The sequence below is a fragment of the Mauremys mutica genome, chromosome 16 (genome assembly GCF_020497125.1).
Source record: "Mauremys mutica isolate MM-2020 ecotype Southern chromosome 16, ASM2049712v1, whole genome shotgun sequence".
NCBI classification, from domain to species: Eukaryota; Metazoa; Chordata; order Testudines; family Geoemydidae; genus Mauremys; species Mauremys mutica.
In genome coordinates, this window is record NC_059087.1 from 33,151,483 (window position 1) to 33,223,104 (window position 71,622).

Below are 71,622 nucleotides of genomic sequence, written 5' to 3' on the forward strand. Positions count from 1 at the left end.
AGAGACCTAAATCACCGCCTTTGCACAAAACTGAGGACTCAGTTGTGAAAATGTTTAAAACAGTGCAACAGACGCTTGAGGCTCAACGACGGGCTATCCGAGAACTTCATGCCCGTGTGAATGAGCTGATGATGATGGAAGGCCAAGGCTCAGCAACCTTGAACCGTCCAGTGGCCTCCGTCGATCCATCCCCTTTTCCCCAGTGGACAGCCACTCCTCCAGAATTGGCTGCCTCTGAGGAGATAGAGGAGGAACCCCTTGATTATCTGACAGCATATGCTGCATGACTACAAACAACCCCAAGTGTAGTCATAACCCCTTTAGGCAGAGATACAAGTGGAAGACCCACAATATCTGCAGTGATAGAGGGACTAGACAGGAATCTCATTATAGATACTGGAGCAGCAATCAGTATTCTCCATGTCGAGGATCCTAGATCCTCTCCTCTATCATCAGGATGTACCAAGACACTTGCAACCTTTGCAAGTAATCAGGTTACTACCACACTTTCTACACCCCTTGAAGTACAAATAGGTCACCTAAGAAAGAATCATACTTTTGCATTAATGAAGTTAGCAGATCCAAAGAATTCCTTATTGGGAACTGATTTCTTATACAAACAGGGATGTGTTCTTGATTTGTGTAACCAATTATTGTGTCTTTCAGTAGAACAGGAAAAGGATGACTCTCCAGTAGTCATACCTGAGTGTGGCATGGTATCTCCAGTGGAGGACTTTGAACCTGAAGGGTATGATTTGGACGAAATAGTGGCTAAACATGCAGACCAACCTGAGTTACAGGCATTACTGTACAAACATGCAGATGCCTTTGCTAAACACAAACATGACTGTGGATGCATGGCCGTCACTATTGTTGTGGAAGAAGGAGAAATTTCAGCCCAAAAACAGTATCCTTACCCAGAACAAGCAAATCCATACATAAAAAAGACTATTAAGTCTTTGTTGACACAGGGAGTACTACAAAAATGTACTTCCACTGCAAATTCACCTATTTGGCCTGTTAAGAAACCGAATGGTTCGTGGCGTCTCACAATAGATTACAGACGCCTAAACCAGGTCACAGCAACTAAATTGGTACAACCCAAAATACCAGATCTAAAAGACATGCAAAAATTGGACATAATAAAAGTAATTCTAGAGCATTCCAAATTAGACAAAGAGGGATCACTAACAATAGACCCTTTGTACAAACGACATGAACAGCAGTTACAAGTCGTAGATGGAGTTCTCATGTATACAGGAGGTCTTTTCCCTGTGTGGGTAGTTCCAGCTCACCTACAGAGGGAAATGATGTACATGGTCCATGACACTCCTACAGGAGGACATCAGGGAGTGGACAAAACTGTCCAACGTCTTGCATCTGTAGGGTGGTGGCCACTTCTTAGGATGGATGTGCAACAATATTGTGAAAATTGTCTGGCATGTGCCCAAGCTAATCCTACTCCATCCAAAAGAAATGCGCCACTAAGATCCCAGGTGTATGAAGGTCCGTGGATGGCTTTGCAGATTGACTTTGTAGGTCCTTTGCCAAGGACCCAAAGAGGTAACCAATATTTATTGGTGATTATCGATCCTTTCTCAAAGTGGATAGAGGCATTTCCTCTTAAGGCCAATACTGCAAAAGCCACTGCCAAGGTCTTGGTAGAACAAGTCTTCTCTTGCTGGGGGATCCCTGTAAAGGTAGAATCAGACCAGGGATCACATTTTACAGGACAGTTCTTTAGGGATTGTCTTAAATTGATGGGAGCCCAGCAGTTTGCAACCATGAAATTGACATTGACATTTTTGACTTATTACACCCTTATTGTTGCTCTAAGGGTAGGACTATGCCAAAATCTTAAGTCTGAAACCGAACTATTGCAACCCCAGGAAACCAGACGACCGGATCGTACTCAGTTGTCTGAGCCCAAGCAACAGAACATACCAACAAAGAAGGAACGGACTATTATACTTAATCCAGAACTGGTCAACAACCCGATTCAACAGGTTAAGGGAATTCGGGGGGAGGATGTTACTTTTGAATATCAATTAGTAGAAGTAACTGCACTACCCTCTAGTGGTTGGAAAAAGATGTGTTAATTGCTTTTAAAGTTAATTGCTTTAAACAATGATCAGAAAAGAAATCAGCATTTGGGGAAAGAAATTATATGTTCTGCATATGGGGAATATGTTGTAAGCACAATTACTGATGCATTGCGATCCTTAAAATTAGGAGAAGTCCCTGACTTAATTAAGGATGAACAACTAATGAGTTGGTATTGTCCTAAATGTTTTCAGAAGCTGGAAAAGGAAAGATCCACTTGTTTGGATGCATGCCAGCATTTGTCAGTGGGTGCTATGAGAGAGATAGGATCTGTGACACCTCACCCCAACCGAGACAGTTGTTCTCTTACAAAAGATTGTATGATGGCATGGTCTTTGTATGTCTCATTCACGGTCTCGTTACCAGTGTTTGACCCAGACAGAGATGTGTACAGGCAATTGGCTGCTATCCATTCTATAGGTCACCTCGAAGATGACATCTACAGGGAACGCGTTAATGCACCTCCCCTGGTAGTCTATCACACTCCAATTCAGACTTGAAAGGTACCACAGATGGCCTGTTGTTCTGAAAAGGGACCCCAGTATATCTGTAGGTGTAATGTGTTTGAAACAGACACTGTTTTGTGTGGACTACAGGGAGAGAAAGCACAGAATTCATCATCGTCATGCCTGGTGAGGCTGACCACATGGAAGACTCCGATGGAGAGGGTGACCTATGCTGGAAGAACCAATTTTGCGTGGTTACCAACCAAAAGAGGTACCAGTATGGTCCCTTGGAGTGTCCTGTCACAGAGCCAAATTTCTGTTTTACCCCAAAGCAACCCACGGTAATAGGAAATCAAGTTATTTCCCCTATTCCTATTTTTGAGAACATTACCATTATTCAGTCTAACCCTGATTACCAGAATTTAACTATTCAAAGTATACCTACTTTTCTGGCTTATATTCCACCATTAGGGTTGCAACTGAAATCCTTAATGACTCGTAAAGAGACTCACCTCATTCAAATTACTAACAATATGGATGAAGCCCAACAAGTTATTACCCAATTAATGAATGAAGGGAATGAGTCTGCAATAACTTCCAGAGAAAAATTCGGATTAGAAGTATGGATGATTATCCAAGGAATTGGGATTGTGATTAATTTCCTTATGTTAGGTTATATGCTGTATAAACGCAACAAACCCAAGCCAAAAACTAGGCAGAGACCTAGACAGATACCCAGACAATCACCTAAACAAATGCACAGACGAGCACCATCTGGGGATAAAGATGAATATATATATATGGTGCCCATTCCTGATACATACCAAAATTTGCCAAGGTATGAAACTAAAAAGGGCCCCACAGATATTAAGTCCTAGGTGACGGGGTTTCTTTATGTAAACCACCCCGTCAAAGGGGGGCGTGTAGCCCTGAGGATTAATCTGTTGGTCTGTATAAAATGTCTTTTTGATAAAAGTGTGTAGGCTGCATAGATTAATAGAATTTGCAATAGCTGTAAACGCAAGATACCTAGAAGCTTCTAAACCAGACATCCTGGCCTATTTCCTCTGTGATGCTAAAAGCAACCTTTAAGACCCTTACTCAGAAAAGTGATAATAGGAAACAAACCTACGCAAATTGTCTAGGGACTTTCTGAATATCTGCTAACCTTTCACCTAGTTAGGTGCAAAAGTAGGGTATTTCTGCCCACAAAATACAACAAGTCTACCACAAGATACGTAGATAGTTGTCATTAATACGTATACAAAGGTCAGCCTATGAAAACAGGTACCCTCACTTTCCATGGGGAAAGACAAATTTGGGCATAAAAGGAAGGATTTCTCCCTATAAAAGGTGTGATAATCCACCATTAGGGCAGGCGATACACCCATCCTTCTATTCTCCATCGCCTCACCCTGCCTACACCTACGAAAGCTGTCAACTAATGATAAGTCGTAGTGTTCTGTCCTTTCACAGCTGTAAGTATGAAATAATTCTTAATTTCTACTTCACCTCTAAAGCATCTATGCTAAGAAGGGTTTAATTCATAACCAGTTTCTTTATAACTATACTTCCTCTAGCAGAGGTGTGAAATTCACTCTAGTACTATTTGCTGCAAAGTGCATTAGATATCATATCATATCATATCATATCTCTTAAAGAACTGTGATATTTTGTAACTTTGTAATCAAACTGCTTTTAACATTTTATATTTACTTCTTGTTTTATTGGTTTTAAATAAAAGGTCTTGTTTGACTAAACTTTGTCTCAGTGTAAATTCCTGTTATACCCCAATCTCCTTGTATTAAATTCTGTGAAGCCTGATTCAAGACGAACTTTTATCTTCTGATCACACATATTGGCGAGCCATACCCATATAATTAATACCTATCACTTATTATTAACATTATTAATTAATTAGAAAATTAATTATTAAATACAACTAAATTAAGTGGATAAATTCCACTGTCCCTACTAACCCTCCCCAAATCAGGCAACAGGCCTCAAGTGATTGCTTCCTACACCGGCTGCCCCAAGGATATAACAGCGGACCCGCCGGTAGGCCGCGGGGGCCTGCTTCCCGGTCCTCTTACCCTCCCCCATGAGGGCCCTCGCGGCCCGGAGGATCAGATGGAAATCCCCCCACCGCTGGAGTGCAAGTTGGACCTTGTTGCGGGAGCCACGGACGTCCTCAAGGAACTCCTGTAGCTCCTCCCTCAGAGCATGGGGGGGCGGGGTAACGGATCGACGACCATCCCCCAGCGGGGCCCCGTCACAGCCCCGTGGCCCACCGAGGTGGGCAGGCAGGGGGCAGACCCTCGAAGTGGTGTCCAGTGGGCCGACGCCACACAGCCAGCCCCGCTCCCTGGTTCAACAAGGGGCGGCGGAAGGAGAACAGCAGCCCCTGGTGGGTCAGGACAGGGAAAAACTACTGAGGCTACTCCCTGGGGAGTATCCCCAGGGGCGGCAATGGCATCATGGGAGGTGGAGGAGACAAGGACGGGGCCGGCATCAGGGATAGGGCAGAGGTCAGGAGTAGGGGTGGGATCAGGAAGAGAATCAGGGAGGGGGGCAGAAGCAGGATCCAGAGCCTCAGTAATCAGGCCGTAGGAAGGTGGCCCCTCCCGGTCAGGGTCAGGGATCGTGGGAGCGGGAAGGGGACCCTCAACGATGCCAGGCTCAGCCACGATGGCTGGAGTGGCAGCCAAGGCATCCGGAGTTGGAAAGTCAGCAATGGGGTGCCTGTCCGGGAAGGAGGTCGGTTGCCCCACACCCAAGAGGGACACCCCCTGGGATTCGGGTCCAGGCAGCGGGGCACTAGCCGTCGCCTCAATGGGCTTGGAGGCCGTCAGTGAGGTGCCACCTGCAGCCGGGCCGATGGAAGACCCCAGGGGACCCTCAGAGGCTGGAGCAGAAGCATCAGTATCAGTCAGGGGAAGGGAACCCGGGGACAGGGGGACCGAGGTGAGGTCACTCAGATCGAGGCCCGCTGGCAAAGGGTCGTCCTCCCACTGCGTGACCGGGGTCAGACCTAGGGCCTCGATCTCCTCGTAAATGGAGGGGAGATCGCCGTCCGCTACCCCGGGGCCCTCCCCGCCAGCACCCGAAGCAACGCCCACCTCGGCGTTCACAGGGGCATTGGATGGTAAGGGGGCGAGAGGGGCTTCCTCGGGAAGGGACCCCAGAGGAAGGGCGGTGTTACCCTCCGGTGCTGCCATGGTGTCCCCAGCCGGCACCACAAAACGGGTGTCGTCAGGGGGCAAGGCGGAAGGCTCGTCATCGGTGCCCCCCTTTCTGCTCTTCCAGGGGGGTCTCTGAATCCGATGAATGTAACGGGGCTCAAGCCTTCCGCTTGCCTGCTTCCCCTGCACTAAGGACCAGCCCTCCATGGCATCATCCGGGGGCTGGCTAACAGGGGTCGGGTCGGGGGACAAGGGCGATGGCTCAGAGACTCGGGGAGGCAATGGAGGGGCAACAGCAACGAGGGAGAAGTCTCCCTGGGGCAGGCCCTCTCCCACGCCCGGCGATATCTCCGCTGCACCCTCCTCCACAGCGGTGGACCGAGAAGGAGGAGGGGCAGCTTCAGGTGCTGGGCAGCCAGGGGCACTGGCAGTGACAGGGCCGGCGCCTTGCCTGGGCTTGGGGGTCCCGGACGCTCCTCCATGCCGGGCCAAGGGGCAGTCCCTCCGGACGTGCCCCATCGCCCGGCAGAGGTAGCACCGGGCCTCCGCCATCGAGTAATGCACCCGGTAGCGGGCTCCCTGGTAGGGGACCACAAAGGACCCCTCGAGCGCCTCTCCGCCACGCGCCGCCGGCGGCAGTTGAAGCTGCACTTGCTGGCGGAACGAGAGGACGTGACGCAGGGTGGGGTCCTTGCAGCCCAATGGGAGAGGGCTGATGACGGAGATAGAGCGCCCCAGGGCGGAAAGGGCGGGCAGTAGGGCGGCATTGGGCAGGAAGGGAGGGACGGAGGTCAGGATCAAGCGGACCCCCAGGTCTTCCAACGGCTCCAGGGGGACGAACATGTCCCCCACCGCCAGACCCATCTCTACCGCCTCCTGGGCGGCAGCCTCCGATGCCAGGAAGAAGACTACCCTCCCGTACATTTTGGAGGCCACCACGATGGCCGTGGGCCCCACCACCCTCGCCAACGCCCGCACGTAGGTCTCCACGTGGGGCGAGGCGGGCACCAGGAGGCAACGGATGCCGTGCTTCCGGGTCAAGGTGGGGAAGGGGCCCCGGCCGCTATAGGTGGTAGCGGAAGCGGCGGTCGGAGGAGTAGCGGCAGGCGGGGGAGCCGCCGCCACCTGGGCGTACGCCCTGGGGGCTGGGGGAGGGACACCTGTGGAGCTGGTTGAGGGAACAGCGGGGAGGGATGCCGCGGCCGGAAGCGGGGCTGCGGCAGCGGGGGCAGTCCCCGCCATGGAGGGCTTGGTCTTTTTAGCAGGGCCCTTACCCTTCTTCCCACCCCGACCTTTCCCACCGGCTGGGGGGGCTCCCCCCGAATCGGAAGGGGCGAGGGACGTGGCAGCAGCGGACGTCTTCCCGGTACTCGCCGCAGCCGGTGCCCCAGCGGGGGCGGTGGCAGGTAGACCGGCAGCGGCAGTCGAGGTAGAGGCTTGGGGAACGGACATGGGGGCTTGTGGAGGAGGGGCGGTGGGAGCATCGCGAGGGGTCTCCCCCGCCGTGTCCCCCGCCATAACGAGAGCGGGGAGGGGGACAAACAGCGAGGGGAGGGGAGGGAGAGGAGGCGACCACCGCCCCCCCCGCTAGGCTGCAGGCAGGGGAGGAGGGTGCCAGAAAGGGAAGGCTAAAGGGGCGTGGGGAGCAATCGAGGACCCAGGGGCGGGAGGGTGGCAGGTCACCGACCCAGAGGGGAATTCCGGCTCCTCTAGCTGCACTAGGGGATCAGGGGGGCTAACAGCATAGGGGGGTGCAGTGAACAAGGGCAAACTCAAATGGGGGAAGGGCACAAGCGCATGGGAGGGGGCATGGGCGCACGAGGGGAGGGGCCAATCAGGGCCGGGGGATCACGGTGGGGGGGAGAAAGTTGAGCTAGGAGCGGGGCAGAGGGACCACGGGGCTAGCAGCAGGGCTGGGGCAGGACAATCAGGGCTGCAGAGGGAAACGAGTGGGGCAGACAAATGTGGCAAAGGAGAGGGGGCCAGGCCAAGAGGGGGATGGGGTGGGGTGCCCACGGGCACTTGTGCAAAAAGTCAATGGTGGCTGCTGCTGTTGCAGGCCCAAATGGTGGAAGAGGGCACGGCGAGCCAGGTGAGCAGCTCAGTCCCGGAGGCAGGAGATTGAGGTAGAGAGAAAACAGCCAGTGAGGGTGGTGGAGGGGGCAACAATGGTGGTGGGGGCGAAGGGGGACACGGATGGACCGGGGGCAGGCTCCGCGCCACACCCCCGGCGTCCCAACAGACACAGTCCAAACCCCCACCACAGAGCACAGTCCGAAAAATACTCAGTCCTTTAGTGCCCCCTCCACGGTGGTCTTCAGAGTCCCTATGAGGTCCTCCAGCAGCAGACGGTCCTCTCCTTCCCCTCCTCCTCCTCCTTGGGGCTCCAGCAGCTCCCCAGGAGCAAACACAGCAGCTCCAGCAGCTCCCGGTGGTGGTCTGGTGGCCAGGCAGAAGGGACCCTGCGCAGAAGATGGTGATGGTGGTGGAGCCCTCAGCAACAAGGGCTGGAGCTGGGGTCCCTCATTCCCCTCCTCCGGGGAGCAGGCCAGCAGCCCCCCCCCCTCAAGGGGCTGTAGGTGGAGTAACAGCAGCAACTGAGGTGGGAGGTGGAAATCTACTAGCCAGCCAGCCAGCAGATAGTAGAGAAAGGGGGTGGGTGGTGGCGTCCAGCCCAGCCAGGGGAGCAGCTGGAGCAGTAACAGCAACAGCGAGGGCCCAGCAGGAACAGTCCTATTAGTATCCAGGAAGTGGGCGGGCAAAGCCCGCCCACTGCTAAAGGACCTCCCCCCAGCCTAAGGAGAGGATCCACAGGTCCGGGACACTAACTAAGTACGTGGGACAACTAATGAAAAAAACAGGAGCGGGAGTGAGGTCATAGAGCTAAACGAAGGGAACCAGATGGGGACACCGAGCAGAGAACCCCGGACAACGCCCACTGCTCCTCGAAGGCGTCAAGGGAGCCAGTGGACGCCGCCCAGAGGAACTCCGCCCGGATGCGTGAATGGACGGAGGAGCGGAAATAGGCTCCACAGTCGCAGGAAATCCCATCGGCCAACCTCCTCTCTCTGGTTTTATAGATGGCCAGTTTGGCCAGGACTAAGAGGAGGTTGACAAGGAGATCCCGCGACTTCGTGGGGCCACGGATGGGGAGTGCATAGATAAACAGGTGAGGGGAAAAGTGCAACCAAAAACGCAATAGGAGATCCAAGAGGAGCCGGAACAGGGGCTGCAACCTGGCACACTCTAAATAAACATGCGTCAGGGTCTCCTTCACGCCGCAAAAGGGGCAGGTGTTGGGGACAGGGGTAAACCGCGCCAAGTACACGCCCGTGCTCACGGCCCCGTGAAGGAGCCGCCAACTGACATCCCCGGCGGGCCTCGGGACTAGGGCAGAATACAGGCTGGCCCACCGGGGCTCCTCACCCTCGAGAGGTGGCAGGAGGTCCCGCCATTTCGTATCGGGGCGGGACGCGAGGGTGAGGTAGTGAAGCGTGTGGAGCACGAGCATGTACAGATGTTTCCTTGGCGCGGTCTGGAACAAAACCGGCTGCAGATCGGGCAGCCGGCTTGCAGTGAAAGGGCGAGGGGGGTGATTGGGGCCACGGGGCAGGGGCCCGATAAAAAGATCCACAGGGCCCGGGCTGGAAGGTGGGCGGGGCGTGCCCTCTCGCAGGACCCGGTCGAGGTAAACCCGAGCAGCGGGCAGTAAAGCGGCCTTCACCTCCTGAAGTACGCGCCGGGGGGTACGAGGGCTGGAGAGCCCCATGCGCTGAGCGAGCGTCAGGGGATCCAGCCAGTCTCCCCGGTCGTAGTCCAGGAGGTCTCCGACCCTGGTGACTCCTGCCAAGACCAGCCTCTGGCGCACCGCGGGGGACTCCGCCACCTGCACACGGAGCTGGGGGTTGTGTAGCAGGGGCTCCGCGAGGAGATCGACCCCCACGGTGGCCGCCACGGACCTGGTCGTTGAAAAGAGCTTCCAGGTCCGGAGGAGGTCTCGGTAGAAGACCGGCAGCCCGGAGAGGTCTCGCGGAAGACCTCTCGGATGGAGATAAAAGAGCTGCCGGTCATATCGGAGCCCTCGGAAGCGGCGGAGGAAGGTGTGTGCCAATACGCTCCACGCCGGACTACCCACACCGTACAGGAGCCTCTGCAGGGCCTGGAGGCGGAAGACATGGACCTGAGTGCGCAGGCACTTCAGGCCCTGCCCCCCCTCCCCCAGGGGCAGGTGGAGGACCCCTGCAGAGACCCAGTGCGTTCCTGGCCAGAAGAACTCCAGAACCGCCGTCCGGAGGTTGGCCAGGAAATCCGGGGCCGGGACCAGGGTGTTGAGCCGGTACCAGAGCATGGACAGGACTAATTGATTCAGCACCAGCGCCCTCCCTTGAAGAGAGAGGCACCGGAGTAGTCCGGTCCATTTCCGGAGCCGCGCCCTCACCCCGCCCTCTAAACCATGCCAGTTCTCCGGCGGAGACGGATGCGTGGCAGAAAGGTAAACGCCGAGATAGAGCAGCGGACCCGCGCTCCACCGGATGGCCTGAAGCGCGGGTGGGAGGGAGCTCACCTGCCACCCGTCCCCTACCACCAGGCCAGAGCTCTTGACCCAGTTGACCCGGGCGGAGGAGGCCGCCGAATAAATGGCCTGGCAAACCTCCACCCGCGCCAAGTCGCCCGGGTCCTGGACCACGAGGAGCACATCGTCGGCGTACGCCGACAGGACCAGCCGCAGCTCCGGCTCCCGGAGCACCAACCCCGTCAACCTCCGACGGAGGAGACAGAGGAAGGGCTCGATCGCCAGAGCGTACAGCTGACCCGAGAGGGGGCACCCCTGCCGTACTCCTCGCCCGAAGCTGACCGGCTCGGTCAGGGTCCAGTTGAGCCCGACCAGACACTCCGCGGAAGCGTACAGCACCTGGAGAAAACCCACAAACTGGGGTCCGAAGCCTAACTCTTGCAGAGTGCCCAGGAGATACCCGTGATCCACCCTGTCGAACGCCTTCTCCTGATCCAGGGACAGGAGGGCGAACGACAGACCATCCCTACACCCCAATTCCAGAAGGTCCCGGACCAGATACAAGTTATCAAAGATCGTGCGGCCCGGGACGGTGTAGGTCTGGTCCGGGTGGACCACGTCCGCCAGCACGGACCCTAGCCGAATCGAAATGGCCTTCGCAACGATTTTATAGTCCGTGCTGAGGAGCGAGATGGGACACCAATTCCGTAAATCGCGGAGGTCCCCCCTCTTCGGCAATAAGGCGAGCACGGCTCGCCTGCACGAAAGAGGGAGGACCCCGCTCCGCAAAGACTCGGCCCAGACGGTGACTAGGTCTGGGCCGAGGACGTCCCAGAACACGCGGTAGAACTCCACGGTCAGCCCGTCCATGCCCGGAGATTTATTGGTGGGCATGCGACGGAGGGCTTCCGAGAACTCGGCCAGAGTGAGAGGCAGCTCTAGCCGGTCCCGGTCGCCCACGCTGACCATCGGGAGTCCGTCCCAGAGCACTTTGCAAGCGTTAGGATCGGTCGGATCCGGGGAGAAAAGAGCCGCGTAGAAGGCCCTGGCCCTCCCGCAGATCTCCACCGGATCCGTGAGGGGGGTGCCGTCCTCCGCCAGGAGGCAGGTGACGTGCTTTTTGGCCCCCCTCCTTTTCTCCAGGGCGTAGAAGAAGCGGGAGCCGCGATCCATCTCCCGAAGGAGGCGGATGCGGGATCGAACAAAGGCACCCCGGGCTCGATGATCCTCGAGGGCCCAGAGCTCCTCCCGCTTCTCCCGGCATGCTCCGCAGAGGGATGGATCCTTGGGGCTGGCGGCCAGACGCCTCTCCAGCTTCAAAACCTCCCGTTCCAACTGCTCTATCGCCGCATCCCTCCGTCGGCTGGCGCCCCGGGTGTAGTCGCGGCAGACGAGCCGGGCGCGCACCTTCCCCAGGTCCCACCATCGCCGCGCCAAGGGAAAGGCGCGTCTCTGCCCTTGCCAGGCCAGCCAGAACTCCCGGAAGGACGCCACGAAGCCCACGTCCTCCAGCAAACTATTATTAAAATGCCAGTAGGCCGGCCCCGGCCTCTCCGCGCAGAGAGAGGCCGTCACGGTGGCAAGGTGGTGATCCGAAAAGGGGGCCGGCCGAACGCTGGAGGAGTGGGCTCGTGAAAGGTGGAAACGTGACAGATAAATGCGGTCCAGCCGGGAGTGGCGCGACCGATGGGCCTCCACCCGGACGAAGGTGAAAGTCGAGACGTCGTCCGGGTGGTGGTCGCGCCAGACGTCCACCAGGGAGTGGTGTTCGACGATCTCCCGGAGGACGTCCGCTGCGGCCGGGCACTGCTCGGTCCCCGAGCGGTCCCGTTCCTCGAGGGTGGTGTTAAAGTCCCCGCCCAGGACCAGGCACTCACGAGGATCCAGGGAGACGAGGAAGGCGGACGCCTGCCGATAAAAACGCAACCTCTCCGGGCCCGATGTCGGGGCATAGACGTTGACGAGATTAACCACAAGCCCCTCCATGCGGACCCGGAGGTGCAGCAGGCGGCCCGGCACAGCCTCGGCGACCCCCAGCACCTCGGGCCGTAGGTCGGGGGAGAACAGGGTCGCCACTCCCGCCGAGCGAACCGAGAGGTGGCTAAAGTAGACCCTGTCCCCCCACTCCAGCCGCCAGCTAGCTTCAGCGGCCGGATCCGTATGGGTCTCCTGCAGGAAAACCACAGAGTACCCCCCGACCCGAAGGAAGGAGAGCACCTGGCTCCTGCGGAGACCCATCCTACAGCCCTGGGCGTTCAAAGTGGCAAAGATGATCGTCGCCATGAGGAGTGCTGGGGGGGATCCTCGCCGGCAGACACGCCCACGGCCTCCGTCGGGCCGCGCAGCAATCCGTGACCAAACCCGTGGGTGAGTAGAGAGTCACGGAAGAAGCAGACCCGCCGGTAGGCCGCGGCGGCCTGCTTCCCGGTCCCCTTACCCTCCCCCATGAGGGCCTTTGCGGCCTGGAGGATTAGATGGAAATCCCCCCACCGCTGGAGCGCAAGATGGACTTTGTTACGGGAGCCACGGACGTCCTCAAGGAACTCCCGCAGCTCCTCCCTCAGCGCATGTGGGGGCGGGGTAACGGATCGAGAACCGTCCCCCAGCGGGGCCCCCGTCACAGCCCCGTGGCCCACCGAGGCGGGCAGGCAGGGGGCAGACCCTCGACGTGGCGTCCGATGGGCCGACGCCACGCGGCCCGCCACGCTCCCCAGTTCAACAGGGGGCGGCGGAAGGAGAGCAGCAGCCCCCGATGGGTCAGAGCAGGGAAAAACAACTAAGGCCGCACCCTGGGGAGTATCCCCAGGGGCAGCAGTGGCATCACGGGAGGTGGAGGGGACAAGAGTAGGGCCAGGGGTCGGTTGGCCCACACCCAAGAGGGACACCCCCTGGGAATCGGGTCCGGGTAGCGGGGCACCGACCGTCGCCTCAATGGGCTCGGCGGCCGTCAGTGAGGTGCCACCTGCAGCCGGGCTGATGGAAGACCCCAGGGGACCCTCGGAGGCGGGAGCAGAAGCATCAGTCAGGAGTAGGGAACCCGGGGACAGGGGGACCGTAGTGAGGTTGCTCAGATCGAGGCCCGTTTGCAAAGGGTCGTCCTCCCCCTGTGTAACTGGGGTCAGACCCAGGGCCTCGATCTCCTCATAGATGGAGGGGAGATCGCCGTCCGCCACCCCGGGGCCCTCCCTGCCAACACCCGAAGCGACGCCCACCTCAGCGCTTGCGGGGGCTGCGGATGGCAAGCGGGCAAGAGGGGCTCCCTCGGTGGCTTCCTCGGGAAGGGACCCCGGAGGAGGGGCAGCATCACCATCCGGTGCTGCCACATCGTGCCCAGCCAGCACCACAAAACGGGCATCGTCAGGGGGCAAGACGGAAGGCTCGTCAGCAGAGACCCCCTTCCTGCTCTTCCGGGGGGTCTCCGAATCCGAAAGACGTAATGGGGCCTGAGCCTTCCGCTTGCCCTGCTTCCCCTGCACTAAGGACCAGCCCTCCATGGCATCATCCGGGGGCTGGCTAACAGGGGTTAGGTCTGGGGGCAAGGGCAGCGGCTTAGGGACTCGGGGAGGCAACGGAGGGGCAACAGGAACGAGGGAGGAGTCTCCCTGGGGCGGGCCCTCTCCCACGCCCGGCGTTATCTCCGCCGCACCCTCCTCCACAGCGGTGGACTGAGAAGGAGGAGGGGCAGCTTCAGGTGCTGGGCAGCTAGGGGCACTGGCGGTGACGGGGCCGGCGCCATACCGGGGCTCGGGGGTCCCGGACGCTCCTCCGTGCCGGGCCAAGGGGCAGTCCCTCCGGACGTGCCCCATCGCCCGGCAGAGGTAGCACCGGGCCTCCCCCGTTGAATAATGCACCCGGTAGCGGGCTCCCTGGTAGGGGACCACAAAGGACCCCTCGAGCGCCTCTCCGTCACGTGCCGCCGGCGGCAGTTGAAGCTGCACTTGCCGGCGGAACGAGAGGACGTGACGGAGGGCGGGGTCCTTGCAGCCCAACGGGAGAGGGCTGATGACAGAAATAGGGCGCCCCAGGGCAGAAAGGGCGGGCAGCAGGGCGGCATTGGGCAGGAAGGGAGGGACGGAGGTCAGGACCAAGCGGACCCCCAGGTCTTCCAAGGGCTCCAGGGGCACAAACACGCCCCCCACTGCCAGACCCGTCTCTACCACTTCCTGGGCGGCGGCCTCCGACGCCAGGAAGAAGACCACCTTCCCGTACATTTTGGAGGCCGCCACAATGGCCGTGGGCCCCACTACCCTCGCCAACGCCCTCACATAGGTTTCGACGTGGGGCGAGGCGGGCACCAGGAGGCAACGGACGCCGTGCTTCCTAGTCAAGGTGGGAAAGGGGCCCCGGCCGCTAGAGATGGTAGTGGAAGCGGCAGGCGGAGGAGTAGCGGCAGGCGGGGGGGCCGCCGCCACCTGGGCATATGCCCTGGGGGCCGGGGGAGGGACACCCGCGGAGCTGGTAGAGGGAACAGCGGGGAGGGATGCCGCGGCCGGTAGCGGGACCACGGCAGCGGGGGTAGTCCCCGCCATGGAGGGCCTGGTCTTTATAGCTGGGCCCTTACCCTTCTTCCCACCCCGACCTTTCTGACCGGCTGGGGGGGCTCCCTTCGAATCGGAAGGGGCGAAGGACGTGTCAGCAGCGGATGTCTCCCCGATACTCGCCGTTGCCGGTGCCCCAGCGGGGGCAGTGGCAGGTAAACCGGCAGCGGCGGTCGAGGTAGAGGCTTGGGGATTGGACACGGGGGTTTCGGGAGGAGGGGCGGTGGGAGCATCGCGAGGGGTCTCCCCCGCCATAACGAGAGCGGGAAGGGGGGACAAACAGCGAGGGGAGGGGAGGGAAAGGAGGCGACCGCCCCTCCCCGCTAGGCTGCAGGCAGGGGAGGAGGGTGCCAGAAAGGGAAGGCTAAAGGGGCGTGGGGAGCAAGCAAGGACCCAGGGGCGGGAGGGTGGCAGGCCACCGACCCAGAGGGGAATTCCGGCTCCTCTAGTTGCACTAGGGGATCAGGGGGGCTAACAACATAGGGGGGGGGTGCAGTGAACAAGGGCAAACTCAAATGGGGGAAGGGCACAAGCGCATGGGAGGGGGCATGGGCGCACGAGGGGAGGGGCCAATCAGGGCTGGGGGATCACAGGGCTGGGGGGAAAATCAAACTAGGAACAGGGCAGTGGGACCACGGGGCTAGCTGCAGGGCTGGGGCAGGACAGTCAGGGCCACAGAGGAAATGGGCGGGGCAGACAAATGTGGCAAAGGAGAGGGGGCCAGGCCAAGGGGGTGGGGGTGGGGGGTGCGCCCACGGGCACTTGTGCAAAAAGTCAATGCAGCTGGCTGCTGCTGCAGGCCCAAATGGTGGAGGTGGGCGTGGCAAGCCAGGTGAGCAGCTCAGTCCCAGAGGCAGGAGAATGAGGCAGATGGAAAAACGCCAGCGGGGGTGGTGGAGGGGGCAACGACGGTGGTGGGGGCGAAGGGGGACACAGATGGACCGGGGGCAGGCTCCACGCCACACCCCCAGTGTCCCAACAGACACAGTCCAAGCCCCCACCACAAGAGCACAGTCCGAAAAATACTCAGTCCTTAGGTGCCCCCTCCACGGTGGCCTTCAGAGTCTCTACAAGGTCCTCCAGCAGCAGCAGGCAGCACTCTCCTTCTCCTCGGGGCTCCAGCAGCTCCCCAGCAGCTAACACAGCAGCTCCAGCAGCTCCAGGTGGTGGTCTGGTGGCTAGGCAGGAGGGACCCCGCTCAGAAGATGGTGGCTTCCTCAGCAACAAGGCCTGGAGCTGGGGTCCCTCACTCCCCTCCTCTGGGGAGCGGGCCAGCAGCCCCCCCCCCAGGGGCTGTGGGTGGAGCAACAGCAGCAACTGGGTGGTCCTATTAGTATCCAGGAAGTGGGCGGGCGAAGCCCGCCCACTGCTAAAGGACCTCCCCCCAGCCTAAGGAGAGGATCCACAGGTCCGGGACACTAACTAAGTACGTGGGACAACTAATGAAAAAAACAGGAGCGGGAGTGAGGTCATAGGGCTAAATGAAGGGAACCAGATGGGGACACCGAGCAGAGAACCCCGGACAACGCCCACTGCTCCTCGAAGGCGTCAAGGGAGCCAGTGGACGCCGCCCAGAGGAACTCCGCCCGGATGCGTGAACGGATGGAGGAGCGGAAATAGGCCCCACAGTCGCAGGAAATCCCATCGGCCAACCTCCTCTCCCTGGTTTTATAGATGGCCAGTTTGGCCAGGACTAAGAGGAGGTTGACAAGGAGATCCCGCGACTTCGTGGGGCCACGGATGGGGAGTGCATAGATAAACAGGTGAGGGGAAAAGTGCAACCAAAAACGCAATAGGAGATCCAAGAGGAGCCGGAACAGGGGCTGCAACCTGGCGCACTCTAAATAAACATGCGCCAGGGTCTCCTTCACGCCGCAAAAGGGGCAGGTGTTGGGGACAGGGGTAAACCGCGCCAAGTACACGCCCGTGCTCACGGCCCCGTGAAGGAGCCGCCAACTGACATCCCCAGTGGGCCTCGGGACTAGGGCAGAATACAGGCTGGCCCACCGGGGCTCCTCACCCTCGAGAGGTGGCAGGAGATCCCGCCATTTCGTATCGGGGCGGGACGCGAGGGTGAGGTAGTGAAGCGTGTGGAGCACGAGCGTGTACAGATGTTTTCTTGGCGCGGTCTGGAATAAAACCGGCTGCAGATTGGGCAGCCGGCTTGCAGTGAAAGGGCGAGGGGGGTGATTGGGGCCACGGGGCAAGGGCCCGATAAAAAGATCCACAGGGCCCGGGGTGGAAGGTGGGCGGGGCGTGCCCTCTCGCAGGACCCGGTCGAGGTAAACCCGAGCAGCGGGCAGTAAAGCGGCCTTCACCTCCTGAAGTACGCGCCGGGAGGTACGAGGGCTGGAGAGCCCCATGCGCTGAGCGAGCATCAGGGGATCCAGCCAGTCTCCCCGGTCGTAGTCCAGGAGGTCTCCGACCCTGGTGACTCCTGCCAAGACCAGCCTCTGGCGCACCGCGGGGGACTCCGCCACCTGCACACGGAGCTGGGGGTTGTGTAGCAGGGGCTCCGCGAGGAGATCGACCCCCACGGTGGCCGCCACGGACCTGGTCGTTGAAAAGAGCTTCCAGGTCCGGAGGAGGTCTTGGTAGAAGACCGGCAGCCCAGAGAGGTCTCGCGGAAGACCTCTCGGATGGATAGAAAAGAGCTGCTGGTCGTATCGGAGCCCTCGGAAGCGGCGGAGGAAGGTGTGTGCCAATACGCTCCACGCCGGACTACCCACACCATACAGGAGCCTCTGCAGGGCCTGGAGGCGGAAGACGTGGACCTGAGTGCGCAGGCACTTCAGGCCCTGCCCCCCCTCCTCCAGGGGCAGGTGGAGGACCCCTGCAGAGACCCAGTGCGTTCCTGGCCAGAAGAACTCCAGAACCGCCGTCCGGAGGTTGGCCAGGAAATCCGGGGCCGGGACCAGGGTGTTGAGCCGGTACCAGAGCATGGACAGGACCAATTGATTCAGCACCAGCGCCCTCCCTCGAAGAGAGAGGCACCGGAGTAGTCCTGTCCATTTCCGGAGCCGCGCCCTCACCCCGCCCTCTAAACCATGCCAGTTCTCCGGCGGAGACGGATGCGTGGCAGAAAGGTAAACGCCGAGATAGAGCAGCGGACCCGCGCTCCACCGGATGGCCTGAAGCGCGGGTGGGAGGGAGCTCGCCTGCCACCCGTCCCCTACCACCAGGCCAGAGCTCTTGACCCAGTTGACCCGGGCGGAGGAGGCCGCCGAATAAATGGCCTGGCAAGCCTCCACCCGCGCCAAGTCACCCGGGTCCTGGACCACGAGGAGCACATCGTCGGCGTACGCCGACAGGACCAGCCGCAGCTCCGGCTCCCGGAGCACCAACCCCGTCAACCTCCGACGGAGGAGACAGAGGAAGGGCTCGATCGCCAGAGCGTACAGCTGACCCGAGAGGGGACACCCCTGCCGTACTCCTCGCCCGAAGCTGACCGGCTCGGTCAGGGTCCAGTTGAGCCTGACCAGACACTCCGCGGAAGTGTACAGCACCTGGAGAAAACCCACAAACTGGGGTCCGAAGCCTAACGCTTGCAGAGTGCCCAGGAGATACCCGTGATCCACCCTGTCGAACGCCTTCTCCTGATCCAGGGACAGGAGGGCGAACGACAGACCATCCCTACACCCTAATTCCAGAAGGTCCCGGACCAGATACAAGTTATCAAAGATCGTGCGGCCCGGGACGGTGTAGGTCTGGTCCGGGTGGACCACGTCCGCCAGCACGGACCCTAGCCGAATCGAAATGGCCTTCGCAACGATTTTATAGTCCGTGCTGAGGAGCGAGATGGGACGCCAATTCCGTAAATCGCGGAGGTCCCCCCTCTTCGGCAATAAGGCGAGCACGGCTCGCCTGCACGAAAGAGGGAGGACCCCGCTCCGCAAAGACTCGGCCCAGACGGTGACTAGGTCTGGGCCGAGGACGTCCCAGAACACGCGGTAGAACTCCACGGTCAGCCCGTCCATGCCCGGAGATTTATTGGTGGGCATGCGACGGAGGGCTTCCGAGAACTCGGCCAGAGTGAGAGGCAGCTCTAGCCGGTCCCGGTCGCCCGCGCTGACCGTCGGGAGTCCGTCCCAGAGCACTTTGCAAGCGTGAGGATCGGTCGGATCCGGGGAGAAAAGAGCCGCGTAGAAGGCCCTGGCCCTCCCGCAGATCTCCGCCGGATCCGTGAGGGGGGTGCCGTCCTCCGCCAGGAGGTAGGTGACGTGCTTTTTGGCCCCCCTCCTTTTCTCCAGGGCGTAGAAGAAGCGGGAGCCGCGATCCATCTCCCGAAGGAGGCGGATGCGGGATCGAACAAAGGCACCCCGGGCTCGATGATCCTCGAGGGCCCGGAGCTCCTCCCGCTTCTCCCGGCACGCTCCGCAGAGGGATGGATCCTCGGGGCTGGCGGCCAGACGCCTCTCCAGCTTCAAAACCTCCCGTTCCAACTGCTCTATCGCCGCATCCCTCCGTCGGCTGGCGCCCCGGGTGTAGTCGCGGCAGAAGAGCCGGGCACGCACCTTCCCCAGGTCCCACCATCGCCGCGCCGAGGGAAAGGCGCGTCTCTGCCCTCGCCAGGCCAGCCAGAACTCCCGGAAGGACGCCACGAAGCCCACGTCCTCCAGCAAACTATTATTAAAATGCCAGTAGGCCGGCCCCGGCCTCTCCGCGCAGAGAGAGGCCGTCACGGTGGCAAGGTGGTGATCAGAAAAGGGGGCCGGCCGAACGCTGGAGGAGTGGGCTCGTGAAAGGTGGAAACGTGACAGATAAATGCGGTCCAGCCGGGAGTGGCGCGACCGATGGGCCTCCACCCGGACGAAGGTGAAAGTCGAGACGTCGTCCGGGTGGTGGTCGCGCCAGACGTCCACCAGGGAGTGGCGTTCGACGATCTCCCGGAGGACGTCCGCTGCGGCCGGGCACTGCTCGGTCCCCGAGCGGTCCCGTTCCTCGAGGGTGGTGTTAAAGTCCCCGCCCAGGACCAGGCACTCACGAGGATCCAGGGAGCCGAGGAAGGCGGACGCCTGCCGATAAAAATGCAACCTCTCCGGGCCCGATGTCGGGGCATAGACGTTGACGAGATTAACCACAAGCCCCTCCATGCGGACCCGGAGGTGCAGCAGGCGGCCCGGCACAGCCTCGGCGACCCCCAGCACCTCGGGCCGTAGGTCGGGGGAGAACAGGGTCGCCACTCCCGCCGAGCGAACCGAGAGGTGGCTAAAGTAGACCCTGTCCCCCCACTCCAGCCGCCAGCTAGCTTCAGCGGCCGGATCCGTATGGGTCTCCTGCAGGAAAACCACAGAGTACCCTCCGTCCCGAAGGAAGGAGAGCACCTGGCTCCTGCGGAGACCCATCCTACAGCCCCGGGCGTTCAAAGTGGCAAAGATGATCGTCGCCATGAGGAGTGTTGGGGGGGATCCCCGCCGGCAGACACGCCCACGGCCTCCGTCGGGCCGCGCAGCAATCCGTGACCAAACCCGTGGGTGAGTAAAGAGTCACGGAAGAAGCAAACCCGCCGATAGGCCGCGGCGGCCTGCTTCCCGGTCCCCTTACCCTCCCCTATGAGGGCCTTTGCGGCCCGGAGGATTAGATGGAAATCCCCCCACCGCTGGAGCGCGAGTTGGACTTTGTTACGGGAGCCACGGACGTCCTCAAGGAACGCCCGCAACTCCTCCCTCAGCGCATGGGGGGGCGGGGTAACGGATCGATGACCGTCCCCCAGCGGGGCCCCCATCACAGCCCCGTGGCCCACCAAGGCGGGCAGGCAGGGGGCAGACCCTCGACGTGGCGTCCGATGGGCCGACGCCACGCGGCCCGCCCCGCTCCCCAGTTCAACAGGGGGCGGCGGAAGGAGAACAGCAGCCCCTGATGGGTCAGAGCAGGGAAAAACAACTAAGGCCGCACCCTGGGGAGTATCCCGAGGGGCGGCAATGGCATCACGGGAGGTGGAGGGGACAAGAGTAGGGCAAGGGGTCGGTTGGCCCACACCTAAGAGGGACACCCCCTGGGAATCGGGTCCGGGCAGCGGGGCATCGGCCGTCGCCTCGATGGGCTCGGCGGCCGTCAGCGGGGTGCCACCCGCAGCCGGGATGATGGAGGAACCCAGGGGACCCTCAGAGGCAGGAGCAGAAGCGGCAGTCAGGGGAGGGGAAACCGGGGACAGGGGGACCGAGGTGAGGTCACTCATATCGAGGCCCGCTAGTAAAGGGTCGTCCTCCCCCTGCGTAACCGGGGTCAGACCCAGGGCCTCGATCTCCTCGTAGATGGAGGGGAGATCGCCGTCCGCCACCCCGGGGCCCTCCCCGCCAACACCCAAAGCGACGCCCACCTCTGTCCTCGCGGAGGCTGCGGATGGCAAGCGGGCAAGGGGGCTCCCTCGGGGCTTCCTCAGGAAGGGACCCTGGAGGAGGGGCAGCGTCACCGTCCGGTGCTGCCACGTCGCGCCCAGCCGGCACCACAAAACGGGCGTCATCGTCGGGGGGCAAGGCGGAAGGCTCGTCATCAGAGACCCCCTTCCTGCTCTTCCGGGGGCCTCCGAATCCGAAAGATGTAATGGGACCGGAGCCTTCCGCTTGCCCTGCTTCCCCTGCACTAAGGACCAGCCCTCCATGGCATCATCCGGGGGCTGGCTAACAGGGGTCAGGTCTGGGGGCAAGGGCAGCGGCTTAGGGACTCGGGGAGGCAACGGAGGGGCAACAGGAACGAGGGAGAAGTCTCCCTGGGGCGGGCCCTCTCCCACGCCCGGCGTTATCTCCGCCGCACCCTCTTCCACAGCGGTGGACTGAGAAGGAGGAGGGGCAGCGTCAGGTGCTGGGCAGCTAGGGGCACTGGCGGTGACGGGGCCGGCGCCATACCGGGGCTCGGGGGTCCCGGACGCTCCTCCGTGCCGGGCCAAGGGGCAGTCCCTCCGGACGTGCCCCATCGCCCGGCAGAGGTAGCACCGGGCCTCCCCCGTTGAATAATGCACCCGGTAGCGGGCTCCCTGGTAGGGGACCACAAAGGACCCCTCGAGCGCCTCTCCGTCACGTGCCGCCGGCGGCAGTTGAAGCTGCACCTGCCGGCGGAACGAGAGGACGTGACGGAGGGCGGGGTCCTTGCAGCCCAACGGGAGAGGGCTGATGACAGAAATAGGGCGCCCCAGGGCAGAAAGGGCGGGCAGCAGGGCGGCATTGGGCAGGAAGGGAGGGACGGAAGTCAGGACCAAGCGGACCCCCAGGTCTTCCAAGGGCTCCAGGGGCACAAACACGCCCCCCACCGCCAGACCCGTCTCTACCGCTGCCTGGGCGGCGGCCTCCGACGCCAGGAAGAAGACCACCTTCCCGTACATTTTGGAGGCCGCCACAATGGCCGTGGGCCCCACTACCCTCGCCAACGCCCTCACATAGGTTTCGACGTGGGGCGAGGCGGGCACCAGGAGGCAACGGACGCCGTGCTTCCTAGTCAAGGTGGGGAAGGGGCCCCGGCCGCTAAAGATGGTAGTGGAAGCGGCAGGCGGAGGAGTAGCGGCAGGCGGGGGGGCCGCCGCCACCTGGGCATATGCCCTGGGGGCCGGGGGAGGGACACCTGCGGAGCTGGTAGAAGGAACAGCGGGGAGGGATGCCGCGGCCGGCAGCGGGACCACGGCAGCGGGGGTAGTCCCCGCCATGGAGGGCCTGGTCTTTATAGCTGGGCCCTTACCCTTCTTCCCACCCCGACCTTTCCGACCGGCTGGGGGGGCTCCCTCCGAATCGGAAGGGGCGAAGGACGTGGCAGCAGCGGACGTCTCCCCGATACACGCCGTTGCCGGTGCCCCAGCGGGGGCAGTGGCAGGTAAACCGGCAGCGGCGGTCGAGGTAGAGGCTTGGGGATTGGACACGGGGGTTTCGGGAGGAGGGGCGGTGGGAACATCGCGAGGGGTCTCCCCCGCCGCGTCCCCCGCCATAACGAGAGCGGGAAGGGGGACAAACAGCGAGGGGAGGGGAGGAAAAGGAGGCGACCACCCCTCCCTGCTAGGCTGCAGGCAGGGGAGGAGGGTGCCAGAAAGGGAAGGCTAAAGGGGCGTGGGGAGCGATCGAGGACCCGGGGGTGGGAGGGTAGCAGGTCACCGACCCAGAAGGGAATTCTGGCTCCTCTAGATGCACTAGGGGATCAGGAGGGCTAACAGCATAGGGGGGGTGCAGTGAACAAGGGCAAACTCAAATGGGGGAAGGGCACAAGCGCATGGGAGGGGGCATGGGCACACGAGGGGAGGGGCCAATGAGGGCTGGGGGATCACGGGGGGGGGGGAAAATCAAACTAGGAACAGGGCAGAGGGACCACGGGGCTAGCTGCAGGGCTGGGGCAGGACAGTCAGGGCCACAGAGGAAATGGGTGGGGCAGACAAATGTGGCAAAGGAAAGGGGGCCAGGCCAAAGGGGTGGGGGTGGGGGGTGCGCCCACGGGCACTTGTGCAAAAAGTCAATGCAGCTGGCTGCTGCTGTAGGCCCAAATGGTGGAGGTGGGCGTGGCAAGCCAGGTGAGCAGCTCAGTCCCAGAGGCAGGAGAATGAGGCAGATGGAAAAACGCCAGCGGGGGTGGTGGAGGGGGCAACGACGGTGGTGGGGGCGAAGGGGGACACAGATGGACCGGGGGCAGGCTCCACGCCACACCCCCAGTGTCCCAACAGACACAGTCCAAGCCCCCACCACAAGAGCACAGTCCGAAAAATACTCAGTCCTTAGGTGCCCCCTCCACGGTGGCCTTCAGAGTCTCTACAAGGTCCTCCAGCAGCAGCAGGCAGCACTCTCCTTCTCCTCGGGGCTCCAGCAGCTCCCCAGCAGCTAACACAGCAGCTCCAGCAGCTCCAGGTGGTGGTCTGGTGGCTAGGCAGGAGGGACCCCGCTCAGAAGATGGTGGCTTCCTCAGCAACAAGGCCTGGAGCTGGGGTCCCTCACTCCCCTCCTCTGGGGAGCGGGCCAGCAGCCCCCCCCCAGGGGCTGTGGGTGGAGCAACAGCAGCAACTGGGTGGTGGGGGGGAAATCTACTAGCCAGCCAGCAAGCAGATAGCAGAGAAAGGGGGTGGGTGGTGGTGTCTAGCCCAGCCAGGGGAGCAGCCGGAGCAGCAGCAACAGCAGCAGTGAGGGCCCAGCAGGAACAGCAGCAGCAGCAGCCCTCTCCCTCCTACCCTCTACAGCAGAGAAGCCAAAGGGAGGTCTTCTGGCCACTGGAGAAAGAGGTTTCTGTTCCCTGAGTGACCAGAGCAGGGGCTGCACTAGAGTAATCAGGAACCTGCTAGAACCAATTAAGGCAAACAGGCTGATTAGAACACCTGCAGCCAATCAAGGCAGGCTAATCAGGGCACCTGGATTTAAAAAGGAGCTCATGCCAGTCAGGCCAGGGGGAGCTAGAGTGTGTGAGGAGCTGGGAGCAAGAGGTGCAAGGAGCTGAGAGCGAGAGCTCCTGGAGGACTGAGGAGTACAAGCATTATCAGACACCAGGAGGAAGGTCCTGTGGTGAGGAGAAAGAAGGTGTTTGGAGGAGGCCATGGGGAAGTAGGCCAGGGAGGTGTAGCTGTCATGCAGCTGTTACAGGAGGCTCTATAGACAGCTGCAATCCACAGGGCCCTGGGCTGGAACCCGGAGTAGAGGGTGGGCCTGGGTTCCCCCAAAACCTCCCAACTCCTGATCAGACACAGGAGGAGCTAACCCAGACTGTGGGGAAGATCACTGAGGTGAGCAAATCTGCCAATAAGTGCAGGACCCACCAAGGTAGAGGAGGAACTTTGTCACATATAGTACTGTATGGGAATGAGGAGTGAGATCAATAAGGAGGAAACATGCAGCAGTAATTGCCTGTTTTTTGTTTTGTTTTTTTAACTGAAATCTGCACAAGTGCATGCCTATAGACCGGGGTGGGGAAACTTTTTTGCCCGAGGGCCACATCTTGGTATAGTAATTGTATGGAGGACCATGAATGCTCACAAAATTGGAGGCTGGGGTACAGGAGAGGGTGAGGGCTCCGGCTGGGGATGCGGGCTTTGGGCTGCAGCCACAATTGAGGAGTTGCATGAGATGCATTTATTACAACATCCATATGTGCTACAGATGCTGCTGATGAACTGCCAGTTAACTATGACTGAAACTACTGGGCCTAACTTTATGGGACAAAGTTAATGGGAATTGCAATGATGAAAGTAACAAGTATATGAGTTGCTGGGCATTCAATAGAACACAATGTTAGAACTCCACATGCTGTTCAAGTTAAAATGTAGATACAGGAGTTGAAAGAAAAGGAAAACCAAAGTGAAGTAAAAACTTCTAGGGTTTAAGGTTAGAGTTAGCTATGAATTAGCTATGAATGGAAAGCCACAAGTCCAAATATGGATTTGGACTTTATTTTATAAACATTGGAGTCCTTTATTTGCCTTCTAGTCTCTCAGACTTTTAGGCTGCACTCAGGTCACATTTTCAAGTTTTTCTGTCCAGCCATAAGTTCTAGAAACTTCTTTTCTTTAGAAAACAAAAGGCAAGAGCCTCCCCTCATCACATCATGCCAGGAGCTGGGGCTTTAGGAAACACATGAAATATCTCGAGACAAATGATGAACTTGTGAGAGCTGGTGACACTGGGCACCAAGGCCCCCTTAGGGCTCGTCTACAGTTAAACAACTAGAGTGGCACAGCAGCATTTCAGCATAGATGCGACCTGTACCAACAGGAGGTGCTAGCAAGGTCAAGAGAAAACATTCTTCCATCAGCCTAGCTCTGTCTGCACAAGGACTTAGGTCACATTAACTAGGGCATTTCCACACCCCGAGTGATGGAGTTATGACCATCTCATTTTCTACAGCAGACCCAGCCTTAGTGAGAATTAGGACTTTGAAACACTGATTCCACCTGAACCCAGATTTTAGCTTCTGATTTCACTATCACTCCTTAGACAAACAAACCCTGCTCCTGCAAGGTCATCACCACACGTGGGCACTGATGCCCAAGGAAAGCCCCAGGGCCCACCAGCTCAGGGGGCTGATTGCAGGATCAAAGCCTTATTGGCACATTTCCCACAAAAACCTCCGGCACTGGAATGCCAACAACTGGATCTTTCTAGCTCAGCAAACAACACGAGTAACTTCCAAGAAGGAAAACACGCAGTTATTGGCATATTTCTGAGCTCAGACACACCACTGTCTATTGACCCTGGATGCTCAACGGGGTCTCAGGTCTGGACTGCCAAACCACAGGATCAAGGAGTGACATCGCTCCAGGGATGATGTAGTCTCCTGTATGGTCCAGGCAGACTCTGGGGTTCCTGGCTCAGACCCTGTCAAAGAGACAATGGGGGGGGGGGAATAACCCCCTGAGAATGAAAAAATGGGCTTCTCTAGCACCAGTCATCCTACTATCTATGACCCTGGAGGAGTCAGACTCCCATCAACCTAATCTCCTGGCTCATCTCTGTGACCCTGGAGAATTTCAGTCTACACAACCCCCAATATGTCACTTCTATGGTGCCCGGAACCTCCTCCTCTCCCTCTCTGCATTAGGGATGGGAGGGTGAAGAATCCCAGGAGGGGCGGAGTGGGGAGCCCTGAGGGGCAGAGGCAGATACGTGAGGTTGCAAGGTCAGAACTGATGTAGGGCCTGGGATCAGAAGTGATGTGTGGGCTGGGGAGGGCAGAATGAATAGCTTGCTGGGGGACAGGCCGAAGTGGAAGTAGCAGCAAGACAGAGGGCTGGTCTAACTAAAGCCGTACATCGACCTAGCGTATGCTACCTCAGTTACGTAACCGAAGCAGATGTAACTTAAGTAGAATTACAGTGGTATCAATGGGAGATGCTCTCCTGCCGACTTACCTTCCACCTCTTGGGGAGCTGGAGTACAGGCGTTGGTGGGAAAGAGCTCTCCGGGGCCAGTGCAACCATTTAGGCGACCGCAGCAGCAACCGCAGTGGCCGGATCTTTGGCCGCTCCAGTTGCCTCCGGCATTTAGGCGGAGGGAGCTGGGGCAGGGGAGCATGGGGAGGGCCACCTGCAGCAAGTAAGGGGGCACGGCACACAGGGTAACTCCCCGCGTCAGCTCACCCCTGCCCTGCCTCTTCCCCGAGCACGCCGTGGCTGCTTCACTTCTCCCGCCTCCCAGGCTTGTGGTGCCAATCAGCTTAGGTGCCGCAAGCCTGGTAGGTGGGAGAAGTGAAGCAGCGATGGCATGCTTGGGGTGCTCATGCTTGTGTGTGGAACAGGGGTGAGCTGGGATGGGGGGGTGGGGAGCTGCCGTGGAGGGGGGGCACCTCAGGGTGGAGGAGGGGAGCTGCCTCGGGGTGTGTGTGCCTCAGGGCGGGGTGCCTCAGGGCAGGGGTGCGGGGAGGGGCGCAAGGTGGACATTTCGCCTAGGGCATGAAACATCCTTGCACTGGCCCTGGCACTCTCCCATCAACGTAGCGGGTTTTCACAAGAACCGCTAAACCCACACTGCTGCATCAATCGCAGCAGCACCGTCCAGAATTAATTAATTGGGATTTGGGGTCTTGGGCAGAAGCTGGGGGCTCTGCACCACCAGGGAGTCTGGGAGATAGAGACGCAGGGACTGGTAAGTGTGATCTCTGAGAAGGATGTTGCTGTGGGAAGTAGTTGGGGTCAGCTGGGTGAAAGTGAGGCTGCTCTGCTGAGGACATAGAAGAGCCATAGGGCAGGTTTAACCAGAAGAGAGAAATGAAATGAAAGGGGAAAGGTTAAAATAAGAGTAAAAAGAGAAACCTGTGGAAAGTGGGGAGGAAGAGGTGAAACTGAACTGGAAAGAGTGAAAGCAAAAGAATCCTTAGAAGGGAAAAGCTCCAGGGAAGTGAAAGGGGAAGGGATAAATGCAGAGCAGAGAACTGGGAACCTGAGTTGGAATGATCTGGGAGAGGGATTCAAGGAGAGTTAGAGGGAAGATGGAAAAGAGAAAAAAATGTGCCAAAGTGGATGAACTGGAAGAAAATGGAGAAGGAAAGAGAACACAAGAGGGAGGTTTATAAAAGTGAGACAGCAACTCATTAATTTGTCCCCAGAGCTCATGGACAATATTTCCACTTTAGTGCCTCTAAAATCAACAATTCTTCATTTGTGGATTTTTATTAACAAGTGGTCTGATTACAAAAGTTTCCTCTCAGCTCCCATTAAAGCTGCCATAGAGTTAATTACAATGAAGCGTATAAAAGCTCTCCTTCTTTATTTCCCTTTAATTTTCCAGCTGTGATTTTTTTTTAAAGGAGTCATGGGGTTTCCCTCCCCACCCCACTCCAGTTGGTTGCCACCACAACACCAATGAGGATATGTGTGTATGACCTCCTAACGATAGCCTCGACTTTACTGTAATCTGCCGTCGGCACCTACATACCAGCATGTGACACCAGCAGGCGCCAACTTCCCCTCCGGCCAGTGGTGCTTGACTCCTGTCCGCACCTGGCCCTGCCCCCACTCTACCCCTTTTCCCCCAAGGCCTTGCCCCTGACCCACCTCTTTCCTGCCCCCATTCCATCCCCTTTCCCAAGTCCCTGCCTCTTCCCCATCTTCTACCAGCGTGTCCCAAGTGATGGCTGGAAGTGCTGGGAGGGAGGTGGAGGAGTGGGGACATGGCACCTTGGGGGAGGCTGGGAAGAGACAAGGTGGGGGTGGGAGGAGCTTGGCTGCTGGTGGGTGTGGAACACCCACTAATTTTTCCCTATGGGTGCTCCAGCCCCGGAGCACCCACGCAGTCGGCTCCTATGCCAGCAATCAAAGTGTGTGACAGATATTTGTAATGTGGAATACCTGGAGTTTATGGTACAGCATGCCAGAATCAACAGATTGGAACAGATTTAATCTGTGTATGAATTAAATAAACTATTTAAAAAATCAAAGGAAACCACTCAATCCCCTCTCCCAATAGAGGTTTTATGTAAAACTTTGTTAAATCCCATTAGATTTTTGCTATCAGTTTAATATAATCTGGGCTCCCAAGCCCTAAAATACCTTAATCAGAACAGTATGAGGCTTTGAATGGTATCACTCCATGGCAGGGTCTGACAGCCGGTGCAGAATGTCTGAACAGCCCCATTGGCAGTGATTATTGCTAAAGCCGTAAGAGACTGACTGTTCTTAGAGAATGCTGTCTGTGCTCTAGAGGTAAGAGCTGTAATTCTGGAGAAGAACAATCTGGTTTTGTCACACGTAACAGAAGTTGAATAGCTGCTTCAATGGCAGAGCCTTGTTCTCTCAGCCATTGGGAGATGCTGCCAGGGCCAGTGCAACCACGAGGCAAACTAGGCGGTCGCCTAGGGCACCAAGTGGTTGGGGGTGCCAAAAAGCGGTGAGCCCCAGCCATGGTGCAGGGGGGGCAGCAGCCCTGCAAAGGCAGCAGCGGCGCCACTAGCGGGGAGCAGCCACACCCCCTCCCCCACCTCCCCAGGCTGCAGCCCAACACCCCCTCCCCGCTGCTGCAGACTGCAGCAGATGCATGCAGGTGGCAGCCTTCATGCACCCCCCAGCTCTCCCCTTGTCGTGCTTGGGCTCTGCAGCTCCCGGGCTTGTGAGCCACCGCCCTGCAGGGCCCTGAGCCTGCTCCCGGGAGCCCCAGAGCCCAAGCGCAGCGAGGGGGGAGCTGGGAGTGCACAGGGGCCATTGCCCGCATGCATCCACTGCAGGAGCCCCCCGGGGGGGAGCCAGGCTGCAGCCTGGACAGGCTCACACCCCGGTTCGCCCCTCACCGCGCTCGGATTCTGTGGCTCCCCAGCATGTAAGCTGCCGCTGACGCCACTACCCCTGCCAGAGGGCTCCGGAGATCTGCGGGGGACAGAGGCGGTGGGCAGCATCTGAGCGCACAGTTGTCTCCTTCCTGGGCTCCAACTTTCCCGGCTCCTGCCACTCGCCAGCCCTTGTGCTCCTGGCCGGGTGCTTCCCCAGCACAGCAGCAGCTGGAGCCGGGGGGACGGGAAGTTGCTTTGGGCCCTATGGTTCAGGGAGCCGGGAAAGTTGGAGCCCGGGGAGGAGGCGGCCGCGTGCTCGGATGCCACCCGCCGCTTCTGTCCCCCGCAGATCACCGGAGCCCAGTGTTGGCTCCTGCCCTGGGAGCGGCAGCGGGAGGTGGTGCAGGACTAGAGGGATGCTGCTGTGGCCCGTGGCCACCAGGCAGAGTGAGGTTCCTGGGAAATGTTCCTGACCATCACCGTCTGGCTGGCTTGGCAGGAAACCTTCATGGCGCCGACCTGAACCTGGGAGTTGTAAGTTGCAGCCACTCGGGGTCCCCTTCCCCACATGTTGCAGGGGTCAAGCCTCCACAGCTCAAAACCCCCCCTGGACTTTCTACTTGTATTTCCCTGTATGGATTAAACTGGGATATCTATGAGAAAACAACCTATTTAAAAAGTTACATGATTAAATACTTGATATTTGCATTAACCTAACTTTCAAAAATGTGCCCCAACTTTTTTTATTTGCAGTGTTTAAATCAAGAAAACAATTCCAGCTGCAATGATGTATCCTGCTCTTTAAACTGTTCAGAAAGCCACAGCATACAAAGAAATCAATGTAGCTAACATTTAAAAAAATAATTCAACTGATTATAAAACAGCCACAAAACTAGGACAATCATGCCAAGACAGCTGGTTTCACACTTCCTACATAAGGAAGTGATTAGTAAAGTAAGAATCACGTATTATGCATAAGCGGAGTCAATGTCAAATAGAAACAGAAGTTTCAGTAAATATTAGTTTAAAGACAAACTTTACCATATGAAATCCTATGGAAGGGGCCTATTTTATAAAGAACATTCCAAAAAAGCACTTTTCAGCAGTTGTTGGAAAGGTGTCAGGTCACTTTTAAGTAGAGATGTCAAAGGTCTGCAAATCTGTTATTGAACTTTTTACTATGAACACTTGAAAAGGACCAGGGTGCTGGGGTTTAGTTCCAGGGACACATACCCAACCCCACAAACCCAACCCCACAGCCCCACCACAGACCCCCGTGCCCTACCACAGCGCTCAATACCCATCCCCCTCAGCCCCACCACAGCCCCCTGTGCCCTGCCACAGCGCTCAAACCCATCCCCCACAGCTCCCATTCCCTTCCACAGGTCTCTAACCCATCCCCCACAGGCCCCCATTCCCTGCCACAGGTCTCTAACCCATCCCCCACAGGCCCCCGTTCCCTGCCACAGTTCTCAAACGCGAGCCCCACAGCCCCATTGCCCAGCTGGGTTTCTTACCCCTCTTCTGCAGGAAGAGCCTGTGCAGCCCATAGATCTCGCCCCTGGCTTGCCGGCTGATGTTATTGGCTGGGTGAGATACATAGAGACCCAGCTGCAGCACAAAGTCGCCTGCCTTGGGGAAGTCGGAGGAGCTCTGGTGGCAGGAAGAGGAGAGGGGAATCCATCAACATTCTCCCTTCAGCTCTCCAGCTCCCCTGGGCCAGAGCTTTTGTCCTCATGGCTGTTCCATCCATGCTACCAAGTCCTTTACAGCTGGGGTCTGGGGGGGAGGGGTGTCAAGGGTGTGTGCCTTGATCCTGACATGCTGTTCATGGATCAGGCGTTTCAGAGTAAATAGACCAGCCCCAAGACTGACCATTGTCCCAGCCTGGAGAGACAATGAGCTTGTGCCCAGCAAGACGTGGGCAGTGTCATGAGTCCCCTTTTCCAATCAGCTATTCTTCCACCCTGAGCACAAAGTCTCAGCCCCAGGCTCCTTTGTAGAGCACGTACGCCTGCCCGCTGACCCTCCCCTGCCTCCTTTTCCCACAGCACATCCATTTCAGGTTCCTCTCCAAAAAGACCCAGGAGAGAGCCAGGGCCATACAGAGCAGTGCTGCCCTGCTCGAATTTGCCACCTCCCTGCCTGGATTTGAGGTAAGTGACCTTTGACCCCAGCATCCTGCAGAGTCAGGGCTTGAGTCGAGTTCCTCATCCCTTGGCTAATTGGTCCCCCCTGGGTCCGTAAGGGACTGCATTCCATAGGGCAGTGGCTGGCAGATTTGTGCCTGGCCTCAGGGCCCTTGTTATTCTGGAGTAGCTAGGCAGCGAGTGCTCAGCCAGGGGCGAGATCTATGGGCTGCACAGGCTCTTCCTGCAGAAGAGGGGTAAGAAACCCAGCTGGGCAATGGGACCCCATGGAAACGAGCCTCTCGGAGGCTAGCTCCCGCTGGCCATTGGGACGCCTCTAGAGCTAAGGCCTCTCTATTTAGACCCACTGTAGCGGGGCAGAAGAACCCCAATAGAAACAAGGCTCCCCCCTCCTTTGAGACTCCCTCAGCTGGGCAATGGGACCCTACAGAAAGAAGCCCCCTCCTCTGAGACCCACCCCACCTTAGATGATGACTCTTTCTCTGCCCCTCTCTCTGAATTAGGGAGGTGAATGTGAAAGTGCCAGGGAAATTGGCTGCTTTATCTCAGAGCCCAGCTCTGTCCCCCAGTCCAGGGAAATCAGCCCTGACGGGGCAGCTAGCTAGTGAGGGGACAGGAATGGAACTATTGAGGCATGTGGAGGGACAGAGCCCATCATGAGGGCAGGAGCTGAAGCAGGAACCACAAGGAAAGGACACAAAGCTTGTAGGATGTCAGCAGCTGGGCCTGACTTCAGTGGGTGGGGGTGGGGGGTTCTCGGTATTAGACGCCACCATGAACAGGCACCCACTCCCAGAGCACAATGGCCATAAGGGTCCCATGATTACTGCGATGACTGAAACAAATCCCCCTTCCGGTACTAAACCACCTGGCGGGGACCCTGCGAGTCCATTGGTCCATGGATGCCATGAGGACGCCGGCCAGTGTGTACCCAGCAATGGGAACAGAAGGAAACAGGCACTGAAACCGGAATGCCAAATGGCCCAAATGGTGTGTCCTTCTCCCCCAGGGCTGAACATCAGAGAGGCAAGAGAGCTGTGGTGTCGGGACGGGCTCCAGGACACCGAGCGCCTGGGCTGTCTCAACGCCATGCCCTACCCCAACCCCTGGAGCTGGGGCCAGGCCAGATCCTGCCCCTGCCCCCATGCCCAGAGGCCAGGTTTGGAAAATCAGGCTGTCAGGGCCATGGGGCTGGCCCAGAAATGAGAGCATCCGCAGAACCAGGGGTTATGCTCAATAGCCATTGCAGTCTGGGAGGGGTGGCCTGACATGGAGCCCCTCCCCTGTCATCACTGCTCAGACCTTCCCATGGCCCGTGTCACCCCTGACCATCCCCCACCTGGGGCCCAATCCACTGACCTGGTATCTGAACCCTTCCCAGCCAGGAATGAAACTCCTCCCTAACCCTGGGGCAGGGAAAGAGCCTCCCTCTCTAGCAGATGGGAACTGAGACGCAGAGGAAGGGCTGTGGCCCTGGTCACACAATCCTGGGTGTAGAGCTGGGAAATGGACTGGATCCCAGCCTAGAGCCGTTCCCCCAGGGGCACCTTTGCTTTCTGCCCTTTAGTCTCCCCTCCGGCTAGGGGGGTCTGTGAGTGTGAACTGAACAGGGAGGGTGATGGGACCTCCCCTTGGCTTGGACCCCAGGGTCTTTGTCATCCTGCTGTCCTTCTTTTATTCCTAGGAAGGGAGTCCCACGATGAGGGAGTCTCTAGGGATCCAGTAAGTCATCCTCATTGAGTTTTTGGGGTACACCCTCTCCCCAGAAGGTGCTACGGTTGAGCCAAATAAGGGACAAAGTTTGAAGTCCTCAAGAAGTGCAGCGCTTCCTAGACGTCACTCATCCTGTATTTGAGCTTGGCAGGGATCAAGAGAAGGGGCAGGGCTATTAGAGGGCAATGCGAGGTGCGAGGGGGTGGGGTCGGAGATGGGGGAAAGGCCTGAAAAGTTCAACTACATTAGATCAACTATGCCAGAGAATCACTGGTTGAAGTGACTGAAATTGAGCCGCTGAGGTGAACGTTGTGGCCGCCCAAACCTCTCTGTGTTCTGTACCTTACAGGATTCCAGCTGGCTGTTCCAATACAGGATGAGAACTATGCCACTGAAGTCTCACAGCACCTGTGCAGTGAAGTGCCGCTTAAACTCGCTGTGCTGCTGTCACGGAGCAGGAAGCGGGGCGGATTTGACCTGGGAATGGGTTTTTTTGGGGGGGGGGTCTAACAAATATTTATTACAAAAACACTCAGCAAGTTGTGATCAACTATTTACAAGTGGGAAGCTCCTTAGGACAATTGCAGTCACTTCCAGCATCAGACAATACAGCTTCAACCTCCCTTTGTTACACAAACTTACTTATAATTTTTATTCTTTTCTTACATATGGGTATTAGTCTCTCATTTCCATGTTAACTCTCCTCACCCATTAGTACAAGTTTAATGTTAGTTCAAACCGGTTGCCGGGGAGTTACATTGGGGATGAGAAGGACTGTATCTGAGCTGTAACCTGAGCCGAGGGGGCGGGGGCGGGGGAGAAATCACACCTTCTGCCTGGGAGACTGAACAAACGAGAGGAGGAGCGAGGGGAGGGGGGAGAAAGCTGCTGGAGGGATTTTTAGTTTCAGTTTTTGGCTGGGTGGTGCTCTAAGCTCCCTGAACCCCCCAGAAAGACTTGATTGTTTTGTGCCTACAAACTGTGCTGTAGACTGTGTTCCTATTGTCCAATGAACCTTCTGTTTTACCGGCTGGCTGAAAGTCACAGTGAATCCCAGGAAGAAGCGTGCAGGGCTCTGACTCCCTGACACGCCGGGACAGATTCACAGACCTTGCCCTGGCTCTCTTCACAAGACTGAATTTCACCCCTGTAAGGGGTACAAGGAAATAATTGGCTGAAGGCCTTTTTCTTTTTGGATGTCTGTCTAGTGGGAAAAAACTATGGGGATTTTTAACCTGTTTCTTTCCCATGACTGGTGCTCCAGTGATGCAGAGACGTGCTGCTGCGTTGTTTTAAGCATAAGGCTAATAGGTATTGGGGGTTGCAGAGTGCCCCAGATAAAGGGGCACCGGGTCCTGGGGGGGACATGGGGAGGGGACCAAGCGGTAGTTGGACATCGGCCTGCAGGGGGTGTTCTGGCCTCACATCACAAGGCAAAACCTCCTCCCATTCTGGGCGCTGTAGAAGAGACCATTGGCCAAAAAAACCCCAAAACCCTCTTCATTCCCCCGTGAGACACTGCGGCCATGGGTGACTTGTGAATGACCCGTGAGCGCCCCTGTGGGAATCCGAGACAGAGTGTTCCTGTGAGGATCTTTTCTGTTTCTAACAAAGGGTTTCTGTTCCCCCAGATCTCAGCCTCTCAGCAGAATGCGGGAGAGCGAGTGCTGATGGGCTAGAGGTGTCCCAGGAGTCGCTGTGCAGCAGGTGCAGTGTCAGCAGTCACCATGGACCAAACCCTGCGCTCCAGACAATCCAGGCTTCTTTCCCTGGATTGCAAAGGGGACTTTAGCTTGGGGAATTGGTTGCTGAGGCCTGTGTCTATAACTTGGCTCTTTTAATGAGGCTACATGATGGTACATGAAGAGCAATTCAAGCAAGGGGGAATGACCATTAGAGAGCAAGGCTGGGCCCTTTGCCGAGCTGCTGCAGTCAAGCATCCACAGCCAGAAGAGAGACGATGGGAAACTCGCTTAGCGTTTCTAAGCGAGCTGTCTCATAAAGCTCTGCTCATGCGCTAGACAACAGAGACAGGACAAAGAGCCACACAGTGAGAGCCTGGGTTGCAATTAGCAATATGAATTTTTTTCAGTGGCTTATGCTGTCCGCACAGTCTATTTCCTGTAATGTGCACATCCAGCCTCCCTGGCTGACATAAATGGAAGTTAGGTTCTCCGTGCCCACAGGACAGGGCTGGCCTTAGCATGAGGCAAACTGAGGCACCTGACTCAGGTGCCAGACTCTCTGTGTGTGCGAGCATGCGTGCGCTGGGGTTGGGGGGGGGGGCGCCACTAGGATTCAGAGTGTAGAAAATTGTTTGCTGCTGGAGCTGTATTCTCTCTGCTCGAGATGAACAGAGCTGATGGAGTGCTGTGCTGGAGGAAGGAGAGCACAAAAGACATACTAGGCAGGCAGGAGACAAGGTGAGAGGGACTAAAAAAAGCAACAGGAGCTGCAGGGAGAGAGAGGGAGAGGAGCATCCCCAGAAGCCTGGACTGATTAACACCAGCTTGTCAGGGAGCTTCCTATTTCCTACTGCTTCCCTGAACCGACTTGAGGCGAACAGGCAGTCAGCTGAAGTAGTAGGAGCCAGTTAGGCCCTTAAGCTGCTGCTATCTTCCCTCACTCAGCCCCTCCTACCAGCCTGCTTATTTGCCCCCTTCAACTGAGTGTTGAGAGCTGGTACAGAACAGCAGTCATGAGTGAAAGAAGAAAACGGCCCTCTGGGGCAGCATTTAGCAAAAGAAAGATAGCAAAGGAAACTTTTCCATCTAAGCAGGCAGAAGCTCTCCTGAGAGTACGTCCATACTACCCACTGGGTCGGCGGGTAGCAAGCGACTTCTCGGAGTTCGATATATCGCGTCTCATCTAGACGCGATATATAGAACTCCAAACGCGCTCCCGTCGACTCCGGAACTCCACCACCACGAACGGCGGTGGCGGAGTCGACGGGGGAGCCGTGGGCTTCGATCCCGCGGCGTGAGGATGGGTAAGTAGTTCGAACTAAGGTAGTTCGAGTTCAGCTACGCTATTCGCGTAGCTGAACTTGCGTACCTTAGTTCGACCTCCCCACCTAGTGTAGACCAGGCCTTAGATACGTAGACACACATTTTCAGGGTGAGCCTTCCAGCCCCACTGAGGATGTGAGCTGTGAGTCTGGCTAGAAAGCTGGCATGTCATCAGAAGGCAGCAAATCACCAGTGAGCATTCCATAGCTGGAAAGAACTTGCGATGAGCCAGGGGGCTGGCAACGTCAGCTACGTGAATAGCGTAGCTGAAGTTGAAGTATCAGATCGATTTACCTTGGGTCCTCACGGCGCGAGATCGACGTCCGCAGCTCCCTATGTTGATTCCGTTACCGCCGCTCGCGCCGGTGGAGTTCCAGAGTAGACAAGCATGCTTTTGGGGATCAATATATCACGTCTAGATGAGACGTGATATATTGAGCCCCGAAAAATTGATGGCTACCCGCCGATACAGTACCCTAATTTTAAAGGACAAAATAGATGATCAGCATCAAGAGGAGATTGCATCACAGTCTCTTTACTGGCAAAAATGATCTGAAAAGGCTCATTGTCATAGTGACAATCCTTGCTACCCAAAACCTAGCATGGCACTTCAGTTCAGCTGCATGTGCCAAACAATGGAAACTTCCTTAAAATTGTGGAGCTGATGGCTGAATTTCATGCTGTACTCCGGGAGCATCTAAGTCCTCACTCAAGAAATGGACACACCCTATAACTATTCAAAATGAGATCATACAGCTACTGGCAACAAAAATCAAACAGAAGACTGTGGCAGATCTTTAGTCTGAAGTCAGCAAGCTATTATTCTGGACTGCACACCTGACATCAGCCATATCGAACAAATGGCTTTAATGGTGCGTGTTGTAACAACAACAGAAGCTAATGAAAAATGTCCCTGCAACTGTGTCAGAGAACATTTTCTGGACTTTATTGACATTGATGCTACTACAGGAGCTAGTATGACAAATATGCTTCTTAAAAAGCTGGAAGATACGGGAATAGTGCTAGTTGACGTGAGAGGTCAGGGTTACGATACTGGTGCCAATGTGAGAGGCGAGACCAGAGGAGCGCAGACGCGGATCTGAGCGTTAAACTCTCGAGCTTTTTTTGTCCCATGCAGTTCTATTCATTGAACTTGGTGGTCAGTGATGCAGCATCGCCATCTAGTGACAGCTACTGAAATTTTTAATAAAAGAACAGGCGTGCTCGTGGCACCTTAATGTCGAACAAATGTATTTGAGCATAAGCTTCCGTGGGCTACAACCCACTTCATCGGATGCATAGACTGTAACATATAGTAAAGATATATAGACATACAGAGAACATGAAAAGGTTGGGGGCGGGTTTCCTGACCACTCTAAGAGGCTAATTCATTAACACGAGGGGACAAGCTTTTGAAGCGATACTCAAGATAGCCCATTTCAGACACTTTGACAACAAGGTGTGAGGTTTAATCATTTCATTACCTAGTCTAAACGTTCCATAATACAGATAGAGAGACTTAAGTACACAATGAGGCTAAAGGCATGATGAAAACCAACCCTTCTGTGTGAAAGCATGGCTCCAGTGAAGTCGCTGTCAAAATTCGCCCTTTTGCCTATTTCTTACCTCAACATTTTCTGGCTTAGCTTGCCCTTTTGGGCAACCACTCTGTACCCAGTTCATGAGCAATGTTAGTAATAAAGGGCTCAAGAAAACGTCATTTAAAAGCCATTAAGATGTAGTTCTCTTGCTTTGGAAGAGATCGGTTCGTGAGAATGACGAAAAAGATACTTTTGTTCCTGACCTGTGCTAGGGACAAATTTCCTCATAGAATCATTCTACAAACGCCACGAGTATGCACTGATAATGGTTTAGAAGAGATCGGGTCAAGAGAAAGAGGAAAAATGAGACATTCATTCTTGAGCTGTGCTACAGAAAAATTTCTCAAGGAACCCTCGTCTAAAAGCTTAGAAGATGCACTGCTAGTGTTTACCAAGAGACGGGTTGGTGAGAAAGACAAAGGAGTATTGAGTATTTCTGATCTATGCTAGGGATAAATTTCTCAGTGACGCATGCTTTAAAAGCCATTCGCTCCAAAGCAAATGGTTTGGACGAGATCTGTTCGTGAGATCAAAAGAGAAATTCATCGGTGAGCTGTGCTAGAGATACACTTCTCTAAGAAGTTTCCTTTTAATTATATAAGGGATGGCTTTGGAGAGGTCTGTTTGTGAGAAAGATGAAAAATGAGACATTGATTCCTGAGCTGTGTTACTGATAAACTTCTCAAGGAAGCATGCTTGAGAAGCCATGAGCATGCAGTGCGAACGATTTGGAAATGATCGGTTTATGACAAAGCGAAAAAAAAAGAGCAATTCCAGCCTGCGCTGTGATAGTCGTAAACTAATCAAGGCATCATGCTTGAAAAGACATTAGTAGGCACTGCTCCTGATTTGGAAGAGATCTGTTCATGAAAAAAATGAGCAATTCATGAATGAGCTGTGCGAGGAAGAAACTTCTCTGGAGAATCTTCCTTTGAAAACCAATCGGCTGCACGGCTAATGGCTTTGTAGAGCTTTGTTTGCGAGACAGATTAAAAATGAGAAATTAATTCCTGAGCTATGCTATTTTCAAATGTATCAAGGACCCATGCCGCAAACCCCATTTGGATGCACTGGTAATGGTTTGTGAACAATGGGTTCATTAGAAAGACAAAAAAGAGAATTTTGTTCCTGATCTGTCCTAGGGCTGAATTTCACAAAGACTAATGCTTCAGAAGCTTTGGAACTTATCTAGTCATGTCAAAACGGACAAATGAGCAATTCATTCGTGACCTCTGCTAGTGATAAATAGCTCAAGGAAACATCCTCTAAAAGCAATTACGATTTACTTCTCCAAGTTTGGAAGAGAGCTGTTTTGGGGACAGATGAAAAAGCAGCTTTTGTTACTGAGCTGAAGGAGGGACAAACGTCTCACGGAATAACGGTTCAAAAGCTGTGAGGATGCACTGCTAATGGGTTGGAAGAGACCGGTTCGAGAGAAATAGGACAAATTAGAAAGTTATTCCTGATTTTTGCTACTGACAAATTTCTCAAGGAACTCTCCTCTAGAAACCTGTAAGATGCACTGCTAGTGTTTACTAAGAGACGGTATGGTGAGAAAGACAAAAGTGGAGTTCATTATTTCTGACCTGTGCTAGGGATAAATTGCTCAAGCTATCATGCTTTAAAAGCCCTAGGGTTTGGAAGAGAGCAGTTCAAAAGAGAAATTCATTATAATCTTCTCTAGGTATCTGCCTTTTAAAAATGTTAGGATGCACTGAACTGTGCTACTGACAAATTTCTCAAGGACATGCTTGAATAGGCACTAGTAAGCACTGCTGCTGATTTGGACGTGATCTGTTCATGACAAAGCGGAAAAAAGGCTATTCGTTCGTGAGTTCTGCTAGTGCTAAATGTCTCAAGGAACCATTATCGAAAAGCCATTAGGATTTAGTTCTTTACGTTTCGCAGAGATCTGTTCGTGAGAAAGACGAAAAAGAGAATTTTGTTCCTGCTCTGAGGAAGGCACAAATGTCTCAAGGAATCACGATCAAAAGCCACAAGGATGCACTGCTAATGGTTTGGAAGTGGTCTGTTCATGAGCTCAGAAGAGAATTTCATTGGTAAGCTTCACACTAGGATCACCGTCTCTATAACCCTTTGGATGCAGTGCTATTGACTTCTAAGAGATTTGTTTGTGATTCAGCGGAAAAATGAAAGCCCTTTTTTCTCTTAAAGAGCGTTAACCTTCTGAAAAGTAATTTGCTGTTTTTGTCGGTCAGTCAACTTCCTTTAAAAACCAATCCTGTACGTTTCCTGGCACTTTCCTTATCATGGCATTAGATGTGTTTGAGCCGCTTGTCTTGTTTTCATGCTTTCATTACCCAGGCTAAATCTTCCGTAATACAGATCTCGTGATCGAAGGACGCCGCTGAGGCTAAGGGATAATGAGCCCTAACCCCTCCTTCTGTGTGAAATCATGGCTCCAGTGAAGTTGATTTCAAAATTCGCTCTTTGGCTTATTTGCTGCCAAGAGTCACCACGAAGGAATCTGAAATTCTTTCGGACGCTCATACTGTGAGACATTTGTCTCTAGCCTTGATCAGGAATGAATTTCGGAGGCTGACGGAGTAAGGCTCTAATAAGTCGGCCACAGCACTCATCGTCGCGTTTCTCAGTTTGGTCATTTTCACAAAGCGCTCGCTACCAAACCACCAGGAGAGATTTCTCATGGCTTTTACACGAAGACTCCATGAGAAATTAGTCACTGGCACTGACGAGGAATGGATTGCTAGTTGGTAATTTTATCACACCCGATCTCTACCAAACCAGCAGCAGCTAATTCTAACGACTGTTAGAGTAACATTCCGTGAGACGTCTGTCACTAGCCCGGTGGTGGGGCTGAGGTGGGCTAGAAGGAAAATTTGGGGGACTACGTCAGAGGTGGGAGCCGGGCAGTGGACGGCAGCTGGTGCCACGGGGCGGGTGGCTGCAGCGCTGTGGTCTCCTCAGCGTGCGGCCGCCCTTGGACTGCTTGCAGCCCTTAGGAGCTGCCTGTCAAGGGGCCCGGCTCGGGGATCAGCAAAGCCGTTGGGGAGCAGAGGCCAGGGTGTTTCAGTGGGGCTTGCTGCGAGGAGACTTAGACCTTCTACCGGCCCTGGTTAGTGACCCCCAAAGTGTGGAGACATGGCCAGTGGTCTTCTCTTGGCACCCCAGCCCCTTGCTCGGGCTCAGGGCTGCACCGCTGCTAGAGTAGGGCTGCCAGATCTACGCTGTAAAACGGTACCTGTCGGGTGCGATCAGTAGTACCGAGTAACCCTCCACAATCGGGCAGGAATAGCAGCTGCTGTGGGAGCACCTCTCAGGAACTGCCCGGCTCAGTCAGAGAGCGGTATCGGTGGGCTGCACTCGGGAGAGGGAGCCTGAAGTGCGAAACATTTGCAGAGCAGGGCATGTGGCCAGGTGACTTCCGAGACCCCCTTCCCAGCTTCCTTTGTTCCCCATTCCTGGAGCACGGGTCTCCCTCCCACATCCTGCTCCAGTCACAAACAATCCAACCATGGAAGAACAGCAGTACCCGTATCGTCCTGCCCAGGTCACACACAGAGTAACATTATGGCCCTATATTATACGTATTATGATGTGCCCCATGGGGATCACGTGTATACATTGGATTGGTGGGCCTTGTACCACCCAGCATATCAAAGGGAGGGATAGCACAGTAGTTTGAGGATGTACCCTACAAAACCCAGGATTGTGAGTTCAGTCCTTGGAGGGGCAATTTAGAGATCGGCGCAAAACAGACCGTGGCTTCGTCCTGCTTTGAGTAGGTGGTGTGAATAGCTGACTTCCCAAGCTCCCTTCCCACCGTGATATTCTCTGACACAGAGAGAAGGAAAAGATCATCTTTATGTGCTGTCAGTAGAAGAGTTATGACGGTCATCTCTTTAGCTCATACCCAATCCGTTTCGCTGTCTGGCAGCATAATAGCTAACAACTGTTTTTCAGAACACCGCAAGTCTAACATAATTTTGCTTGCTCTTGAGCCCAGAATGCCTGGTTAACATATTTCCAAGTATGCCATTGCACGTTCTTTGTATCATCCCAAGTTTGTACCAATTCAGTGATCTGGTGCTCTTGACCCCGTAAAATAGTATGATGCAATGCTGGCCTGATTTTTCAATGCCATTCTAGGTCCACTGAATGTATAATTCCTGTCCCTGTTCCTATACCTCTTTAAAAAGTATCTGCTATAGCTCGTCATTGACGAGGGAAGGGATGTGTTGGGTGGAAGGATTTGAACCATGCTTCAAATATGACGGCGCTCTATTGTGCCCATTCAGGCCATGTTAGAGTCAAATTACTCCTGGTCCAGTTTATTGAAAGGTGTAGTTTTACTTGCGCCTCTGTGGGAGGCTGCATCTTAAGCAAATGAGGCTGAGTTACTTTTATGGTTGTGGACCATTTAAAACTAGGGGGGTCCTGGTTTAAAAGGTGGAAACCCATGGAATCCAGGAAGAACGGGTTGACAATGATGATTGTAATCTATGGTAGGCTGGGTAGGTGTGCTAAACTCCAATATACCGTCACGGTCATAGGGTGTGATGTTTATCCAGTAAGTAACTCAAAGGACCCATGCAACACATAGTTAGATAGTGGTATAATTTGGATCTGGTTTTCAGTGGTGAAATAAAACCACCGGATCCCCAATGTGCATTGAATGTTTCCAAAGTGAATAATTGTGCCAGGAATCCCCAAAATAGTAACATCTTCTTTGTGTCCTTCAGTCAGCTTCCACCAGTGTTCCTCTGTAAACGCGTGTGCAGGTTTTGAAAGGGAAAAAACATTGTTAATTAGTTGATGATAGCACTATTTCAGTTGGAGGCAATCAGCTGAAGCTCTCCAGAGTTCTTCTACGGGATCAGATGACAGTGGCACCTAAAAGGGATGAAGCGCATGCTATACGGAAAATAGTTTGATCTGGGATACATGTACCCATTTAAGTTTATCACTAGACCAGCGGACAGAGACGGTCAACTATGGAATGTGGACGTATCTATTTAGATTCTAAGGTGTGATCGGTCTTACTCAATTTTAAATGTTACCTGATCTCTAGTTTCCCATAAAGTGAGCTGATTAGTTCTTTGTTTTTGCATTGTCTTATTAATATGTCCAATAACCTTATTGATCCTGGACTGTAATGAGGTATTAGCCTCCTGTAATTGTTTTAACCATTGGAAATAATCATTCTGGACTTGTGTCGGATGATTCTTGGGGGTGTATAGTAAAATGTGCAGGATCAATCATTAACTTAATTGATTGACTGAAATTAATCTGGCACGGTTGGATTTTAGGGTTCTCAGCCTGTTACTACTGTGAGTGGCAGCTAGGCAGATTCTCAGGCCATACATATACCAGTATGGTATACTACTTTTCACAATACCTCTTTAATAGTGCTATTTATTCTTCTTAGCTGAACAGAGGACTGGGGTCAGTATGGAATGTTGCATTTCAGGCTGATCTCTAGGGCTTGTAACATTCTCGTTAAAATTTGCCCCACAAATGCACTTTCATTATCTGAGTCTCAGGGGTTCCATAGCTGTACACTTCAGTGAAAAGCCTTTTAGCTGCAGTTCTAGCACTATTAGACCTAGTGGGGAATGCATCCACCCATCCCAAAAATGAATCTATACTAACCAACAAATACTGGAATCCTTCGGTTCGTCTCGGCAGCTTATCAAAGAAATCCATCTGTAGATTATGCCATGGTCCCAGGTGCATCATTGGTTGCCAGTGCTGGGGAAGAGCTTTTGCATAGTGCACACAATTTTGCACCCATGTACTCACATCATCTTCCATCCCGTCTCAGTCTGCTACTGCCTTAGCCTTCTTAGGTCCCTTCTGTCCCGTCATGCGTGAACTGATGTGCCGCTTTAGTCAGCTTCTGCCCCGCCGTTTTCCCCTGAGTTTGGCTGCAATTATCACTCACGTCGCTAGATGGCAGCAGCGTACCAGAAATGAGCTCACGCAAGTTACTGGCTTCTAGTAGCAATTGCTCTGTTTTGCCGCTGGGTGACAGCATCGCCTCGGCGGTTCCACACTTCACTCCCTGCTGTGGGCTTTGTAACTGATCGGGGTTCCTTGCCATCCAAGAATGGATACATTCCCATTCTCCTAGGTACGCTAGCTCCTTCCCATCTGCTCCCTCCCAATGATTTCGTTGCCAGTCAAATATCCAATCCTGTATGCCTTTCTCGCAAAAATCACTGTCTGCATAGCTATAGATTGGTCCGGGAAAGCGTCAATATCATTTTAAAACATGATATATGACATGAAGCTCTGCATGTTGCGCTGAGCCATGATCTAAATGCCCTTGATTCACTTCCTTCTATAGGTTTATGGCAGCATATTTACTATACCGTTTCCCCTTAATTACTACGGAGCTGCCATCAGTAAACCAGATCTGTTTCTCCTGCCCTTAAGGACAGTGCCTCCACCAGTGCAATTTTTTGTTCTAAAGTAACCTCGGAAATTCATGCTTAGTTCCTTTTTCAATTAAAGTGTGAGTCAATAAATCGGGCTTAGATACGGTTTCGGTAACGACCCCAATATTGATCAGAATGAGGGTTCATTGAGCCACAGGTGTATTGGAGACCCTGCTTCCTATCAGTTTGTCAGATAAGATATAGTTGAGTGAGGTATGAGTACTTTGAATTGTGATCAGGGCTGTGCTCGTGAGCGGGTCAAAAGACTGGATTGCCCAAACAGCTGATAAACAATCAGGCTCACAAGGATCAAAATTTAACTCTGCACCTTGAAGTTTTTTTAGACCCTGGGAGAACAGCTGTACCTCCAGCGTCCTGCCCCAGTCACACACAGATCCAGCACTTCGGAGAACAGCTGTACCACCATCGTCCTGCCCCAGTCACACACAGATCCAGAGCTTGGGAGAACAGCTGTACCGCCATCGTCCTGCCCCAGTTACACACAGATTCAGAGCTTGGGAGAACAGCTGTACCTCCAGCGTCCTGCCCTAGTCAACCCCCGAACTGTGGCGCTCCCTCCCGCTTCCTACCACAGTCACACACATCCAGAGCACAGCTTTCCCTCCCCATCCTACCCTACTTACCGCTTCTGAAATTGTACTCTATATGACTTTATGAAACTATGCTGATGAGTTTAAATATAATGTAACTGGAACATGTTTCATTTAAAAGGTCTCTTGTAAAATATCATTACAAAGCTTATAATCTAGTGTGTTCACCCTATTTGTATAAATGTACCAGTCTTGTCTCTGTCTCTAGAAATATGAAATATAACGCTGAGGGCCTATTGTACTTATGCAAAATTTGGGCCATTAATGGTGGTTTGGAATCTGGATGGCTCCCATTAACCATGACAATTGTCTGCATCCGGGTGTGTTTTACTTGTAAGTCTCCCTGTAGACATGTGTGCTGGCAAATGGGCAATGAAGTCTTACAGTGACATGTGAGCCTATCACCTGAACTGGAATCCATCTTTCCATTGAGAGGGAGGACTGGGAACCCAGAGAGGGACAAAGGATTCGCGCCTCATGCAAAAATATATCAATGGGTGGAACAGAACAAACGGACCTGCCATCATGAGGCAACCCCTAGCTACCACCTGAGCTGGAACAAGGGCTGGACCAGACGGTAAGGATCGTGCCCAGACTAGAAAGGCGTCAAGTCTGTGAAAGAAACGTATGGAACATCTCTGAAGGTGAGATTTTTATCTGTATTCAGTTGTATTACTGTAGTAGACTTAGATTTGCGTGTTTTATTTTATTTTACTTGGTAATTTACTTTGTTCTGTCTGCTCCTACTTGGAACCACTTAAATCCTACTAGCTGTATTTAATAAAATCACTTTTTACTTATTAATTAACCCAGAGTATGTCGGGGGGGGCAAACAGCTGTGCCTATCTCTCTATCAGTGTTATAGCAGGTGAACAATTTATGAGTTTACCCTGTATAAGCTTTAGACAGGGTAAAATGGATATATTTGGGGTTTAGAACCCATTGGGAGATTTCAGAGTGTTAAAGACAGGAACACTTCCGTAAGTTGCTTTCAGGTTAAGTCTGCAGCTTTGGGGCATGTGGTTCAGACCCTGGGTCTGTGCTGGAGCAGATGGGCATGTCTGGCTCAACAAGACAGGGTGCCGGAGTAGTCTTGGTACAACAGGTGGCAGTGCCCAGTGGTGTTTCTGTGATCCAAGCCACCACGCCCCTCAAGGCCTGCTCAGCTGGTGGGGGGAGGGAGGTGAGGAGATCAGCGAGCGACAGGGTGGGGAAGATGGGGAGGGGGGCCCTTGAGGGAAGAGAAGGAGCAGGAGCAGTGCTTTCATAGACGAGGTGCAGCAGGGGGCAGGGAAGTTCCACTGCTCAGCATCCAGTTTTCCCAAATTAGAAAGTTAGCCACCCTATGCAGCTGGTGGCTCTGACATGGGGGGAGTGGGGGGGCTGAGAACGGCAGCTTCTGGTCAGGCGCCGAGCTCTGGAGGCCATTGCCAGCACCAGTAAAGTGTCTCCCTAACATTTTACCTTTGCGCTGGGATGGGTGGATACAGGAAGGTTGAGGCAAATTTAGGGGTGGCTATAGCCCTTTCAAGTCCCCCTCTAATGCTGCCACTCATCTCAGTGAGAGTAACAGTCCTCAGCTCCCAGCTGATCTTGCCTGACAGCTGTCTCAAAGCCAGGCTGTCCTACCGCTCAGTCTCAGGACAGAGCTGAAGTGATTCTCCACCAGGTCTCCCTTGCAGGAAACACAAGCCAAGAACATCAAGCGAGTGGCAGGGAATGTAAAGGTAGTTGGCTCCGGTGATTGCTAGTCCCCAAGGCAGTCATGGCTATATGTAAGAGGCACCAGGCTGCTCCCACATCCAAAATGAGCACAGCATTCTATTGTCCTTTCCCCTTGCCTTTATCCCACAGAGATCTCCCCTAACCAGAATGCTCACATCCGCTGAAGCAAGGTAGAGAGCAGGGCTAGCATGCCATGACCAGGAACTCTTGCCCAGTGATGTGGAAGAGGTGAGGACTGAGTATCTTTGGTTACATGCCTCTGGAAAGTTGGATGTCTAGATTGCGCAGGTCCATTTCTTCCAGATCCTCTTCCTGGGGCTGAGACTCTTGCCCTGCTCCGCTCCACTGGCCTGAGGAGTCTTCTGCAAGCACAGGAAATAACCCAAGAAAGAGTCTTCGGTTCCCAAAGCTCTACTGAGGCGTGAGCTCTTGCTCTCCTTGCCTCCCGCTCCCATCTGCTCTGCATCACCCCCAGTGAATGAACAGAAATGGATTCAACACCTATGGATCAATAGGCTGGTTACACCCATTTCCGCATCACTCTAGCACCCAGTACCACAGTAGGAGTCTCTTGCACTCCTCCCACATCTCCTCTCTTGCAGGCTTTTGAGACCAAGCCTGTTGGGATGCACACCTGCCCAGATGTGACCAGATTCAGTCATATTCCTACATACAAATGGTTAACCTTGTCTAAAGACCAAAAATACTTTCTACATTTCAAACAGTAATTATCCCATATTTAACTGGTGTCCAAGCGGGGCTTAAAACAGGTCTTTGCATTAAAAAGGTTGTCCAAAAATTGTGTAATTGTAAACATTAGAGAGCTTGGTTATTGCTTAAAAACAAGTTCAACTTGAAATGAATTTTATAAACAATTTCTTAATAATTTGGAGCATCCTTGGAAGTTTTATTACCGGGGGCATGAATAATTAACAATCAAACCTAGGGTCTTCACTTTAAAGTGTTAGTTTCCACATTATTCTGAATAATGAGGATTTTCAGCCACATATTTATATATTTACTATGAAACAAGCAATGTTTGTCCTTATTGGAGCATTTGTGAGCTTTGCTTTAGGGTTAAAGCTATTGAAAAAGAAAAGCAAACAGGGTGAGGCAGTGAAGTAGCTGCCTACTCTGTAACGCCTCCATCACATACACTTGCTGGTAAATCGCCACTGGAAAAACACTCTCTTTCCCAATTTGGAAGTTAAGATTCTGTTCACAACCGGAACAGTGAATGGAAGTTAAGATGCTCTGGTACTCGCTCGATTAGAGTCCAACCAGGAACAGTGAGCAGAAGTAAAGTTTCCTCCCGTTCTATAATTGATGGGGTGGGGTGGCGGCAGGGACAAGGGGAATTGAGAATGGGGGGTGCCTGATGTGTTGGGGTATGGAGTTCCCTAATTCAGCTCCACAGGCTGGGTCCGGTGCAGAGCATGGCATGGCAGGTAATAAAGGTAATAAAGGCAGGGAGATGACATCTCCCATAATGCCGGGGCCCTTTCACAGCAAGGGTGTCACCTCCCCATGGTAGCACGGATTCCCACCTACTCCTCCTGCTTTCGCCTGACAACAGCACCACCCTTCACGGCACCACCTCATGGCAACTTCTGCTTCTGGACTCGCACCGGAAATGGGAAGTCCAGCTGGGCCTGGCAGTGGCTGACAGAAAATGGAGACAGGCGCCACTGCCACTCCCATGGTGCCACAGGGCCCACCATGGCTGGTGGGAGATAGATAAATGTCTGTGTACCTCCCCAGCACTATGTCTCCTTTAGTGCTTGTGCCCGCCCCTCCCCCCGTCCTGCTTAGTCTGGGTGTTCCTTACCGGAGCACACTGTGTGTCCCAGGCATGTTCTGTCTCACCTTTGGGTCCAGCCTAACAGGGGTGTCTCTCCCCATCCTCCCACCAGTAACTTCTCCCCCAACGCACACAGGACAGGGAGCTGGCTGGTGCCCTTCTATAAAAGGACTGCTCTGTGCAACAGAAACCAGCCTAGTCCCCGCCCCGCAGGCTGGGAGCTTGCTGCTGCCTTCAACCGCATCACAAGTTACAAGAGGGGGCAGGGCTAAAATCCCCACTGACTAAACAGGATGGGGTGAAGCATGTCACCAGGCCATAATATTCTGGATAACCCCTTGATGACCATTTTAGGATCATCCTCTCATGTGGCCTTCCTTGCCTCTGGCTAGCTGTGATGACGAGAGGGGGATGGTGTCCCCCTTCCTCTGGCTCCCCTGGCTGGCAGAGCCTAGTGCTACTACCTTGGCATGTCAGCTGGGGAGCAGAGCTCTTACCTCTGCTAATCAGGGGTTAGCCCCACAGCCAGTGAGGGGATGAGGTAGGGCTCAGTTGCTAATTTTGGGCCTGGGATTGCCCACTTTACAGGCTCAAATTTGGGGGGGAGGCTGTGGTCCCCCCCAATCACGCACACCTTAAAGTAGGGAAATGTCCCTCACCTACTTATAATTGCACCCTAAATAACCTCTGGGATACTTTATTTTTGTTCTCAGAAGGTGCGCAGCACCATGTGATCGGAGCTGACTGTCACAGAGTCCCCAAATCACGGAGTCCTCAGGTTATGTTCTGGAACTTCTCCATACAAGGCCAGTCAGGACTCTGGGGGACCCTCCGCCTTGTGAGCGCACTGTCTCCAGGGCAAGATGCTTACACAGCTTCGATCTTCCTGGATCTGAGCATCCCCTTCCACACTGTGCGCTTCCTGCAGCGAGTCCACCCGGACGGGGCCCTGCACCCCAACTCGGCAGTCAGCACTGACTCTCAGCCAGCTAGTAAAACAGAAGGTTTATTAGTTGACAGGAATGCAGCGGGTACAATAGAACTTGTTAGCAGAGAAATCAGTGACTTTCAGCCAAGTCCATCCAGAAGCTCTGGATCCCCGCTCTACCAGTCCTCCCAAGCAGACTGCCTAGCTTCCAGCAACCCGACCTCCGGCACCCCCCATTGCTCCGCCTCCTTGGCTTTGTCCTGCTTGCCAGGCAAGTCACCTGGGCGTCACTTGGGTGTAGTCCCCATCCTGGGTATCAGGTTACAAAGAGCACCAGTCATAGCATATGTGCAGGCAGCTGGAGCAGCCTCACCTGCCCCAGAGGTCTCAGCCAAAGTCACACACCCCTATTCCCACCACCGAGGTATTAGTGCAGCATGCAGGGAAACTGAGGCACACGCAGTATTCATGCAAAACAGTAAAATTCACATAGGTAAGACAACAGTAAGACACACATACACCATCACAAGGGAAAATCCCCACTTTGTCACACTGACGCTTTAGATTCCTGCTGTCTCTGTCTTGGTACATCATTTCACCCCACTTCTCTATACTAGCCTATCTTTTTTTCTTTCTCTCTAGTCTGTTCCAAGTCTGGCCGGCCTTAAAAATGACTCAGCTCTGTTATACGCTGTACTCGGCACCACAGGCTGAAGCAGCGTGAGCAGCATCTCTCTGGGAATGAGAAAGCTACAGTGAGATGTTCTCCCAAGTCCATTGCATGAGTCAGGATCCAGGGGCCGAAAACGCTAGCTGTCCTTGTGTCCTGCCTGCAGCATCTGAGACAGAAGCGTCTGTTCTTTTCCGTCCCTCCTGGGTGGCTGCCATGACAGCAGTGCTAACCTTAACAAAAATGACTGTGGATCTGCTATTCCATATTTAACGGCCTTTCCCGTTCCTCCAGAAAAGCTATTGGGGGCAGATCTGATGGGGCTATGGCACCAGCTGAGGGGTTGCCTCTTCTTGCTAGCAGGAGATTTGGGGCATGATTTTCCACACTTACACTGTTGACGATCAGTATTAACTCAGTGGAGTTGCATCAGTCTGAATGAGAGGAAAGTTGACCCATGCAGATGAGCTGTTTCTTAATGAGACAGTGTGTGTGGGGGGCGGGTGGAGAAAAGGGGAAACTGAAAGGAGAGATAGTAATATGTAAGCAGAACAGCAAGAGATGAGTGTGAATCTCTGTCACGGAGTGTGGGGGAGTCAAGGCCCTGCACCCCCACCATGACTCTCAGCCAGCCGGTAAAGCAGGTTTATTTAGACGACAGGAACACAGTCCAAGACAGGTTTTGCAGGCACAGACAACAGGATCCTCCCCAATTAGATCCATCTTGGGGTCCCAGGAGCACCACTGCCCCCTTGGGGGGTCAGAGCCCTGTCTGTGCTTCCCTCCATTCCCCAGCCAGCTCCTGAAAACCCCCTCACTCCCCAGCGTCTCCTCCCCCAGGCCTTTGTTCAGCTTCCCAGGCAGAGGTGTCACCTGGCCTCTAACCCCTTCCTGGGTTCTCACATTACATGCTCAGGCATCTTCCCTCAAGGCCAGTCTCCCATCTCCCAGTGCAGACCTTTCTCCCAGGCCAACCCCCCCCACGCAGCATTCACAGACCACAGTAAACAGGGGCTGCTCTAGGAATGCGGCCGCCCCAAGCAGGGCGGCGCGCCGCAGGGGGCGAGCTACCGGTTGCCGGTCCCCTGACTTCGGGGGACCTCTTGTAGACGTGCCTGCGGAGGGTCCGGTGGTCCCGCGCCTCCGGTGGACCTCCCGCAGGCCTGACCGCGGAAGGTCCGCCGGAGCCGCCTGCCGCCCTGCCGGGAAAATGCGCACTGGGGTCTGGAGCCGGCCCTGACAGTAAGAACAGTCCCAGTGCGTCACACTCTCATTTTCTGTCTCTGAGTGACCTTGGCACCAAGCGCCCTGCTCTTCGCTGACCTTGGCTCTTAGCGTCCCAGGCTTGATGTGACCTTCCTGCTTTGCAGGCTTAAGCTTCTTATTCTGTCAGTCACCATTTCTTTCCCCTTTCCTTTTGTCCTATTTTAAGGAGCAAATCCCTTACGCGAATAGGAGGAGGAAGCAATTGCCCTGAATGGGGAATGAAATTTACCAGGCAACCACAGAGATAGATTCTGGTCTCATTTACACTAATGTCCCAACATTGGCATCCATCGAGTTACTCCTGTTTTACACCAAACTTGAGATCAGAATCAGGCCCTTTGCCTCCCCTGACACTGTTCTTCCATGATTGGCCCTGCACCTTATCTTGGGATGGGGCAAGGTGGGTCAGTCCGAGAGAAAAACCAGAGGGCCCAATTCATTACCTCACCTGCATCCATGGAAAAGGAGTGGAAATTGCTCCCAAATCAGAGTGGCAGGGTTTTTTTCCATTTTTAAAAAGCCCTCCCATTGGCTCTTTTGATCAGAGGCCCAACTCCCTTTCTTTTACCTATGCAGGGAGGCTTTTTTAACCCTTTACAGGTAAAACAAGCAGAGAACAGCCACCAAGAGGGACTTTATAGCTAACTGGCTGGCTGGGTGTCCACAAAAGGGAGCTACGCCCGCCCCCCCATTTATCACAGCAGCCAACAGGGAAGTGGGAGGGAGGCACTCCTAGGCCTGGCCTACACTGGGGGGGGGGGGTCGATGTAAGATACACAACTTCAGCTAGGGGAATAGCTTGCCTGAAGTCGAAGTCTCTTATTTCGACTTACCTCCCGTCCTCGCGGCGTGGGATCGACGGCCGCGGCTCCCCCTGTCGACTCCGCTACCGCCGCTCGCCCTGGTGGAGTTCTGGGGTTGATGGGAGTGCATTCGGGGATTGATATATCACGTCTAGATGAGAAGCGATCTATCGATCCCTGATAAACCGATCGCTCCCCGTAGACATACCCTTAGAGCCGGCATGTCCCCTCTGTTTCTCCCTTGCTGCTTGGGCAGAAGCGGAAAGGGAGCAAAAGATGCCCGGCAGAAGGGTTTTGCGCTCGGCCTTGAGGATTAAGCCCGAGCCCCCGGCATGGCTGCTGGGAGATGGATTTTTGTGTCGCAGCCAGCGCACACTTCGGGCCACCAGCTGAACACACTGAGGCCAGCAGGGACAGCTCGGAAGCGGCAAAAGGGTTCCTTTGAGGGTCCAAGGAGGTAGTATAGGGTCAATACCGTCCCTGGGTGGGCTCAAATCACCATCCTTTGGGTTAACAGCTGAATGCGCTGACCCAGTGTGCTCCACCACAGCCATTGAGCCCTCCTAACCCCCAAACCCATCCCCCACAGCCCCCCATTCCCTGCCACAGCCCGCAAACCCATCCCCCATAGCCTCAGATTCCCTGCCACAGCCCGCAAACCCATCCCCCATAGCACCAGATTCCCTGCCACAGGGCTCTAACCCGATCCCCACAACCCCACATTCCATGCCACAGCGCTCCAACCCATCCCCCACAGCCCCCCATTCCCTGCCACAGCGCTCAAACCCTTCCCGCACAGCCCCCAATCCCTGCCACAGCCCGCAAACCCATCTCCCAGAGCCCCCCATTCCCTGCCACAGCGCTCAAACCCATCCCCCACAGCCCCCCATTCCCTGCCACAGCCCACAAACCCATCCCCCACAGCCCCCGATTCCCTGCCACAGCGCTCAAACCCATCCCGCACAGCCCCCCATTCCCTGCCACAGCGCTCAAACCCATCCCCCATAGCCCCATCATAGCTGCTTCGTTCCCTGCCACAGAGCTCGAACCCGATCCCCAGAGCCCCCCATTCCCTGCCACAGCGCTCAAACCCATCCCCCACAGCCCCCCATTCCCTGCCACAGCCCGTAAACCCATCCCCCACAGCCCCCCATTCCCTGCCACAGCGCTCAAACCCATCCCCCACAGCCCCCCATTCCCTGCCACAGCGCTCAAACCCACCCCCACAGCTGCCCATTCCCTGCCAGAGCGCTCAAACCCATCCCCCAGAGCCCCATCACAGCCACCTTATTTCCTCAGCACAGCGCTCAAACCCATCCCCCACTGCCCTCCATTCCCTTCCACAGCGATGAAACCCATCCCCCACAGCCCCATCACAGCCAACTCGTTCCCTGCCACAGCGTTCAAACCCATCCCCCACAGCCCCCCATTCCGTTCCACAGCCCTCAAACCCGACTACCATAGCCCACCATTCCCTGCCACAAAACTCAAACCGATCCCCCAGAGCACACCAAACCCTACCACAGAGCTCAAACCCATCCCCCACAGCCCCCCATTTCCTTCCACAGCGCTCAAACCCATCCACCACATCGCCATCACAGCTGCCTCGTTCCCTACTACAACGCTCAAACCCATCCCCCACAGCCCCCCATTCCCATACACAGACCTCAAACCCATACCCCACAGGACCCCATTCCCTCGCACAGCTCTCAAACCCATCCCCCACAGCCCCCCATTCTCTGCCACAGCGCTGACACCCATGCCCCAGAGCCACATCACAGCCGCCTCATTCCCTGCCACAGCGCTCAAACCCATCCCCCACAGATCCCCATTCCCTGCCACAGCCCGCAAACCCTTCCCCCACAGCCCCCGATTCCCGTCTACACTGCTCAAACCCATCCCACCAGACCCCCATTCTCTGCCACAGCCCTATAATCCATCCCCCACAGCCCCCCATTCCCAGCGCTCTAACCCATCCCCCACAGCCCCATCACTGCCGCCTCGTTCCCTGCCACAGCGCTCAAACCCATCCCCCACAGCCCTCCATTCCCTGCCACCGCGCTCACACACATCTGCCACAGCCCCCCATTCCCTGCCAGAGCGCTCAAACCCATCCCCCCCAGCCCCCCATTCCCTGGCACAGCGCTCAAACCCATCCCCCACAGCCCTACATTCCCTGCCACCGCGCTCAAACCCACCCCCACAGCCCCCCATTCCCTGCCAGAGCGCTCAAACCCATCCCACACAGCCCCCCATTCCCTGCCACAGCGCTCAAACCCATCCCCCACAGCCCTCCATTCCCTGCCACCACGCTCAAATCCACCCCCACAGCTGCCCATTCCCTGCCACAGCGGTCAAACCCATCCCCCACAGCCCCATCACAGCCACCTCGTTCCCTGCCACAGCACTCAAACCCATCCCCCACATCCGCACACTCCCTGCCACAGCACTCAAACCCATCCCTTACAGCCCCCCATTTCCTGCCACAGCCCTCAAACCCATCCCCCACTGCCCTCCATTCCCTGCCACAGACCTGAAACCCATCCCCCACAGCCCCATCACAGCTGCCTCATTCCCTGCCACACTGCTCAAACCCATCCCCCACAGTCCCCCATTCCCTGCCACAGCGCTCAAACCCATCCCTCATAGGCCTCCATTCACTGCCACAGCGCTCAAACCCATCCCCCACAGCCACCCATTCCGTGCCACAGCCCTCAAACGCATCCCTCATAGTCCTCCATTCACTGCCACAGACCTGAAACCCATCCCCCACAGCCACATCACAGCCGCCTCGTTCCCTGCCACACCGCTCAAACCCATCCCCCACAGCCACCCACTCCCTGCCACACTGCTCAAACCCATCCCCCACAGTCCCCCATTCCCTGCCACAGCGGTCAAACCCATCCCCCACAGCCACCCATTACCTGCCACAGCCCTCAAATCTGACCCCAAAGCCCTCCTTTCCCTTCCACAGCGATGAAACCCATTCCCCCAGTTCCATCACAGCCAAATCGTTCCCTGCCACAGCGCTCAAACCCACCCCCACAGCCCCCATTCCGTTCCACAGCCCTCAAACCCATTCCCAATAGGCCCCCATTCCCTGCCACAGCACTCAAACCCGACCACCATAGCCCCCCATTCGCTGCCACAAAACTCAAACCGATCCCCCACAGCACACCAAACCCTACCACAGAGCTCAAAACCATCCCCCACAGCCCCCCATTTCCTTCCACAGCGCTCAAACCCATCCACCACAGCCCCATCACAGCTGCCTCGTTCCCTACCACAACGCTCAAGTCAATCCCCCACAGCCCCCCATTCCCATACACAGACCTCAAAGCCATCCCCCACAGCCTCATCACAGCCGCCTAATTCCCTCGCACAGCTCTCAAACCCATCCCACACAGCCCCCCATTCCCTGCCACAGCGCTCAAACCCTTCCCTAACATCCCCCCGTTCCCTTCCACAGCGCTCAAACCCATCCCCCACAACCCCATCACAGCCGCCGAGATCTATGCGGCAGCGCAGAAACCCATCCCCCACAGCCCCCCATTCCCTGCCTCAGCACTCAAACCCACCCCACAGCCCCCATTCCCTGCCAGAGTGCTGAAACCCATCCCCCACAGTCCCCCATTCTCTGCCACGCTCAAACCCATCTCCCACAGCCCCACATTCCCTGCCTCAGCACTCAAACCCACCCCACAGCCCCCCATTCCCTGCCAGAGTGCTGAAACCCATCCCCCACAGTCCCCCATTCTCTGCCACAGCGCTCAAACCCATCCCCCACAGCCCCCATTCCCTGCCACAGCGCTCAAACCCATCTCCCACAGCCCCACATTCCCTGCCAATGCGCTCAAACCCATCCCCCACAGGACCCCATTCTGTGCAACAGCGCTCAAACCCGACCCCACAGCCCCCCATTCCCTTCCACAGACCTCAAACCCATCCCCCACAGGACCCCATTCCCTGCCACAGCGCTCAAACCCATCCCCCACAGCCCCCATTCCCTGCCACAGCACTCAAACCCACCCCCACAGCTGCCCATTCCCTGCCAGAGCGCTCAAACCCATCCCCCAGAGCCCCATCACAGCCACCTTATTTCCTCAGCACAGCGCTCAAACCCATTCCCCACTGCCCTCCATTCCCTTCCACAGCGATGAAACCCATCCCCCACAGCCCCATCAGAGCCAACTCGTTCCCTGCCACAGCGTTCAAACCCGACCACCATAGCCCACCATTCCCTGCCACAAAACTCAAACCGATCCCCCAGAGCACACCAAACCCTACCACAGAGCTCAAACCCATCCCCCACAGGCCCCCATTCCCTGCCACAGGTCTCTAACCCATCCCCCACAGGCCCCCGTTCCCTGCCACGGTTCTCAAACGCGAGCCCCACAGCCCCATTGCCCAGCTGGGTTTCTTACCCCTCTTCTGCAGGAAGAGCCTGTGCAGCCCATAGATCTCGCCCCTGGCTTGCCGGCTGATGTTATTGGCTGGGTGAGATACATAGAGACCCAGCTGCAGCACAAAGTCGCCTGCCTTGGGGAAGTCGGAGGAGCTCTGGTGGCAGGAAGAGGAGAGGGGAATCCATCAACATTCTCCCTTCAGCCCCCAGCTCCCCTGGGCCAGAGCTTTTGTCCTCACGGCTGTTCCATCCATGCTACCAAGTCCTTTACAGCTGGGGTCAAGGGCATGTTCATGGATCAGGCGTTTCAGAGTAAATAGACCAGCCCCAAGACTGACCATTGTCCCAGCCTGGAGAGACAATGAGCTTGTGCCCAGCAAGACGTGGGCAGTGTCATGAGTCCCCTTTTCCAATTAGCTATTCTTCCACCCTGAGCACAAAGTCTCAGCCCCATGGAGAGGGGAAGAGGCTCCTTTGTAGAGCACGTACGCCTGCCCGCTGACCCTCCCCTGTCTCCTTTTCCCACAGCACATCCATTTCAGGGTCCTCTCCAAAAAGACCCAGGAGAGAGCCAGGGCCATACAGAGCAGTGCTGCCCTGCTCAAATTTGCCACCTCCCTGCCTGCATTTGAGGTAAGTGACCTTTGACCCCAGTATCCTGCAGAGTCAGGGCTTGAGTCAAGTTCCTCATCCCTTGGCTAATTGGTCCCCCCTGGGTCCGTAAGGGACTGCATTCCATAGGGCAGTGGCTGGCAGATTTGTGCCTGGCCTCAGGGCCCTTGTTATTCTGGAGCAGCTAGGCAGCGAGTGCTCAGCCAGGGGCGAGATCTATGGGCTGCACAGGCTCTTCCTGCAGAAGAGGGGTAAGAAACCCAGCTGGGCAATGGGACCCCATGGAAACGAGCCTCTCGGAGGCTAGCTCCCGCTGGCCATTGGGACGCCTCTAGAGCTAAGGCCTCTTATTTAGACCCACTGTAGCGGGGCAGAGGAACCCCAATAGAAACAAGCCCACCCCTCCTTTGAGACTTCCTCAGCTGGGCAATGGGACCCTACAGAAAGAAGCCCCCTCCTCTGAGACCCACCCCACCTTAGATGATGACTCTTTCTCTGCCCCTCTCTCTGAATTAGGGAGGTGAATGTGAAAGTGCCAGGGAAATTGGCTGCTTTATCTCAGAGCCCAGCTCTGTCCCCCAGTCCAGGGAAATCAGCCCTGACGGGGCAGCTAGCTAGTGAGGGGACAGGAATGGAACTATTGAGGCATGTGGAGGGACAGAGCCCATCATGAGGGCAGGAGCTGAAGCAGGAACCACAGGGAAAGGACACAAAGCTTGTAGGATGTCAGCAGCTGGGCCTGACTTCAGTGGGTGGGGGTGGGGGGTTCTCGGTATTAGACGCCACCATGAACAGGCACCCACTCCCAGAGCACAATGGCCATAAGGGTCCCATGATTACTGCGATGACTGAAACAAATCCCCCTTCCGGTACTAAACCACCTGGCGGGGACCCTGCGAGTCCATTGGTCCATGGATGCCACGAGGACCCCGGCCAGTGTGTACCCAGCAATGGGAACAGAAGGAAACAGGCACTGAAACCGGAATGCCAAATGGCCCAAATGGTGTGTCCTTCTCCCCCAGGGCTGAACATCAGAGAGGCAAGAGAGCTGTGGTGTCGGGACGGGCTCCAGGACACCGAGCGCCTGGCTATAGGAACATGGCCAGGATGGGGGGAGGTAAGGACTCTCCACCGGTGCTCAGGTGTGGCGCTGTCTCCCCCCCACCCCTGCAGTGAGCGTGTCATGGATACAGGGCAAGAGCCTGCTACTTGTTTCCAGCAGAGTATGTGAGGCTCATGGGAATGTCAGTGAGGTGAGGCATGGGAATGATCCAGATCTGAAAGACCCCTAATCTCTAGCAGGTGAGCTGCAGGAGAGATTGCTGCTGGGAGCAGTAGTGTCCTTTTTTGTCTGTATGAGTTGGGTTCCAGAGTGCGCAGACACATTTCCAGCATCTCATGACACCTGCGGTGAATCCTGCTCCAGAAAGAGCTATTCGAGGCCTCAGTGCCTGCAACCTCTTACTTACCAAGGGGGGCTCCTTGGTCAATGGGTTGGCTGCCCCAGGACTCTTATCCACCTTGTGAGCCACTAGAGGGATTTGGAGCCTGGTTCTGGACAATTGCAAGGGCTCTGGTGCTGTAGGTTTTAGGTCTTCGGCAGACCAATGAAGAACTTTCCTCCAAGTGGCGCTTCTGGCCATACACGACCCCCAGCTCCATGTCAGCCAGGCTAAATAACCTACCTTGAGAGGTAAGTAAAATTGTGGCCACATGTAGACATCACAGGAATTGGTGGGGATTGACCCAGGGTCCTTCAGCACAAGCCCCTCTCACTCACTGTCAACAAATCCAGCTCCACTCACTAGACCACACCCCATTGCAGAGCCCCAGATCTCAGGAGCCCTGATTCTCAGACCCAGGCCTCACATCACAAGGCCAAACCTCCTCCCATTCTGGGCGCTGTAGAAGGGACCATTGGGAAAAAACCACTCTACATTCCCCCTGTCAGAGACTACGGCCACGGGTGACAAGTGAATGAGCTGAGATCTCCCCTGTGGGAATCCGAGGGGCTGCACATTTGGGGTTTCACAGGGACGGCGTCTGGCAGCCATTGACAGAGTGTTCCTGGGAGGAGATTTTCTGTCTCTAACCAAGGGTTTCTGTTCCCCCAGATCTCAGCCGCTCAGCAGAATGCGGGAGAGCTGAGTGCTGATGGGCTAGAGGGGTCCCAGGAGTCGCTGTGCAGCAGGGGCAGGGTCTGCAGTCCCCATGGGCCAAACCCTGTGCTCCAAACAACCCAGGCTGTTTCCCTGGATTGCAAAGGGGACTTTAGCTTGGGGAATCGGTTGCTGGTGCCTATGTCCACAGCTGGGATGTTTTCATGAGGCTACTCAATGGTCCACGAGAGAGAGGAGGAGCCTCTTATGTACCTCAGTCCAGTCCGCTGGTGCCTGGACTGATTGACACCAGCTTATCAGGGAGCTTCCTATTTCCTGCTGCTTCCCTGAACCCGCTTGAGGAGAACAGACAGTCAACTGAAGTAATAGGAGCCGGTTAGGCCCTTAAGAGGCTGAGATCTTCCCTCACTCAGGCCCTGCTACCAGCCTGCTTATTTGTCCCCTTCAAGTGAGTGTTGAGAGCCACTCTAGCTGGCACAGAACAGCAGTCATGAGTGAAAGAAGAAAACGCCCCCCTGGGGCAACATTCAGAAAAAGGAAGAAAGCAAAGGAAGCTTTTCTATCTAAGCAGGAAGGAGCTCTCCTGAGATACAGAGACACACATGTTCACGCTGAGCCTTCCGGCCCCAATGAGGATGTGAGTGGTGAGGAGATGCCTGATCTTCCAGTTAGTCAGAGTGCAGGTGACCTGGAGCTACTGCAGCATCCATATCTCCATCTCAAATGGATGTAACCATGCACATTCCTGAAGAAAAGTGTAGCTCAGAGAAGAGTGTGGTGGAGGCACAAGAAACAGCTGCTGCTGAGTTTAGTTCCTTAAATCTAGATGATCCAGGACTGTGGACCCACTTGAGCAATAGCCTGAAGGACTTCCTTGTACTGCATGGGCCACAGCAAGTGAAAAACTTCACGTTCCCCAAAGACAATGAAAATAGAAATTTCCATCCAACACATTCCTGGTGTGAAATCCCCAATGGTGACAAAGTGGAGAGGCCAGGGCTTAGGTACTCAAAACCCCAGAATGCTGCATACTGGTTTTGTTGCAAACTCCTCCAGTCTAATGTTCCAGCCACATTGTGTTCTACAGGAACAAAGGACTGGAAAAATCTGGCTAGAAATGTGGGATGCCATGAGAGGGCAGCAAATCACCAGAGAGCATTCCATAGGTGGAAAGAACTTGAGAGGAGCCTAAGGCCTGGTCTACACTAGGACTTTAATTCGAATTTAGCAGCGTTAATTCAAATTAACCGTGCACCCGTCCACACCAGGAAGCCATTTAGTTCGACCTAGCGGGCTCTTTAGTTCGAATTCGGTACTCCACCCCGATGAGGGGAGTAGCGCTAAATTCAACATGGCTATGTCGAATTAGGCTAGGTGTGGATGCAAATCGAACTTACTAGCTCCGGGAGCTATCCCACACTGCACCACTCTGTTGACGCTCTGGACAGCAGTCCGAGCTCGGATGCTCTGACCAGCCACACAGGAAAAGTCCCGGGAAAATTTGAATTCCTTTTCCTGTCTGGACAGTTAGAATCTCATTTCGTGGTTGGACATCGGGGCGAGCTCAGCAGCACCGGCAGCGATGAAGAGCTCTCCAGCAGAGGAGTTCATGTAATCTCTGAATAGAAAGAGGGACCCAGCATAGACTGACCGGGAACTCTTGGATCTGATCGGAGTGAGGGGCGAGGAGTCTCTGATTTCGGAGCTGCGCTCCAAAAAACGGAATGCAAAGACCTACGAGAAGGTCTCCAAAGCCATGAGAGACAGAGGATACAGCCGGGATGCAACGCAGCGCCGCGTGAAAATCAAGGACCCCAGACAAGGCTACCAAAAAATCAAAGCGGCAAACGGACGCTACGGAGCCTGCCACCACTGCCCCACCAGTGACCATGGACTCTGACGATGGGACAGTGTCGACGGCCAGTTCCTCGGCGATGTTCACGGACGGGGAAGATGAAGAAGAGTTTCTGGAGGACGAGGCAGGCGACAGCACTTACAACGCTGGTTTCCCCGACAGCCAGGATCTCTTCATCACCGTCATGGAGATCCCCTACCAACCCTCCCCGGCCATTAACCCGGATCCTGAATCAGGGGAAGGAGCAGTCGGTAAGTGCTTTAACCATGTAAACTTTTATTCTTAATATAACAGGAATCTGAAGTATGTGAAAAGGAGGTCTCTCTATATATGGGGATAGAACAGAAATCCTCCTGGGAGAGCTCCACGAACCTCTCCTGGAGGTAATCGAAAAGCCTCCGCAGGAGGTTCCTGGGGAGAGCTGCCTTATTGGGTGCTCCGTGGTAGCACACTTTTCCGCGCCAGGCTTTCATGAGGTACTCAGGGAACATTGGCTCCCCGAGCACGGCTGCGTAGGGCCCTGGTTTGTGCTGGCTTTCACGCAGCATGTGCTCTCTATCTCCTTCAGTGACCGTCCTCAGGGTGATCTCGCTCGGAGACTCCTGCATGTAATTAGGGGAATTACTGTAATGTTACGCCTGGTCCAAATTATTTTTAAAAAATCTCCGGACAGACGGCATAGCAGAGACTCAGCACGCTGCTGCGTGATGAGTGTAATGGAAAGCCAAAGATTCAAATGGACGCTCATGGAGGGAGGGGGGACTGAGGACGCAAGGTATCCCACAGTTCCTGCTGTCTCCGAAAAGGATTTGCATTCTTGGCTGAGCTCCAAATGCTTCTAGGGTCAAAAACAGTGTCCGCGGTGGGTCAGGGCATAGCTCGGCAATATACGCAGCCCCCCAACCACCCCCAGAAGTGAAAGGGAAAACAATCCTCTCTTGACTCTTTTACATGTCACCCTATCTTTACTGAATGCTGCAGATAGACGCGATGGTGCAGCACTCAACACCAACATCCTTGCTCCCCCCACGCTATGGATGGCTGATGGTACAATACAACTGGTATCCGTCGTCGTCATCATCAGCCTATTGCCACATGGGGCAGTGCAAAAGGACTGGTAACCATGCAGACTACCATCCGTTAGGTCGATCAAGGGTGCCTGGCCCTAATTTTTCCTGGTAGATGGTACAATATGGCTGATAACCATCGTCATCATCGCCACAGGGGGCTGAGCTTCATCAGCCCCCAACCCTTCATGTGTAAAGAAAAGATTCAATTGCCCCTGGACTAGCAGCAGGATGCTGGGCTCCTCTCCTCCACACTCCTTAATGTCCTATCTGGACTATCATAGCAGCTGGAGGCTGCCTTCCACTCATTTCTCACTAACAAGTCACTGTGTCTTATTCCTGCATTCTTTATTACTTCATCACACAAGTGGGGGGACAATGCTATGGTAGCCCAGGAAGGCTGGGGAAGAATGGAATGAACAGGTGGGGTTGTTGCAGGAGCACCCCCTGTGAATAGCATACAGCTCATAATCTATGCAGGATCTGACACAGAGCAGCTGTGCTCTCTGGTTCTCTGATACAGTGGTTCTCTAGTACACTTGCCCATATTCTAGGCAGGACTGATTCTATTTTTAGATACCAAAAAGGAGGGATTGACTCAGGGAGTCATTCCCAATTTTGGCTTTTGCGCCCCTCGCTAAGAGCAGCCAGGGGCACTTATGACAGCAGCAAATGGTGCAGTGCAAAAGGACTGGTAACCATGACCATCTTACTACCAATTTATGGTGTGGTAGATGGTACAATATGGCTGGTAACCATCTCTGCTGTCATGCAAAAGCAAAAGCAGGCTGCTGTGTAGCGCTGCTGGACCGCCTCTGTCAGCGGCATCTAGTACACATACGGTGACAGCAGGGCTGGCTCTAGGTTTTTTGCCGCCCCAAGCAAAAATTTTTTTGGCTGCCCCCCCCCGCCCCGAGACATGAGCCCCCCCCGCCCACCAGTACCCCCCACTCACACCCCCTGTTGCCCCAGCACTGGCCTCCCCCCCAAATGTGGGATCCGCTACCAGCACACTGCAGCCGAGCCCTGGCCCAGCTGCGACTCTGTCCCCATGCGGGTGGAGCTGCTGGGCAGCACGGAGCGGGAGTACTTCCAGGTGATGGCACGGCTACGGGGTGGCGCAAAGAACACGGCCCCCTCCCTGGGCTTCGCAGCACTGCTGGTGGCCAAGGTGGATCAGTTCGTGCTCACCGCCCTCACCCTCGACATGCTGGCGGCCAAAGACCTGGAGAGCCCCCTGGACCTGCTGCTCTTCAGCCTCACGGTGCCCTGGCCCAGCCCTGGCAGGAGGGAAGGCGAGGATCTCCGGCTGCGGGGCTACCTGCTCAGCACCGACGAACCCAGTCGGCCGCTCACCTCCTCACACACTCCAGGAGCCCCTCGCCACCATCGCAGCCCGGGCTCGGCTCCAGGGGACCCCGTTTCCCTCCCTCCCCGGCTCCTCACACACACTGGGTAGGGCCGCCCAGAGGATTCAGGGCAAAGCAATTTTGGGGGCCCCTTCCATAAAAAAAAGTTGCAATACTATAGTAACATGTATTTGGAAATGTAAAAAATAACTAGTGAAAATTAATTTGTAATAATTTGAAAATACACCAAATACATTATTTAAAAACATTAAATGCTTTACTGGTCTGTATACATTTGCAATTACAAAATGGGCTGTTGCTGGGTGATGGTGACGGTTGGTGCCAATGGGCTGTCACTGCCTGGAGGTGGTGCTGCTGTTGCCCAGGGCTGGGTGGGGAGCTGGGCTCTGGGGGGTGCCCGGCTCACAGGGGCTGGGCTCAGGACTGTGAGGAGATGGGGTCGGAGGTTGTCTGGCTCAGAGGGGCTCGCCTCAGAGCAGGGGGTCTGGGGTGGGGGGATGGAGCCGGAGGGTGCCCACCTCAGAGCAGCTGGGCTCAGAGCTGGGGGTCAGGGCAGTGGGGGATGGGGTCGGGGGTGTCCGGATCAGAGGTGCTGGGCTCAGAGCTAGGGGTCAGGGCTGTGGGGGGAATGGGGTCAGGGAGGTGTCCGGATCAGAGGGGCTGGGCTCGGAGCTGGGGGTCAGGGCTGTGAGGGGAATGGGGTGAGGGGGGTGTCTGGATCAGAGGGGCTGGGCTCGGAGCTGGGGGTCAGGGCTGTGGGGGATGGGGTCAGGGGTGCCCAGCTCAGAGGGGCTGGGCTCAGAGCTGGGGGTCAGGGCTGTGGGGGGAATGGGGTGAGGGGGGTGTCTGGATCAGAGGGGCTGGGCTCGGAGCTGGGGGTCAGGGCTGTGGGGGTAATGGGGTGAGGGGGGTGTCTGGATCAGAGGGGCTGGGCTCGGAGCTGGGGGTCAGGGCTGTGGGGGGAATGGGGTCAGGGGGGTGCCCAGCTCAGAGGGGCTGGGCTCAGAGCTGGGGGTCAGGGCTGTGGGGGGAATGGGGTCGGGGGGTGTCCGGATCAGAGGGGCTGGGCTCGGAGCTGGGAGTCAGGGCTGTGGGGGGAATGGGATGAGGGGGGTGTCTGGATCAGAGGGGCTGGGCTCAGAGCTGGGGGTCAGGGCTGTGAGGGGGATGGGGCTGTGGGGGTGCCCATGTCCTAGGGGCTTGGAGCTGGGGGTCAGGGCTGTGAGGGGGATGGGGCTGGGGGGGTGCCCAGGTCCTAGGGGCTGGGCTTGGAGCTGGGGGTCAGGGCTGGGCCTGGGGGGTAATGGGGTCAGGGGGTGCCTGACAAACACCTCCCTGAGACCCCCCAATCCAACCCCCCTTCCCTGGCCCCTGACCACCCCCCCCCACAGAACCTGTGCCCCCTGAGTGTCCCCAGGACTCCCTGCCCCTTAGCCAACCCCCGGCCCCGGCTGCTTACTCCAGGCAGCTTACCCCCGGCTCACCGCGCGGCAGCAGCATGGCTCCAGAGGGGGCTGAGCTCTTCCCCGCTCAGAGCCGCGTGGGGAGGGGGCGGGGCCGCATGCTCTAGGCTGAGCTCAGCTGTCTCCACTCGGCCCGGAGCTTGTAGCCCCGCCCCCTGACCACGCAGCTCTGAGCGGGGCGGGGCTCAGCCCCGCCCCCCCAGGCAAACTGCTGCCGGGCTGTTTAGGACCCGGGGAACAAGCGGAGGAGGAGCGGCCCGTCCTCTGCAACCAGGCGGGGCCGCGCTACCGGTAAGGGACCCCCCCTCTCCCCCAAGCGGAGCCGGTAGCGCGGCCCTGCCTGGTTGCAAGGGACGGGCCGCTCCTCGGCTCGCAGCGGCAGGATGAGCTGGGGCCCCAGCCCCAGCCTTTTGCCGCCCCCTATATTTTGCCGCCCTAGGCAGCAGCTTGTTTTGCTGGTGCCTAGAGCCGCCCCTGGGTGACAGGCACAAAAGGCAAAACAGGCTCTATGGTTTCCACGCTGTGGCATCTGCCAGGGCAATCCAGGGAAAACGGGCTTGAAATGATTGCCTGCTGTAGCTTTCCCGGAGGAAGGGATGACTGACGACATTTACCCAGTAAATGGTTTTTTGCTCCATCAGGCACTGGGATCTCAACCCAGAATTCACAGAGACAGATTAGACTGTGTTCATTCTTCACAAAAATTTATCTTGGCAAGGAATTCACTCCCTTTTTCCCATCACACAGCTTCGACTGTCTCCAGACTCGCCACAGCATCCCCCTCACAGAGGCTGGCAAAGATTAGGCGGCGAAAGAAAAAGACACGGGACGAGATGTTCGCTGAACTTATGGGCTGCTCCCGAGACGAGGCGGACCAGCAGAGCCAGTGGAGGGAGACCCTCTCTCTGTATCAGCGCTCACTCAGCGAACGGGAGGAGAGGTGGCGTGAGGAAGACAAGCAGGCGACTCAAACGCTGCTTGGACTAATGAGAGAGCAAATGGACACGCTCCTGCGCCTTGTGCATGTTCTGCAGGACCTCCGGCAGGAGGACAGAGCCCCCCTGCAGTGTATCTGCAACCGCCCTCCCCCGCCACAAAGTCCCATACCCCCCTCACCCAAAATAACCAGAAGGAGGGGCACCAGAGGCCGTGTAAACTGTCACTGCACCCCAGCAGAGTGCTCAAGTACCAAAAAGCTCTCATAGCCTAAATTTTGAAAAGTCCTTTCCTTCCCGCCTCACCCAAGCCCCCATCCCAGTTTCATCCCCTAACTGTCTAGTTGATAATAAAAAATACTTTTCTGTTAATTACTGTTTCCGTCATGTTCTTTTAGAGGAGACTGTGTTTGAAGGGGGGGAAGGGGGTTGGTAATTGGACAGGACAATCACCTTTACCAGGGTACAGACATGGGGGCAGGATCAGCAGCAGGTCACACACACACTGCAGTCAGTACGCACCCTGGTCGGTATGGGAGGTGGTTTGCAGGTTCTGTGTGGGTGGGGGGGTACGTGACTTTGTAGCGGGGGAGGGGGGTTACAGATCTCATGCAACGGTCCCTGTCCTGGACCACAGAGCCACGCAGCAGAGGAATCTGTATCCGTCCTCCCCCGCCAAAAGGCCACATAGCCCCCGCACACAGAGTCCCAAAAAGGAGGGATGGCAGGCTCCGTTGAAACATCCAGTCTGGCACTGCAGACCGCTCTGGGAGCAGGAGCCTGTCATTCCTCGAGTTTACAGGCGGTCTTTACATCACCGCACACCCTACCCAGCACAGTCCGTGTCCCAGTTTCAACCCTGTAACGCAAAGTCATCAATAAAGAAACCTTTGTAAAGTTACAGTGGAACATGTATTTTATTTTTAAACGTGTGTTGGAAGTTGGGGAAGCGGGGTGGGCGGGGTATGTAACTGCAGATGCTAGTCAACAGTAACTTGGTAAAGAAACAGGGGCAGCTTCAGCTTCTCTGTAAAGAAACTGAACAGTCACAGGTCACACTGCTCGCTGCTCGCTGGTACTTGAAGAGTTCCTTGTCGCTGTGCAAGGCGCCTGCACAGAGCTTCACGAGCCAGGGCATTAGCGGGTAGGCTGGGTCCCCGACAATCACTATAGGCATCTGCACATCCCCAAGACTTATTTTGTGGTCCGGGAAGAAACTACCTTCCTGCAGGCATCTAAACAGACCAGAGTTCCTGAAAACACGCATGTCATGAACTTTGCCTGGCCACCCGATGTTGATGTTGGTAAAACGTCCCCCATGGTCCACCAGTGCTCGCAGCACCATTGAAAAGTAGCCCTATTTCTCAGCAGCTGACTGTGGAAGAGGTGGACGATAAGGTGCGAGGAGTTGGCAACGGCCATAACTGCAGCGGGATCCGTGCTCAAAGTGCTGTGGCGCCCGCGCTGTCACTGAGCAGAAAAGTGCACAAACAGATTGCCCGCAGGCGCTTTCAGGGAGGGAGGAAGGGAGGGCGTGATTGACGGTTCAATGATGACAGTTACCCAAAACCACCCTCGACACATTTTTCCCCCCAGCATGCATTGGGGGGGGAAATCCCAGGATTCCAATGGGCAGCGGGGAGTGCGGGAACTGTGGGATAGCTTCCCACAGTGCACCGCTTCCAAAGTCGACACTGGCCCCGTTACTGTGGACTCACACAGTCGAACTAGTGTATTTAGTGTGGATACACAACTTCGACTTCATAAGGTCGATTCCACAAATTCGAATTAAGTTGATTCGAAATAGTCTTGTAGTGTAGACGTACCCTAAGATTAAAGGCCACCATAGATGATCAGCATGAAGAGAAGATTGCATCAGAGTTCTGAAAAGGCTCTTTGCCATTGTGAGAGGGCTTGCTACGCAAAACCTAGCACTGTGTGGCACTTCAGATCAGCTGCATGTGCCAAACAATGGAAACTTCTGCATAGAACATCCTCACCGCACAAGTTCCCCAATCCACAACCCTTTCTTTAATCATAATCATAATTCATAATAAACAAATGACTATTCATCAAAAGAAAGAAAGAATGTCCTAGTTCTTACATCTCCTGCTTTCTTTGTATGTGTCAGTCTTCCTTAGATCAGAGGGGCTTTGTATCAGGGCGTGTCCTTACTTTCTCTGTCTTATAAAGCGCACACTATTGACACTGACCGGATAAATAATGGAGACATTACCAAAAAAAAACCCCAACCCTTTGTCATAAAGACTGTTCTCCTCAGTAAAGCAAGCTATAAACATTAGGAAATGCACAGAGGACTAAAAGGCTGCAAAGTGAAGCACTCTCAAGTTAGGAAATACTGGAATGAGCATTGCCTGTGCAACGTTAACTCTGCAAGAAATGAGGCAGGGACCCAACAGGCAACAGACTCTTTCAATACACAGCCCCAGAGCAGAAAACTGTTATGTCCTTGGGGCAGCCGGAGTAGGAAGCAATCACTTGAGGCCAGAGAGCAGACAGCTAACCAAAACCTCCATTTTATTTACAGACCATAATACTCTAACTCAGTTGCCATAGCAGCAAAAACCATGACAACCAAATACACAACATATTCCTCCCCCGCTAATAAGAACATCCCCTAAATAAAAAAAACACACACTAGACTAGAGAAGGAGGGTAGACTGCCTCCATTCCCGGCTAAACCCTGGGGATTATTTTGCCCCATAACCGTGGGTTCGCCCTAGCTAGAGATCCAGCCGATGAGGAGGCCTTCTGTCTCTAGGTGGATTACGGCGAACTTCTGGTGTTATTGCACCCGAAAGCACTAGGGGCTCAGGGTCCGCAGCACGAACGGGTGAGGAGGTGGTATCAGCTCGTGCTGGGCAAAGGGGTATCTCAGCCGCCAGCAGTAATGGAGGAGAACAGTCAGGAACAGGTGACTCGTGATTCGGTGCCTCACCAGAAGAGGTGAAGTCAGACCCCTCAACTGCAGATGGGTCCTGAGGACTGGCATGACCTGGCAACAGCTGATCTACATGTAGCCGCCAGGTAACATTCTCTGCAGTCCGGACAGTGTAGGAAACAGGTCCTGTTTGAGTGATGACTGTGGCCGGAACCCATTTAGCTCTGGAAGTATAATTCCGAGCCAAAACTGGCTGTCCCGGGCTAAAGGTTCGGTCTTTTGCTCTGGGTGCCCGTCTGATGACTTGATATTGCTGCTGATGTTGCACAGTTTGTCGGGGTTCAGAAGGTTTCAGCAGATCAAAGCAAGTGCGCAGCTGTCGTCCCAACATTAGAAAGGCTGGAGATGCCTGGGTCGTAGCATGAGGGGTGTTTCTGTAGGAAAGTAAGAAGATATCCAGACGCTTTTGAATGGAGTGTTGTCCCCTTGCTGATTTCAAAGCGTTTTTCATTGTCTGCACAAATCTTTCAGCTAATCCGTTGGTGGACGGATGATATGGTGCTGACGTGCTGTGGTGTATCCCATTTGCCTTCATAAAATTTTGAAACTCCTGAGAAACGAACTGCGGTCCGTTGTCGCTCACAAGTTGTTCTGGCAGACCAAAACGACTAAAGAGTCCTCGTAGTTTTTGGATAGTACTCTCTGCAGAAGTGGACTGCATTATAGAGACTTCTGGCCATTTAGAATGGGCATCTATTGCCACCAAGAACATGCTTCCTTCAAGGGGGCCAGCAAAGTCAACGTGAATACGTTGCCACGGGTTTTCAGGCCAGGCCCATGGGTGTAGGGGTGCCCACAGGGGTGCATTCCTCACACCCTGACATGACATACAAGCTTTTGCCTTCTCTTCAATAGCGCTGTCCAATCCAGGCCACCAAAAATAGCTTCGTGCAATTTCCTTCATGCGCACTATTCCACAGTGACCGGAATGTAGCTGTTCTAACATCTGTGATCTCAGCGGTGGTGGAATAATGACACGTCTCCCCCACAACAAACAACCAGATTGGACCGATAACTCCATCCGTTTGGACATGTAGGGAACAAGGTCGGATGAGACCGGAGAGGTTTGTCGAGATTTTCCATGCATCACCAGGTCCATAACTTGGGACAATACTGGGTCAACGCGAGTTGCCTTCTTTATCTGAGTAGCAGTGATGGGTGTATTCTCTACCTGTTCAAAGTAAAAGATTTCCTTTTGGGCACTATCTTGATGTTTGACCGGCAAAGGCAACCTCGAGAGGCCATCTGCATTGCCGTGCAGAGTGGATTTCCGATATTTGATTTCATATGTGTGTGCTGAAAGTAACAATGCCCAACGTTGCATACGACTAGCAGCTAATGGGGGAATGCCTGTGTAGGGTCCAAAAATTGACGTCAGAGGTCGATGGTCTGTAAGAAGAGTAAACTTTCGCCCAAAGAGGTACTGATGAAACTTCCGAATTCCAAAAACAATTCCTAATGCCTCACGTTCGATTTGGGCGTAGTTAGTTTCTGCTTTGCTTAGAGTGCGTGAAGCAAAAGCAATAGGTCTCTCTTCTCCCGAAGGCATAATGTGTGACACGACTGCTCCCACTCCATAAGGGGAGGCATCGCAGGCCAATTGCAGGGGTAAGGATGGATCAAAGTGCGTTAGAACTTCAGAATTTAACAATGCATCCTTAGCTTTGTTAAATGCAACATCACAGGCTTCAGTCCACTTCCAGGCCTTGTTCTGCCCAAGGAGCTCGTGAAGTGGTTTTAGCAGTGTGGCTAACTGTGAGATGAACTTTCCATAATAGTTCAGTAGTCCTAGAAACGAGCGCAGCTGGCTTACATTTCGTGGTGGGGGAGCCTCCACAATAGCTTTAACTTTTGCAGGGGCCTTATGAAGACCTGCAGAATCGATGATGTGTCCCAAATATTCAACAGAGGGCTTGAAGAATTCACACTTGTCTTTGCGAACTCGTAGGCCATACTCTTCCAATCTTTGTAGGGTAGCCTCTAAATTCTTTAAGTGATCCTCTTCATTTCTTCCAGTGACCAGGATGTCATCCAGATAGCACTGAACTCCTGACAAGCCACACAAGATCTGGTCCATAGCTCTCTGGAACAGGGCGGGAGCCGATGTGATTCCGAAGGGTAGGCGACAGTATCTATAAAGCCCCTTATGAGTCACAATAGTCAACAGCTCTTGGGACTTTTCATCGACGTGCATCTGTAAATATGCTTGACTCAGATCAATCTTACTGAACTTTTGTCCCCCAGCCAGGCCTGCGAAGAGGTCATCGATGCGGGGAAGCGGGTATTGCTCTGCACACAACACTGGGTTGACAGTGACTTTAAAATCACCGCAAATCCGGAGAGAGCCATCTTTCTTCACTATTGGAACGATAGGAGTGGCCCATGAGCTATGGGTAACTGGTATTAGGACTCCATTGGTGACCAGGCGCTCCAGGTCTGCTTCAACCTTTGGCCTGATGGCATATGGCACAGTTCGGGCTTTCAGATATTTTGGTGGACTGCCAGGTTTAATGTTCAATGTCACAGTGATTCCCTTCATACTTCCCAAATCATCTCCAAAAACAGCAGCATGTTTCCTTAGTATAGGGGTTAGACTGGTTTCTTCTTTAGTCATCCGGTGCACTTCTGCCCAGTTCAGTTGAATCTTCCCAAGCCAAGACCTACCCATTAAGGCTGGGTAGTTACCTCTCACCACAAACAGTGG